This window comes from Chaetodon trifascialis, chromosome 12, assembly GCF_039877785.1.
Source record: "Chaetodon trifascialis isolate fChaTrf1 chromosome 12, fChaTrf1.hap1, whole genome shotgun sequence".
NCBI lineage: Eukaryota > Metazoa > Chordata > Actinopteri > Chaetodontiformes > Chaetodontidae > Chaetodon > Chaetodon trifascialis.
Window position 1 is genome coordinate 2,387,537 of NC_092067.1, and position 72,089 is coordinate 2,459,625.

The 72,089-nt window shown below is 41.1% G+C and overlaps 1 long non-coding RNA gene across 1 annotated transcript; it reads left to right on the forward strand.

Annotated features, from left to right (window-relative positions):
- The first annotated feature begins 17,921 nt into the window (after positions 1–17,921).
- Positions 17,922–44,417, forward strand: LOC139339885 (uncharacterized). Its single transcript, XR_011602927.1, has 3 exons — positions 17,922–18,238; positions 43,322–43,388; positions 44,356–44,417. It is a non-coding gene; the product is annotated as an uncharacterized lncRNA (long non-coding RNA).
- The last annotated feature ends 27,672 nt before the right edge of the window (positions 44,418–72,089 follow it).

The window sequence follows — 72,089 nt, forward strand, 5'->3', positions numbered from 1 at the left end:
GGACTGGCTCTCCCAATCATGAAATTATATAACATAGCATTTGAAATGAATAAATTAGCAAGACACTGGGCAAAAGATTTAAGGGTCAAACAGGATTGCACAACAAAATGAAAGTTGCATTCCCTTGCTACACAAATAAATTAACCCCTGGTGGATAATGGTGGACATCACAGGTCCATGTGGATCCATCTAAAGTTACAGAACCATAGAACTTATCACTGAACAATACAATTGGACAGACAGAAGAAAAAAAACACTCCCAATTTGCATGGTCAAGGGCAATGTTTCGGGAGTATCACAATATAAACAGTAAGTCCTCAATCTGCACAGTTAGGTTAAGGGAATAAATGTTATCAACAACCTCTATAGAGATGGTTTATTTATGTGATTTTAGGAACAGCAAGAGCAGCTTTATTCAACTGATAATGGGAATTTCTGGAAGTATTTACAGCAAAGGAGCAGTACTCAAAACATGCAAAAGCTTGAGTTTGATATGGCAAAGTGAGAGTAAGACTGGAAGGACGTGATACCAAATGTAGGCTGGGCTTCAAGGGAGGCAAGTTCATCCATTATAAAAACTTGAAATTAAGTTTAAAACAACAACACATTTCTACATGTTTCTGTGAGATTGCCCCCTATCACCTATTTGGAAAGAGCTTCTAAAAATACTTGAAGTAACAGGTTTTACTCTCGCACCTGAGCTTATTTTATAGAACTGGAAGAGCCTGCATAGACCAGAGTGTACAGAGTATCTTCTACTCATGATGGAGACTGCTTCTTTTGAAAATTTGATTGCCAGAGTAACAAATGTCCAAAGCAAAACCAGCCAAAATGTGGCATAACATTCTGATAAACATTAAGGCTACAACATCTCAGGGAGGGTACATATAGTAGTTAACAGAATATCCAAGAATATGTCTTTGACTGCCTTTCTGTTTAAATAGCCTAGCTGTTCTCCTTTATTTTTCCTTTTTGTAATTTATTTTGATATGTCACATTTGTATTTTTGTATGTCAAAATGTTAAAATGAAGAATAACTTCAGGGGGGTAAGAGGGTAAATACTTACACTTTGTAATATGTGCAACTATGAAAAAAAAAATGAAACACATCAGTCAAAAGGAGTAGTGAGACACTGGTGGAAATTTTACAGGTTTACAGATTCAAAATTATAATCTCACCTTCTCTGTGTGTGTCTCTTTCTTTTTCTTTCACACTGTTTTTCACAGTGAATGTGTGTCCAGATGGAGTGTGTACCGTGCTCTCAGATGGCCTTCTGTCTGATCATCCACCATACACCTCCATGTTTCACCCCTTTGCAGGCATGCGCAAGCAAACACACACTATCTCTCCTTTCTCTTACACACATGCACACATGCACGCGCACACACACAGACACTTACACTAACAGATATGGCAGCAAAATATTTCTTTCTAAATCAGTCACTGAGTGTCACCTTCTATGGAATATCTTTAAGGTAGGAATTACAGCTGCAGTACATTGCAAAGTATATGTGCACACACATTAGTTTTTAATGGTATGGGAAAGTTAACATATGTTAATTATTGGTCTGCTGAATTAAATGTAAAGCATTACCGATTATTTGCATTTCCAGTCATCAGAAGTGTTTTTAATTTCATTGTGAGTTTTTTTATTTATTTATTTATTATTTTTTTATTTTTTTATTATTGTAGTTCTCTGCATATTCTGAATTTACTATCTCTCTGTTAACGTTGTTGAGTTTCATTAACATCAAAGCAAATATTACTCGGCTGGTGGATCTCTTGATGGGTCGGCTTTGGAGTCAAAGTGTTTTATTGCATCCTTATTTGAATAGCACCCTCATACAGCAAGTTACACACTTTTATATGTAGCAAATCAGGCCTATACACGGTAGAAAAATCTGAACACAAAATAAATTTGTTCAAAAGAGCTGTTTAAATTCTACTTACTTGTCAGCTACAGCACACATGGCTTTGTGGCCAAGGCTACCTCTGCACTGAAAAGGCAAAAAAAGAGGGAGTGAGATTTGCTCTCATAAAGGTTTTCGATTACAGTGCAGTGTGATTGTGTGTCGGAGGGGAGGGTAAATCCAGACATATTCAGAGAGGTCATGCGGGTCAAATTCCTCAGGAAGAGAATGTGGAGACTAAGGCAGAAACATGGGAACTCAGGAACCCACCCTGCAGCTCTCGCTGCACCCAGCGTTAACTGTTGCTTAGAAACCAAACAGCTCTCCTCACTTTTTTTCTCCCTCCTTTCTTTCTGGCTTCTAAACCTACAATTTTCATTATGATTTTTTTCTGTTAGGAGAAGCAGCGTTGAACTCTTCGGTTGAACTGTTCCACTGATATTCAGGTATGGCAGCAGCCTCCCTAACAATTGTGTACTGATTGTAGCAAACATTCAACCCTAAGAATTACTGGACTAAAATACTGGGTGTGGTTGGCAGAAGGAAAGTGCTATGTGCGTATGGTAGAAAAGAGATACATGAAGACAAGGAGAAAGGGGAGGAAAGAAGAGGGACGGTGAACAGGTGAGAATACAGCATTCCCCTTTGTAAACTCTCATGGTCCCATTCTTCTCAGCAAGCTTTTAACAGATAACATGGAGAAACAAAGTATAAATCAGTCAAAACTTGTCAACTACAGTCATTGCTGGCCTTTTTCCATAATACTACACATTCAATCAGCCATTCCTAAGCTTGTCTAAACATCTTGATGCTGATAGAGTGTTCAATTTTGTGTCTTTTATCTGCAAAACAGTCAGGATTCTCAGTGGGGTGATGTACATTATGCTTAAAGCTGTTCTTATTGGTAAAATGTCAGGAAAGCTGAAACTGAAGTTTTGTCGAAGAGTATTGTAGGCACCTCCTAAATGTTCTTAAAGTTACTGATGCAATTACATAACGTTATGTAATCTACAACTCAAAAGGGGATTTGAAACTACAACCTTCCAATAGCTCACACTCTCCGCTAAGTTAAATTTGCACCACATCTAAAGGACACGGCCACTGTATTTATGTATTTTTCCTCTTTGATGTGAAGCTGAGAGGAAGGAGGAGGATGGAGAAGGACGAGGAGGAAGAGAGCAACAAGACAGGGAAGGATAAGGGTGGCGGATGTAGGTGTAAAAGCAGCTGGGGAGAGGAGGCAGAACTCACAAACAAAGGTGGACGATGCTTCATTTCCAGGGAGAAGTCTTCCCATGAGTCCTCTGCCTCCTCCATATACAGTACACCCAAAGACCAGCATTTCTGTGGCTGTTACCTTGCAAACACGCAGGTGAGACATTAGGTTAAGCACATGGGGAGGAGGAGAGGAGTCCAACACTACACTGTGTAATATGTAACCCTGGGGAGGTGGTGGGAGAAGTGCGAGTATGGTAGATGCAATAGTGGTGTGTCAGTGTATGTGTGTGGTAGCAGTATGCTGAATTCTAATCAGCGAGAGAGAGATGTGAGTCAGATGTGTGTGAGCTACTTCCTCGGTCATAAATGATAGGACAAATGTTAGGACACTAGATGACCGTCCACACCACAGAGATTAGCTGTGCTTCAGTAAGGATGAACTCGATCTGTTCACCTGAAGCACTGCTGTACATGAGGAGGCATTCTGACAGAGCTTTCATTTCATTACACAATCATGTAGTTACATGAGAAGGTGGAAAAATAGACTTAGCCTAAGTGCCATAAAAGCTGCTTTGCATTGCAGCTTAGTAGTGTAACGTCTACAAAAGCACTTTAAGTTTAGTTTTAGTTTGAAGATTGTTAAGCAGCACAGTTTTGGGACTTTGATTCTGTGTAATGTTGTTCTGTGTAATGGTTGGGACTTATGTGCTGTGTTTGAGTTTTTCCCTCCAGTGTGGCAGTGGAGGTGTGGTCAGGCTGTTTGGTGGGTCAGACGGCGCACCTGAAACTTATCTATTCATTATCTCTCCCTTTAAGTGGCATGTCAGAGATGTCTTGTTGCCAGATTGTTCTCAGCTTTATGCTAGCCATGTGTCTCGAGTGTTTGTACCAATCCTAGTTACCAGTAGCCTGTGTGTGTTTACTCCAAGTCTAGATTATTAGCAGCTTGTTTGCTTATCCCTGGCTTGTTTTGTAGTAGTTTGCTTGTTCCTAGCCTTTGTTCCTAGTTTTTTCCTACCCACTTGCTCTGGTGTAGTTGAGTGTTTATTTAAGGGCTGTTTTTGTGTTTGAGTTTGTGTTTGTCATTTGTAGGTGTTTTTGTAGGGTTTTTGCTGTTGTTAAATAAACCATTCTTGTTTAAACGGCTCCCTTATTTCCATGCTTTGTTTCTGCCTCCTTGGGTCCTACTCAAAAAACTCTTAATTTAACAAAGATAAGCATTATACTGTGAGTTTGCTACAGCTGGTGTGAATATTCACAGAGTATTGCAAGTGTGACCATGCCTTAAGGCAAGTATGGGGAACTTCAAGGGCCATTTCAATTTTCTTCAACATTCTTCAAGGGCCATATTAAATTATCAAATGCCTATACCAAGCTAACATCTAATGCGATGTCTGGAACTGCATCAGATGGTAGTGATGATGACACTACTCGCAGCATTTTTTCCAAGCAGAACAGTCTAAGGGCTCTATTTTCGACTCTGCTGCCAACGCGGCGCAGGCTGCGCCGCCAGTACAGTGGTATTTTCGAGCAGCGCAGGCAGGCGCACGGCGCACTTGGTATTTTGGTAAACCGAGGCGTACAGAGGTGTGCCAGGATGGGCGTTGCGGCGCAGTAGGGGGGAGGTGTCGGCATAATGAGCTGGTGCATTGGGATCTTCGACCATTTTGGTCTGCGCCAGCAGCATAACAGTGCACTGAAAGCTCGCCACCTCAGACCTGGTCAACTCTGTGCGCCAGTGGCGCAAGTGGATTTTCGTAAACCGGTGGAGTCGTGCGCTCACATCACCAATACCTCACAGGCAGGTTTCCACAGTGTCTGGCATTTCACTGCGATCAATAATTAGCAACAGCCGCAATTCAATGCAACTATCTGAGTCAGCACATACAGTCAGACCTAAATTTATATATTTTGATCAGTATCTCATCTGAACACATCGAAAGCGCGTTCGGCACGCATAATGGTCACTCAACCTGACCGAATGTACACAGGTGAAACTGGGATTCAAACTAATCAATTAACGTCGCTGTGCCAACCAGAAACAGCTGTGGCATCCTACAGAGCATATATACTGCATCTATCTATAAGTGGTTATCGTTGTCCGCTATTACCCACGTCATTTCATTCCAAATACAAATGTTATCATTGTAATGCTTAATGTTATCTACAAAGATGGAGTACATCATTGCTTTGAGGAGGATGAGGAAGAGGAGGAGGATTTACCATCTAAGGACCTCATATTTAGACATCAGAATCAGAATCAGAAATCCTTTATTTATCCCCCAGTGCTCCTTACAAGTAAAGAATTAGAATAAAATTAGAAAAGAAAGAGAAGAGAGAGAACTATATATATAAAAAGCAAATATAAAAACAAAATATTTAGATTGAGAATATATATAGAAACAAAATACACCACAAAATATAGAACAGAATATAAAACAATATATATATACTGAGAAAAAATAAACAGTATATACAAATGGCTGTGCAAAGTAATACAAATGACGTCTCCTCCTGGGAGAAGTTTGGGCGTCGGACACTTTACTGTGGGGTCTCAGTCATCCTCGAAACTGGCCATGCACCTCGCCAGCGGCATTGTTGAAGGTGAGGCGAGGAGCTTTCTGAGTTGCGCCGCTGGGTAGGACTGAGATGAGAAAGGGGAGGAGATGTGCCAGCGGCGCAGTGCATGAAAATACCAAAGTCTGCGCCGCCACGACCCAGCGGCGCAGCGGACCTGACTCTGCACCGTGCCTGCGCCGCGCCAGCGGCGGAGTCGAAAATAGAGCCCTGAGAGTCATTTGTGAAAAGAATCGCTCACAGTGGTAGGTTGTCCCTATTAGAGATGCTAACTAACAGTGTATAGGAAAATTTTCAGGACACAGACACAGTTTATAGATCTCGAGCAGAGGGAGGTTGTTGTACCTAGCTTTGAGCTTGTAGTTGCTTTGCAGCTCAGTGATTTCACATCATCTGGTTCCACATTTGACATTGTACTGTAACAAATATGTTAAGTTCCTTTTGTTTGCTTTCCATGTTTTCATATGCAGCAATATCAGATGTCACAGCAAGCTTTTGTCCTTGAAGAGTAGGAAAATGCACAGTATCACCTCTTTCCAGCTGCATATGCACAGCTTTAATTTTGATTCAAATGATTTCACATTTGAAAGCAGAGAGCTAAGAAGCTGGCTGGAGGTTGAGGTTCAGCTCTGAGTTGTACTTGGTATTGTCACCCATGAAGGTCAAACCACACAGACACTTTCAACCACTGAGTTTCCACGTCATGTTTTCCCTTCATCTCTATGAATTGTTCCAGGCAAACTGACCATTTGGAACAACACTGTCTAGCAGCTAGCAGCTCTGCAGCAGTAACAGGGCACAAAAAATTACCCATTAATTAGCTCGCTCACCACAAACTTGCCTGCACAGTTTCTCTGTCAGAATGTGGTCTTGTGAAAGCTGCTTTTGGGCACCCAAACACCACCAAAGAGCAACTTTATCCAAAGCATTGTCCTTGCAGCTCATCCAGGTAAGCATCTTTCAAGCAGTAATGCCACTCAAGATTGGCCTTTTTCATCGCAGCAAGCTTGTCCCCATGATCAAATTTGGGCACACTGGCTTGCCTACTGAAAAAAAAAAACAAAACATTCAACCAATTCACTTGAAAAGAGTGGCATTCTGCATGTCACAATGTCTGATGTGAAGAAAGCCTGTTGACTTGCAGTTTCATGACACATTACCTTGTTGTTACTGTCGAGGCTGGTGTATGCTTGAAATGAGCTAGTTTGTACAACAACCACCACATCAGAGGGCAAAAATGTTATAGAGAGGGGCAAGATACAATAATTTAGTCCATTCATGCTGACTTCACGTCTGCACACCTGGCCAACAGCTGCGTAAAGTAGGTGTGATTGTCTGATTATCAGGTTTGTCAAAAAAAAGTACAAAAATTGCACGTCTCAGCCCCTCATCATCAGTAAATGGCATGGAACTAATTGCGCATATATAGCTTATGGCAGGTGTAAGCAATCAGCTGGTTCCATCACATCATTGCTTCCAGAAAGAAAAAAGGAACTGCATTTTAGTTCCATTGTTTCATACCAAGAATCCAGACACTCAATAAGATGGTAAATATACTGCACACTATAGTTAATGCATTTTGGACATAGCCCCTGTCTCCTAGAGCCACGAGATGATAGCAGTGTGTTAGCAGCTGCAGTCCTCCATCAGTCTACACTGGATCTGTTCAGCCACTCAAGGCATTTTCTCAGTGTTCACAGTCCCACACCCACAATCAATGTAGTTATAACTTATAAGACAGGAGAAGAGAGACTCATGCCAAAAAGATACTTTTAACAGATAGCAGATTCCAGATAGATCTGTAAAGCATAACTGAAATGTGTGCATTATGCAGCTAGTGTAGGCAGCTATATTGACTAAAACAGAAGTGTATCTTTACTTCAGACACTTCAGTGTGAGACAGACTAGTGTGTCCAGTGATTATCTTCAGTCTGTGAATCTGCATACTGTCTGCTGAACTGAGATTACATACAGAGCGTGGTGGCATTCAATAAGGAATTGTCAGTTTACGAATGACACAAGCTAATAATCAAATTCTGAAAAAAAAGTTAATATTCAGAGCATATTTATATAATATTCACATCCATGTCTATATATAATATTACAAGCTACACAGCACTAGATGCTAGCCAGCTACCTGTTTTACAAGTACCTGGGGGTACACATTGACAATAAACTGGACTGGGCAAAGAACACTGACGCTCTCTGCAGGAAGGGCCAGAGTCGTCTCTATTTTCTGACACAAGGTCCTTCAACATCTGCCGGACTATGCTCAGGATTTTCTATGAGTCTGTGGTGGCAAGTGCTATTCTCTATGCTGTTGCATGCTGGGGCAGCAGGTTGAGGATGGCAGACGCCAACAGACTCAACAAACTGATCCGCAAGGCCAGTGACGTTGTGGGGATGGAGTGTGACTCTCTGACGGTGGTGTCAGAGAGGAAGATGCTGAATAAGCTAAGGACTATCATGGACAACGTTTCACACCCACTTCATGATGTGCTGGCCAGGCACAGGAGTACGTTCAGTGAAAGACTCATACCACCAAAACTAAGGACTGAACGCTACAGGAAATCATTCCTGCCTGTGGCCATCAATCTACACAACTCCTCCCTCTGAATGGCCCTTGGACTTTCACTGTCACTGTCTGTTCTGATGTATAATATACTGTTCTGGTGTATATTTTCCATATATATAGTAATTCTAATATATATTTTTCCATTTCAATTTTGCATATCCAACATCAATTTTTTGCACATCCAATTGTTCAGTATATATACTTGTTTTATTGTTGTACATTTTATTGTGTTGTATATTTGTTATTTACATATATCCTTAGTATTAATATTCTGGGTTTTTTTTTATTTATTGCCTTTATATATATATATATATATATATATATTTCTTTCTTTCTTTCTTTCTTTCTTTCTTTCTTTCTTTCTTTCTTTCTTTCTCATTCTTTCTTCCTATTTTTATTCTATTTCTATAATTCTATCTTGTATGGAGCACTGCTACAAAAAAACAATTTCCCCTCAGGAATCAATAAAGGAATCTGAATCTGAATCTGAATCTGAATCTGTTAAGCAGTAGCCACTGCCTAATTGTTTCAAAACTGGAGTAACATGAGTGCAGCTTTTAGAAATGAAGCTGGTGAAGCATGGAGTTATCAGTATCATTAAACATGGGACTTACGCCTCACCAGAGGCTCAGAAATGCCTGCTATACAAGCAGTTAATACTGATTTGGCCAAAGTGTAGCATGGATTATGCACTACGCAAAAAAAAGCAAAATCTGCAGTATGCAGCTATTGTACTGATTTGGCAAGCATCAGACCAGTCTATTTCATCTACCCACAATGCAAAGCACTGAAGCAGTCACAACAAGCAGCTGGAACAACAGAAACAACTGGATTTTATTTTATTTTATTTTATTTTATTTTATTTTATTTTATTTTATTTTATTTTATTTTATTTTATTTTATTTTATTTTATTTATTGCCCCTTAATCACTAAATTCAGGTCAGGCAATTTTATAACATAATATTGGCAGTTTCACAAAAATTGATGGACAAATCACAAAAAGTGCTCCAGTGTTTTCACAGTTGAGAAGCTCCATAAACGCCTGTGGGGTTAGCTAGCCAGTCTGCTTGTCACACTCACAGCCTGCACACCTGTAGCCAACACAGCAGCCAGGGTCACAACGTACTGCTCTTATTCTGTCATTATTTTAAAATTTTCATATATTTTACTGAACTTATAGTATTCACCAAGGAGGAAATGTTCATAATATGGTCAAATTAGCATGAGCTTCACACAAAATCATGCACAGCTGACAGGACCCTGACAGGACAGGAATTTGCATACACCTGTCCTGTTGTAAACATATGTAAGTAATTGTTAGACTGTCTTTCATACACATGCACTCACAACCATGCCTGCAGAAATGAAAACACTCGGTCAACACAACTATGATTGGTACTGTAATGGGGCAGGTGGGTTTCACTATAATGAGTCAGACTCATTCCAGACAGGATGGAAAGTTCTTTGCAGGGCACAAGAAAAAGAAAACTACACTGTTGCTTTCAATGACTCCTGTATCAACCAGCAACCATGTAATGCCATCCATCTGAGGATGGGATGGAAAGAGGCTGTTAGTGCTCTAAATATTCACTGTATCTTCTTCCCTGCATCATGCTCCCATCTGGCACCTCTACAATTTTAAAAACGCAGCTTTGCAACATCACACGCAGAAAATAATATGCTACATGTCCATTTTCATCATACAGTATGTTAGATCTTAAGAAAACGCAAAAACAAAGCTTGTTTTTACATTATGGCCGAGAGCTGTTAATGTTCTCTGCTGGCCCTCAAAAGCTAAATTTAGGTGGATCAAAATGTCACTCAGCTCTGTAATCATTTAGATTCAGATTCAGATTCAGATTCCTTTAATTTCCCCTCTGGAATCAAAAAAGGAATCTGAATCTGAATCTGAATAATGCCACTCTGTCTCTTGTCCTAAAATGGGAGACTTTTCTCTAGTGCCGTCCCCATCAGAGAGGTGAAGGTTCAACTAGCTGCATCATAATGTGCTTATAGATCAGCAGAGACAAGGACACTTGAGTCTCTGTCACGTAGTACACAACTTTCCCAGCTGGCCTACCCAAAAAGTAAATATAAATCAGTCATAATCAATCTAAAACTCAAATTTTTAAAGTCTGTATGTTGATTAACCGCTAGTTTTTATATTTCATGTTAATCCTCCTAAACATCTCTCATCCTACCAAACCATGTAAACCAATCACTCTAATTGCTTGCTATACATTTACTTTGTTTACATATCATCCTAATTTTAAAAAGTTGGGCTGATTGGTAAAACCTAAATAAAAAAATTGAATACAATGATGTTCTAGTTCTTTTTGACCTATATTTAATTGAATAAAATTACAAAGTCAACATACTTAACCTCCTAGGACCTGGCGTCCAATTCTTTGTTTTTATACTCATCAGGTCCCATCAGGTTGAAAAGGATTTGCAAATCATCAGTACAGGTTCAGATTTTTGGCTGTTTACTTCCCATTCCATGCATTCATTTGATTGAGCTCTGTGCTGCATAAAAAGTCTCATGCTCAGTTATACTCTAGTGAAAGTAATGGGAACCAGTGGATAACATACACATTTAAAACCTCAATGCCAAGGTTTGAAAAATTTTACCTGTGTTATAAAGTATTGTTTTATTCCAAATTACTTGAAAACAACAAATATATAAAACTATGCATGTATGACATACCATTATGTATGTTATGTATGTGTGCATACAGGAATCATGACGATAACTGTCGCGGACCAAACAGCCAAGGCACCAGGACACAAGTTTTTGGACGGGAATTGTTAAATTTATATCTCTAAAAAAAAATAACAATAAAAAAATAACAAAGGCAACGAAACATAACTCTACTGGAAAACAAACTGGCTAACAAAACAAGATGCAAACTCAACTAATAGACCTCAAAAAATGAGGCATGAAGGAGCATATATACTAAAGGACTGAACCAATAAACAAACACAGGGCCCACTATACTAAACAATAACTCAAACTCAATACAAAATTACCCTGATCCCCCCCGTGCTGCCAGAGCAATTGGTCTGGTCCTTGGCTTGGGCCTCTGCATAAAGTCAGGCTCCACCCTTAGTCCCATCTTTTGTCCGAACCAGGAAGAGCTCAGTAGGTAAGCAGCAGGTAGACAACTGAAAAGAAAGACAAAGGAATTAATAACTTAAATCACATGGCACTGTGTCAAACGATGGAAATTAGATGTGCTTCAACATATGCCAAATTGCTAATAAAAAAAGTTCCCAAATCAAACTTTGTGTCATATGTATTGAAGTGGCTGCAAATGAAAGCAACTTAACATGTGGTGATGTGGCTGAGTGTGACAAACCTAACTTAATTGTGTGGCTCTGGCTGGAGCCATCACAATAACATAATCTTGGATGCCAGTGAAGTCATCACATAAAAAGGCATTGTTTGTAGGCCATATGTGATATAGCTGAAACTGTCGTCTTTAAGATGATACATCAAACATCTGGATGAGAAGGAGGTTTGAAAGGTAGAGGGCAGAGGATCAGAAAAGTTCCCAGTATTCAGAGTGAGACAAGTGTTCTCTACAGGGACATAAGTAGAGAGTCCCCGCTGCCGCTGAGAAAAAACGGGGGGAATTCCCTGTCCAAGGTGAAGGGAAATCACACACACACACGTGTACACGCATGTCTGCATGTCTTATTTTTTCACATTTTTCACATTCATATAAGTCTGTCCCATCACTGTCATAACCATATGGGCTATTAAAGTATATGAATAAGCATAAGACTGATGGCTGTTACAATATTATGGTGCATATAAGGTGATGAGCTGTCTGTGCACCCCCTGTGTGTTTGTTCTGGGAGGGAGAAGTCGTCGGTTTGTGGTGAGTGTTTCCTGTCATTGACAAGTTGACGGGACCACCCTTCTCTCGGAAGAGGAGGGGATAATCCCCACATGATCCTCCATGTGTGTCTCCTGATACTAAATTGAACTTGCTGCTATTTTGGAAATATTACCTGCAACTGTTTATGTCTCCAATGAGACCGTTATTAAGACTACAATTTATTATTGATCTAGTATCTTTCATTCAAGGAGTTATTTAGTCTATTAAAATATTAGGTTGTTGCTCCATCTTTGCATGTTACACAGCAAACAATTTATTTAAAATTCTACAACCCTGATACTAAAAAAGTCTTAAAAAAAAGTCTAGATGCTGTGTAAAACATAAATAAAAACAGAATGCAATCATTTGCAAACAACTTGTGCTTACAGACAACAGTTTCACAACATGTTCCTGTGCCCATGTAGTAATCTCCTTTATGCAATCATGTATTCTCAAAGTGGTGAACCTCACTCCATCCTCACTTGTGAACGACTGAGCCTTTCCAGGATGCCCCTTTCATAGCCAATCATTATGCTATCACCTGTTCTCCAGTTGCTCCAGAACGCTGCAGCACGTGTTCTGACAAAAACGAGGAAGCGAGATCATATTTCTCCAATACTCGCCACTTTGCACTGGCTCCCTGTAAAGTTTAGAATAGAGTTTAAAATTCTCCTCCTTACTTACAAAGCCATAAATGGCCAGGCACCTTCTTATCTTAAAGAGCTCATAGTACCTTATTGCCCTACTCGAACACTGCGTTCCCAGAATGCAGGTCTACTTATGGTTCCTAAAGTCTCAAAAAGCAGAACAGGAGTCAGAGCATTTAGCTATCAAGCTCCTCTCCTGTGGAACCATCTTCCAGTCTTTGTCCGGGAGGCAGACACTGTCTCTACATTTAAGAGTAGGCTTAAAACTTTCCTTTTTGATAAATATATAGTTAGGGCTGGCTCAGGCTTGTCCTGGACCAGCCCCTAGTTAGTTATTCATGGTAGCAGCTTGGCTGGATGATTGCCTTCCCTTCCGCGCTGGCTATTTTACTCTCCCACAGAGTGAATTCATTCTCCCATGTGTCTGTCTGTCTGTCTGTCTGTCTGTCTGTCTGTCTGTCTGTCTGTCTGTCTGTCTGTCTGGTTCTGCCTGAGGTTTCTGCCTGTTAAAAGGAAGTTTTTCCTCGCCGCTGTCGGCAAGTGCTTGCTCATGAGGGAACTGTTCTGTGGATAAAAGAGTTTGGTCTGTACCAGCTTTATATGGAAATTGTCCTCAGACAACTTTTGTTGTGATTTGGCGCTATACAAATAAATTGAATTGAAATTGAATTGAATTGTTTCCAATGAACCTGTTTGCCTGTGGAATGTTCCAAACAGGTGTTTTTGGAGCATTCCATATCTTTCCCTGTCTTTAGTTGCTCCTGTCCCAACTTTGAAATGTGTTGCTGCATCAAATTCAGAATAAGCAGATATTTATAAAAATCAATGATGCTCAAGCATTAAATATATTGACTGTTGACTCAGCTGAATATTTGTCAAAAAGGATCAGCAAGTTTTCACATTTTGGTTTTTGTTTTAGATAGTGTCCCAACTTTTCTTAAATCAGGGATGTAGAAATTACTTCAAGTTTCCAAATATGCTAAATATATAAACTTCTTAAATAATGATGCCCGAGACAACTACAATTTCTAATCTAATGTAAGCTATAAAATATGTGTATTTCACCAAGTGTAAGCATCATATATCTTCAGTGAAGAATGAACAAGCAGACATGTATGATTTGTTTTCTAAATGTCAATAAAGTGAAGGGATAGTTTTAACAGAAAATGTTAAATAGTACTATTTAATTATGTTTATGGTGCTTATCACCATGTACCATGTTATTTGTTTACATAATCTTTCTTCAGGCGAGAATTCTCCCTTGTTTTCATTTTTTGTCCAATAAGATTCACCAACGTCAAAATGATGACAATAGCTAACAAAGGAAATCTGTGATGTGAAACTCAGTGAACCATTCACACACACTTTGTGTCATTTACTGTCACCATAACCATCCCAAACTTTTTTTTTGCTCATTAATATGACTCATGTCCCGTTATTGTTTTGTGTAATTTTGTTGCACAAGAAACTAAACAAATATTATTTCAATAAGATCTAGCACTACTTTCAGATTTATCATAAATATACAAAAATATTGGCAAGAAAAAAAAGGAAAGTATTGCCAACAAGGATGAGAAGTTTCCGCAGTGCTCTGAAAAAAGGAAATGTTATTATTGACTGGTGATATAAAGGTGAGATGTCCATTATAACTGGACAAATTCTAGATCATGTAATATGAATGAAGGCTCTATAACAGACATTGACTTCAGTCAAAAGTGGGATTGTTTTTAAGACGATGGTGAAAACTGATGGTGGAACTATTTTTCTATTTACACAAATATTTTTTTTTCTTCACCGGTAAACAGATCATGAATCACATTGGTGTGGGTAATGCAGATCCAGGGAGCACATAGTATTTCATCAGGTTTTCAACTGATTGTTCAATGTCAGTATAACTGCTGATACAACTGGCAGAAAAGCTATTCACCAAAATTCCTGTCATATAACTGAACAACTGAATTCATGGTAGCAGCTTGGCTGGATGATTGCCTTCCCTTCCGCGCTGGCTATTTTACTCTCCCACAGAGTGAATTCATTCTCCCATGTGTTTGGATGGCGCTCAGTGGCTCAGTGCCACTGCCAAGCAAGACAAAAATTCTTTGATAGCAAAACGACTGTAAATATGTTATGAAAGAATATCCAATTAGTACGCAGAGACATTTAATTCTATTAAATATCTCTTTTTACAGTTACCTTTTCTTTGACAGGATCAGAATTTTAAAAAAAAAATCAAATCAAATCAAATCAAATCAGAGCATTGTCAGGGACTCTCAATGTTTATTTTCTGGTGTTAGGATTTATTCTGACTGGCAGCATGACTCATCAAACTCTTGATGAGTAATGTAAGAAAAGAAGAAAATGAGACTTGCACCGAGACAGGGAAGGTGAAAAAGACTAAAGAAAAGCAACACAAGGAAAAAAATGTGTAGAGAGAGAGAGAGAGAGAGAGAGAGAGAGAGAGAGAGAGAGAGAGAGAGAGAGAGAGAGGTGCTAGGTCCTCATCATCATTCGCCCACACATATTCCATCCATGTCTACATCACTCCATTACCTCCATGTAAATGACAGCTCTCTGTGTCCTGCTGAGGGGAGAAAGAGGCCTATTAACACCACAGCAGAGAAAGCCCGGGCACTCTTTAGCCCACACAGAGTGGTCCTCCTTCACCCTCACACTCCCACACACATATACACGCACTCATACATACACATGCATAGCTTGCTAGAGGAAGAAGGGTGGATGTGAAGAGGACGTGGGCATGTGGGATGGTCATTCAGTAGAAAGGCTGTTCCCAAAGAGTTTCTAATCTGCAGCACAAAAGCAGAAAGCAAGATGAAATCACTTATCGTGCCTTCATTGTTGCTGTGTGTGGGCTCCAACAGTAAGCAGCCTGCCTTGCGGGTAAATTAAGCATTACAAATCAACCTACCTGCTCTTTTTCTCAGTTTCTAGCCTTCATATCTAATTTGTCATCGCCGATGGAGAAAATGTGGTGGCAGACAGACTGCTGTGTCTGTGTTGTTATGTTACATTACAGAGCACATTGGAGGAAGTTCCCTTGGTTGAGACGTCAGACTGGCCATAATTTGTGTTAAAGACTAAAGGCAGGAAAAATAATAAGGTATGTTTGACAAGACACACAAATTCTCAGCTTGATCGTCAAAAAAACGGTACACATTCACACTGGACTGTGACTAATGTCCCTTCATATGCAAAAGCTCCCAGATACCCATCCACTTCCCTTCCATAATATTATGGAGCGAGTGAAAACATGGAATAATATTTGGAGGGGGAATGGAAAAGACAACGGCAGATTATGGACAACATTCAACCCTTCTCGCAGCCCACTGAGCTGTGTGCCTCTGAGTTGCTGCTGCCCTGCTAAACCACGTTTGGAATTTTTGATTGCAACATCAACACACGTATGTGATCTCTTGCTTTCTCTGCATCCAGTGTAGGGAAACTTGTGGTGGCTGGTTCCCAGGGAAGAGTGTGAGTATCACTCACATAGCACACCTTTTTTTCATGGAATAACAAAGCTTGCTTGACCAGGTTGTTTTCAAGGCCACGGAACCAGCTGGAGGTCATATGGCAGAAAAAAAGTATCGATGTGGAAATCTGTGTTCACAGATTAATAAACTGTAAAGTTGGATGACTAAAGATGTATTTGTGGAAACTGGGAAGTATGGTCCTCTGACCTTCAGAATTAACAGATTAATAAATTAGATCAGTGGCTCTCAAACTTTTTCTGACATTTGTCCCTTCAAAAGTTAAAAAAAAAACAAAACCCTGCAGTGGCTCTATCACAGATGAAAGGAAAAATAAATAGCCAGTGTCAAAAAAAGAAAAGAATGATGTTTACAGCATGTACCACTTATTTACGCACACACCAGTTAGGCCATGTATTACTCCAGATGTGTATAATTATCAATCCTTCCTCAGTTTTACTGCCCAGCAAGAGGTAGATTTTTTCAATTCTGTGACAGCCAATGAGAAATGCACTGTTAGCTTGCCCATTTGTAATTATGTACTACTAAATTAATAAATGAAGATAATCCAGACATTCTGTGTTTATGTTGCTCCATATTTCTTGCTGTGGCTCAGCAACCTGGAAGATTAATGAGCTTATAGTTGTACACAGGACCATCATCTGTTGATTAGAATCAGAAAACATTTTAATGAACATATCTGCTAAGTTGCAGAAGGTTCATACTGAGCATATCTGCAAAATGTTCACTGATAGCATATGTTGTACAACTAACCATAGCCATTGGCACCATCTTCCCACAGTTCTATGTCTATAATGACATAGCACCTTCTGGACTGCATGAAAACATTGAGGGTTAATAAAATCCATGCAGCAATTATATTTCCTCAAAATCATATTCTGAATAGCTATTTAGTGGTAAATTTTGAGGAAATATAATTGGTGCATGGTATTTATAACATCATTTTTGTCGGTTGGATATTATAACCAGAATGACAAATAAATATTGCATTACATTTTGTCCTGCATTTATCTTGAATCCCGGATGCATATTCTTGATGGCTTCAAAATGATTCATGCATTGTTTTTCCTGAGTACTTAGACTGATACCTGATGAGCTCCATACATAGCTGTTTATAACTTATATGACCAATTTTCTGTTGCCGTCCTTCTGGCTTCTATTTGTCTGTCTTTCACATTTTCCATTTCTCTCACTCACCCTCTTGCCTCAGTAGAAAATGGCTGAGATTGAGCAGGTGTTGTCCTCTGAGAGAAATATACAGGAGAAATGAACTAGATGTTGGATTTTATTGGTATTGTCCCATAGAGGGAAATAATGGCAACAGTGCAACAACTGAGTATTGTACATTGAAATGAGCAAGATTTCTGTGTGTGTTTGTGTATGTGAACAAAGTTAGTTAAAGAGAGAATAATAAATAAAGCCAGAAAAATGTTGTGGAACATGTGTGGAGGTGATGGACTGGCAAGGAAGCAACACACACATGCAGCATATACACACACGCCATGTGGTGTGGGGGGAGGAGAGAGACATTCTAGTTAAGACTGCCTTCATGGATCACTCTTACTTGCATAAAGAGGGACAACTTTATTGAGCACAAAAGCCTAAGAGGAAGAGCGAAGTGCAAAATGAGGGACAAGTTGTTTTTTTTGTCAGAAAAAAGGAGCAAAGTGCAGCAGAGTGAGAGAAGAGGGCTTGTAGAGCACAAGAGGGGAGGAGAGAGAGAGAGAGAGAGAGAGAGAGAGAGAGAGAGAGAGAGAGAGAGAGAGAGAGAGAGAGAGAGAGTAGGGAAGGGGGAGAAAGACAAGAAGAGAGACGCTGAGAGACAGACAGATGGAAGAGAAGCATGCAGCAACAGACAGGAGGAGAAACAAAGCGTGTTGACTGAGGAAGTGTGCTTGCCATGTGGGCCATGTGCTCAGGTAGGTCCCATCTACATCGACTCTTTAATGCAAGTCTCCAGTTCTCACATTTACAGCCTGTTTCCTCACTGCTTCTGGCTCCCTGTGCCTCTTTCTACAAAACAACTATCAGTAATAAGACAAGGTAGGACTTTTCTTGTTGCTACTCAGAGTTGCAGTTATTTGTGTTTTCACCCACTGGCTTGTTTTCACTCACCTTTTCCAACTTTTCAGCCCCATGCAGTGCTGTCTTTTGGGTTTTTGTTTAAATGTTGCATGATATGATTTGCAAAAAAAATGTGGACTTGTTCCTGTTTGATGTTACAGATATAACGCTAATGAGGAGATTTTATTCAGATCTGGCGTGTGTGCGTGTGTGTGTGTGTGTGTGTGTGTGCGTGCGTGTGTGTGTGTGTGTGTGTGTGTGTGTGTGTGTGTGTGTGTGTGTGTGTGTGTGTGTGTGTGTGTGTGTGTGTTGAGCTGTGATGGTCTAGTATACTGGTAGGATATTGGCAGGACTGAGGAATGTGTGAGACTTCACCCCAGATCTCTTTGTTCCCTCTCTCCCTCATTTTCTTTCTTCTTTTTTCTCTCCGGGGTTGCACACACTTTACACACACAGAGACACATACACACACATGCACAGCCAAACCAACTCCTGGAGAAAACCAGTTGAAACTTCCCACCGGCAGGAGAGAAATGTCTGGAATGTGATTATCACGTATTTGTGTTTATTTTATCACTCGGGTTGCTCGCTAAGCAAAGAGGAAACCAGATCAGGCGCATGCCCGGCACTTAATGTGAAACTCTGTGTGTGTGTGTGTGTGTGTGTGTGTGTGTGTGTGTGTGTGTGTGTGTGTGTGTGTGTGTGTGTGTGTGTGTGTGTGTGTGCATGCGTGTGTACTCGGTGGTTCTGGTGGTGGTGGGTGGGGAGGGGATAGGGTGGGAGGGTAAAGAGTGGGAGCTATTTGGCAGTGCACGTGAGTGTGTGGGTGGTTGTGTGGGTGTCAGGGTGAGTGGGTGCAGAGCTCTCTTTGAGTGAGAGCACATGTGACTTGTAGTGTGTGTGGGTGTTGAATGTGTGTGTGTGAAAAGGTGAAAAGTATGTGTGTGCAAAGGTAAGGCCCTTGTGTGTTTCCGAGTCCAACCGAGCATCTTTGCATCAAAAGGAGGTGGAGAAAAAAAGGGGAAAAAAATCCACTCCCCACATACACACTCACACACACAGTTGGGGTGCCTGTCAAACCCAATGCATTCCTGAGCGCTCGAACACAGAGTCTGAATGGTGGGATGAATGCGGGGAAATTCAGTTGAAACGTGAGGACAAAAGCCAGGGGGACATTTAAGAGGGTTTAACTCCGCAGAACCCTGGGAATCAGGGAGGGAACCCATGAACATGCACACGCGCACTACATTAATGCATGCCTACACGTGCACTGAAATGCGAATAACTGAACAGTGTATACACCCCCCCCCCAACACACACACACACACACACACACACACACACACACACACATACACACACACACACACACACACATATGTACAGCTGTGACTCCAACTGGCTGTTAGAGCCTGGAACATGGGGGAATTCCCAGGGAGGAGACAGTAAAAACACATACACTACACCTTTGCCTTCATATACACAGTGGACCTGGGAGCCAACATACTAGCAGAAAAACACACTGGTGGAGGTACTGTAGCCTTACCACCATTGTGGTACACCGGTGACTTCAGTGGTAAACCACTGACTTCTACTGTACTCTACTAACTTGAATTTTTTAAACCACCAATAACTCAAGGGGAATTGTGCAAAACAACTTCCCAAGGAATGACAGAATGGTACGGATACGGCTTGTCTGAAGGCTTCATGTGTAAAAGATCAACCAGGACTGAGTTATCAGATTTCCAAAATGGGCTTCCAAAATAGTAACTGGCCTTGAAGTCTTGAAATGGGATTAGCATTATTGAAATTAAGCATTTCAACACAAAAACACTCTGAAGTGTCACTTTATGGTCTCTATTAGCAATGGAAAGAATGTTGAGATTGGTGTTAATGTGGAACTTTACAATGTTACCAGCAGCTCTATCAAACTGAGTTTTTGGAACCTCCAGAAACAATGTGGTTTGATCTTTTCTGCTTCCATCATGTAACAATGCATTATCAAATGCTGCGACATGAGAGTGTGCCCTTGCAAATGTCTTTATCTCTCACTTCAAAGCTAGCACAACATCTCAGAGTTGTGATCTCATCAGGTGTTTGTCGTCTGTGTGCAGGCAGACAGAGAATAGACTAGAGTTCAGTGAAATTGCAGGTCGATCTTACCCGGTGCCTATGATGTCCTGCTGCACGGTCGCTGTGCATATAATGTGTGGTGGTGGTGATGGTGGTGTGTGTGTGTGTGTGTGTGTGTGTGTGTGTGTGTGTGTGTGTGTGTGTGTGTGTGTGTGTGTGTGTGTGTGTGTGTGTTTTGGGGTGGTTGACCTGGAATCAATATTGCTCACTCTGAGTCAGATCAATACAGAAGATACAGAATCAAAAACACAGCCACTCTGCTGAGAAACATGAAGGGGAAAGTATGGGATTATCCCGTCACTACAGTCTTTGAATGTCACGCAGCGGCAGATTGAGCTCATTGTTAATTGGTGTTTTTGTTTTTTGTTTTGTTTTTGTGTGTGTCTATGTCATGGGAAAAAAACATAGTTATCAGGTCTTTATTGATTGTTTCTAAATTATACAACTATCTTATTAAAAGCTCATTTTTATGTACCATTCATGTCATTTTTTTCAAAGTGTCTGATTTCCTGCTAATCCGCTTCAGTCATGAGAGTCAGTGATGACCAAACATTTACCAGTAAATTTAAACGTCAAAATGTGAATTTTCATTAACTTAAAAGCAGTGTTGAAGTAAATCTGATTTTATCGGTGCTCAGATTTGATGAATGTTCAAGTTTGCCACAATTTATGTCAGCTAATCAGATGACTACACTAGGTAGAGTAAACTTAATGAAAAGCTTTTTGTAAGATATGAAAAACCTGTCACTGTTTCATAATGTCTGTTCCTTCTTTAAGATGTCTATATATGATTGTCTGTATAGGTGAAGTCCCAAATTAAAGCTAGTAATGTGGTTTGACCACAATATTCAACAGTAAAGAGAAAACCTGAAATGTAAAAGGTTAAGTCAGATTTGTCATAAGGCTAACAGAAAAACTGTTAATACAAAATATTTCTGGGAAGTTTACATCGAAGAAATACCCATCCCAAATACCAGAAACTGAGGTCATAACTGTACTTATAACCAGATAAGAGAAAGAGTGGGCACAGTAATTTATTCAGGGAATTTCACAATATGAACCCTTGTCATCATGCTGGTAATATTGTCGGTGTGGTTTAGAGACCTCATACCTCCTCAACCTGTGCCAATGGAGTGAGAAAACAAGCAGTGAAAACATTTGTTAATTTCCCAGATTGCTGTAACAAATCACTCTTACTCTCAAACTGAGAGCGATGAGACAGCCTGCGACAGTAAAGGGGAAGGAGCAGGTGAGAAATGATAGATCATTTCACACATTTCATAGGAAATTTATACAAATATAGATGTATACATTTAAATGAGCAGGTACAATCCCACTGCAGGTGTATTTCCCCAAAAGGAGAGTAGCACGAGATGTTTTCTGCTTTGGGCTTTATAGTTCATTTGTAAGGATATCTTTTTGAGTGCCATTCATTTCTTTTCAACCTATTTTCTCTGAGCAAATATGATTTAAAGCACAAAAAATGGCACAAGGGAATGAGGAAGCTAAGGTTTTATGATAATGCCAAACTGTGACATTTCTTGTGTTCTCAAAAGCATTAAAGCACCTGTGAAGAGCTTTTTGTATCTGGTGTGATAACGGAGGGGTTCCTCAAAATGTGCCTTTCATGAATCCTCAACTACACAGGCCAAGATGCAGATTATCTGAGAATTGTGTGTTTTTGTGGAGGAGAGAAATTGCAAACAGTCCGTACATGTTCACCTGTTGTGCTTAAATTGGATTTAAGTGAAATTTAGCTTGTGCTCAGTTTGCTGGGGACCATCTGTAAAATTTTAATCACTGCTGGAGCTTGCTGGACCCTACTTTGGGAACCATATACTTTGTTAATAGTATTTCCATAGAGCAAAGAAATAAATGTGCCTCTAATCTGTCTAGATCTGCAGATTCTAAATGGGCCATGATTTATTTGTTTAGCCTTTATGACAGCTCCACTTCTTGAAACCATCTAGTTAAAAGGAAGATAGGCTACAAGAGGAAGATTGCTTTGGAAACTTGATGAATTCCCTTATACCTTTTGGTAGCCTACATTTTATATAAAGAAAGGTGTGTTGGCTCGTTCATTTACTCCCCATACTGCTCTAAAAACAAGGACAAAAGCAGATGTTTGTTTTTCAATAGTTTGATTAAGGATATTCCTTTTTTTAGTAGTCCCGCACTCTGCTGTAGAAATGTGGACTTTCTTGCCCCCCTTCTGTTTCAGTTCTTTTCCTTCTATGCACCTTTTGGTGTTGTCACCGACAGTGGCATCGCTGTTCAGCGATTAGTCGCCGCGGTCTCTTAGGGTGAACCGGGGACGGTCCCCGGAGCCTGAGGGGGCGGCGGGGGGGATTTCTTGCGGGCTGAGGTCGACAGTCGGCCGTCGCGGGGACGAAGCTAAGGCCGGCTGATGTGTGTTTGGGCAGGCAGCCTCCACTCCGAGGTAGCAGAGCCAGTCAGTGGCATTTCCGAGCGATCCGGTGAAAAGCCCCGCAGGCAGCCAGGCAGGCGGCAGATAGATAAACCAGAGAGTGAGACAGAGAAGGGACTCGCATCAGATGAGTAATAGGCTAGATCAGAATATTACTACAGTGACATCGATCCTCCTCCTTTCTCTCGCATATATCTTCGGCTGTCTCTGCTTGTTTTCCGAACAGTTTTCGCTCAGTCCTCGGTGATGTTTTGTTTCAGTCATGCCTTTTGTGTATTATTGTGTGTATCGGATAGATCCCGGAGCGCTGCATTCGAAGGTGTCTGCAAATCGGACTGTATTCTGCAACTTAAAACTCGTACTGCAGTGCAACACCAAAGAATACAGGTAGTACAATTTCACATTGTTCATGAAAATTTCATTTCGGGATTAACATTTTTGGCGTTACTATTATTCCCAGACACAACAGAAATTGGGATTAACAAAATGAGAAAGCTGTTCATGCGTGCGTCTTGGAATCACTACGAGCTTTTCTTGGTGAATTTTGCTGCATTCATGTGATGTGGAAGTTCTGTCCGCCTTGGCATTGTTTGTGTGATAGTACAGCAGTGTGGTTAGACTGCTGAACATGGCATTGCACAGTGTGTGGTCTTTGCTGGCTCTGGCAAGACCATTGTGCACGCTTCTCATGCGCGTGTGTTTGTGTGTGCGCGCGCGCGCGCGTGTGTGTGTGTGCGTGTGTGTGTGTGTGTGTGTGTGTGTGTGTGTGTGTGTGTGTGTGTGTGTGTGCGTGCGTGTGTGTGTGTGTGTGTGAGAGAGAGAGAGAGAGAGAGAGAGAGAGAGAGAGAGAGAGAGAGAGAGAGAGAGAGAGAGAGAGAGGTATGTGAGCTGGGCTGGAGGAAATTCTTGTGTTTTGGAATGCGTTTACCCCGGGGGAGACCCCGTGACTTCGGGACAGACAGGGGGAGCGGAGAGGGAAAGACAGACATTGAGACATAGGCTATACAACGAGAGACTCGAGTACTTTGAGTGTCTGAACTATTGTGATTGCATTGGCTTTCTAAGAAGCAACTGAATCGCTTATGTAGTGCTGTTTAATGCAGGTATCCTGCTAATTTCAAATTCAGTGAAAGTCACAGTATCGTAATATACTATTACCATTTTTACTGTTGACTTTATTTTTCTCTGAGAAGACTTTCAACCATGCGCTCTCAGCTTCAGATGACAGTGTTGCTGTATCCAACAGGGGGCACTTGTGACACATGTAGATGAAGCTCAGTGGTTAATAATATCATTTCCCAATTTTAGACATTTTTACAAATGATTTTATTTGTTTAATTTCACAAAAACATGGAAATAAAATGTGTGCTTACTGCTTTTCCCTGTTGTGTTTACTGAATTGTAAATTAATTTGGCTTTTTTACTTTGTTTGGAGCTGGATTTTGTATTTAAATATAAACAAAATGCTTGTTGTCACTGGAAAACATGTATCTCCAAAATATTCACTTATCAACCCTGTGTGACAAAGCACTCTTCAGATAATCCAGTGTTTTTTTTTAATGGTAGAATTTTCTGAACACATAAAGCATAAATGATCCCTAAGCTTATTTGAAATTTTCCAAATATGGAAGTGCATGGTTTTCAATTGACAGCAACATTGTATCACATGTTCACTTGTTTTGCTGTGGCGATGTGCAGAAGCACCTTGCTACCTCATGGTAGCTCACCTTCATGTGTTGAATGGTCAGATCGCCAAGCAGAGTAATACAGTGCATCCATTACTCCATTACTCCACCCATTGTTGTTAAAAAGAAGTCTGAGTGTCTGCTGTGATATACTGCGAATTTCTGCCAATTTAATCAATAACATGATCAGACTGCAACTTCAACATTCAGTCAAAAATATTCACCAGTATTCGTGGTGGTATGGCAGCAAAATGTGAGCATTCAAGGGATGCTGTGACAGTGGATGTGTATATTCAAAAGTCAGCATCATATGCCATATACTGTACTTGAAAGCTGGACAGAAGTTAGTGCTTGGATTTACTTTTTTAGCAGACAGACTGGGTTTAGCATTACGGACGGTATTGGACAGAGAACAGTGTTTCTGGAACACGGACTAGAAGAAGAAAGACTGCTAAATGCTCGCCCACACACAAATGCGAGATATTCTAATGAGCAATCTGGCCCTTCTAAATATTATTCCTCTTTGCAATACAAGCATCCTGCAATGTGTGATATTGCGCAAATCTATAAATTTTTAGTGAATGTTTTCTAGATTTCAGTTTGATGAAGGTGTCACTGATGAGATTATTTGAAAAAGCTCAATATGAGGTGAGTGACGTGCCTCTCTGCCACCTGTTTTTCACAGCCTGAACTCTTCATGATACACATCAGTGAAAAGGTGGCAAAGCCTGGCGATTGAGGACTCATGTCCTGCTGGTAAGAATCACACATTATCTATGATTTTAACTGATGTAGAAATAGCGTGAATTAATTTATCAAATTGAAAAGTTAACCCTGGCAGTGGAAACCAGATTCTCTTTGGCAAATGGAGGTTTTCATTAATTTGGGATATTTGTTAATGTACTTTAAGTAAGATTTCGATCAAGATTTTACCAAGGTCCCTCTCATAAAATGCTACACTTTTCAATGCATCTACTACATCGAGAAACCATTCATCTCACTCCTCAGTGTCCTTTCTGTAGATCAAAATCCTGCCCTGTAGCTGTGATTTAAAAATAACTGCGCACTACTACTGAGCTCAGCCATGTTCAAAGCTCTTTATGTACAGTGGCTAACAATACAGTGCATGTGTGCATAAAACTTTTTAGTGAAAAAATCTGGCAGCATGATTCATACACACAAACACACACACACACACACACACACACACAGCACGTACGGCCCACACCCTCCCACGTGTTTCTCCTGCCTCTGCTCCCTTCAGATGTAAGGCGCATGACATCATTAAAGAGGTGCTCTAAAAATCAGTGTGGGTTCTGCATGTGGGTAGACAGTGTGTGTGTGTGTGTGTGTGTGTGTGTGTGTGTGTGTGTGTGTGTGTGTGTGTGTGTGTGTGTGTGTGTGTGTGTGTGTGTGTTGTGTGCGTGTGTTTTTGTTTCTGTGTGGGTGAGGGAATGGAAGCCAAAGCTCCAGAGCCGTGGGCCTGTGCTGGCTGCATGTGTGTGCCCAGCCGGAGGCTCTGGTCCTGGGCAGCGTTGCCTCCCACGCTGGGGTACGGCTGGGGCTGAGTGGGAGGGAAGAGTGGGCTGGGGCTGTGAGTCAGCCTGCTGCAGAGCCCCCAGACAAGAGACTGCTGAGGGAAGAAACAGTGATAGAGTCTTTTCCCTTCCAGCACATGATGAAACATTAAAGTTTATTATGAGGAGTTTATCCTGCTTATAGGGGAGACAGTGGTGGAAACAGTCTCAGAAAGTGTCACGTTTCTGGAGAAAAACACACTGATGTGCTGATGGTTGCTGAAATTGTAAAGGTGGTAACAAAGATAGCAGAGGACCCCAGCATGTAGCTTGCATCTCCTTTTGTATCTTCTTTTGTATCTATAATTTTAGTGATTCTGCTTGAGAATTAATGGACATCAATATTGTTGGTATAAGACTATGAGTGACTCACTATAGATTGCTCTGCAACTTCCCAGATTACTCCTGTATATTTTAGTCTTAAATCCTCACATATAACTATACAGACGCTCTGCATAGCACAGTCCCAGACCGATTTCTCATTTTCTTGCACTCCGGAGACAGATGGCCGTATCAGACCAAGCCCCATCTGCTGGAACCACTTGCTCGCTCTCGCTCTGTCTGCTTTCTGAAAGAAGGAGCTGAGAAAACAGAACTCTGTCCTGCATGTCCATTTAATCTTCTGTGAATGACATGCTCACATTCCACACTTGTGCATGCACATACATATGCACAGATCATTAGTCATAAGTGATAGGGAGCATTCAACATTGGTGATTGTGCTGGGTTAATAACATGTTTCTGGCCTTGAGTTTACACAAATGTGGCTTTTCTCAAAGCCTGTGTGAATCTGAGAGCTAATTTACTCAAGATTATTTAACACATGATTCTTACTGTATGTACAGGATGATAATCCATCCTGGATTGTGAGAAATGTTGTGAGTCTGATCATATGGAGGCAACCTTTAAGCAACATTTAGATAACTGATACAACTAAAGATTATTTACATCACTGATTAATCTGATTCCATCGGCAGAGGTGGAGGTCAGGCTCAGCACCACAATGACCCAGTGTGCTCAGCAGCAGAATGTTTCTGGGCTGGGCCGGTTGCTCTGATAATGGAAGGTGGTTCTCCAGGAAACCCACAGGGAGTCCACCAGTCTGGGGTGTGTGGGCTGGAGCCAAGGGACTGGCTCAGGGGTGGAGAACAGCGTAGATGGGGTGGAAGGAAATGGCATGAGGTGGTAAAGGCAAGAAGGAAGGCAGGCGAGGAGCAGGGGGGAAGGACAGGGAAGTGAGAACAGGAAATGCTGGTCAGAGGGTTGTGGGGGGGGGGGGGGGGGGTTAACGTCCTGTAGCGTCAGGAAAAGGGTGTCTGCTGTTGATGTTGCTGCTCAGACAGCCACCAGCCAGCGGGGGAGCTCACGTGTGACACAGTCATCCTCACACAAACACACACACACACACACACACACACACAAACACATACTGCGTCTTATTATACAGAGACATTCTCCACAGTGTGACCCCTCACCGCCTTGGCAGGGCTTGCAGCTCTTACATCCTGTGAGTGGGCCAGAGGAGTCACTGCCTTCACATAGCCCACCTTGTGTGGTTGTGGAAAAGAGAGAGAGTCTCATACTGAAGCTGTTTTTCCTCTGACAGCTCTAGAGGAAAGAGGAAGAGGAAAGGGGGAGGACAGAGAGGAAAGGAGGAGTGTATAGGAGAGGGACTCACAGGGCAGGGATGACAGGGTGGAGCAGTACACCCGTGTGTTCCTTTAAAGGAGTCACAATGCTGTCATGCCATATCTAACTACACACACACACACACACACACACACACACACACACACACACACACACACACACACACACAGACATGCAGGCAATATGTCTTTACACTTTAGTCATTAGTGACATTGTTGATGTGACAGTCATATTATGTATTTTATTTTAGTGTCAAGGGAGTGTTATTATGGTGTTGTTTTACTAAAAGCCTTTTTATTGTATTATTTGTTGTTGTTTTTTATAATCAGTTAAAGCATAATTACAAATTTTGGTCTTATTATATTTTGGCCCTTACTTCTATTCGTAACAATCAGCTGTGTAAAATAGTTAAGTACATTTACTTAAGCAAAGTACTCAAATACAATTTTGAAGTACTTGTACTTTGTCTCCCAGTTACTAATGGCATCCAAAACAAATGATGGACTTATAAAATATGTAACATTGTTGTAGATTAAACTATCCAGCAATAAACAACATAATTACAATTGCCACATTAAAATGCTGCTTACATATCACAACCCCTATAAACCTTGTTTCAAATCTTAAGTATTTATCTATAACAGTTTACACTGATGATGACTGAGCAGCAATTCAAGTTTAAGTTTGGAAAAACACTATTTATTAAGAGTTTAACACTATAAAAAAAAACACCTCAGATCTAGTCTGTCTTACGCTTCAGCTTCAAATAAAGTCAAATTTTGATTGGTACTCGTAAACGTGTGACCCTGTTCACCTTTCTCCAAAGAAGGCCTTCCCTCTTTAAAATGTGTACTTTTGTTTTTTTTTTTTAATTTGTACTTGCAAAGGAATAATTTGATATTTTTGTATTAACACTTTACACTTACATAAGTAATAATATGACTGGTACTATTAACACTGCAATCACTGACTTGATTCAGATCTGTAAGTGATGTCCAACACAACATCTAACAGGACAAGAAACACAAATAATAGGTTGGAAACAAACTGAGACCCAAACTTATTGGAAATGAAAAAAAGAGCTGAAAGGTAAAATGATCACCAATTAATATGCCGAACACAATGCTATAATAACTGATAGAAATGATGGGCAAAAAGAAAAACTGTAATAATGGCTTTAACAATAATAGCTATGCTCTATATAACTTCACCTATTAGTTAACCATTGCTTCACAACGGAAGTATTGTGTGAAAGGCATCATCAAAGGGCATCACAACTTAAGCTGCTATGAATGTTTCTCCAGACTAAGAGGTGCTTGTCAATCACCGGACCTGCTGAGGTATCCCTGAGTGTCACTAAGAGTCCAGGGTTACACACACCACACACACATACACACACACAGAGAGAGAGAGAGAGAGAGAGAGAGAGAGAGAGAGAGAGAGAGAGAGAGAGAGAGAGAGAGAGAAGGGTGCACATGTTACAGCAGGGCAGTGGAGAGCAATGTAGAACAAGCAGAGAGAGAGATAAGATGTAGAGTCATGCCTCCCCAGCGTGACTGTGACATCACAGTTGTATCTGTGTACTCACTGTCTCCCCATGCTGGAAACAGGCTGGCCTAATATAGTCAGTGTAAACCATGCCACACACACACACACACACACACACACACACACCTCCTCACAGGGCCAGGGGCAAGGGGGTCTGCCTGCCATATTTCCATCTCCTGTCTTTGGTTGGTTGCAGTCGGAGCTGTGTGTGTGTGTGTGTGTGTGTGTGTGTGTGTGTGTGTGTGTGTCTGTGTGTGTGTCTGTGTGTTTGTGACATTTTAGTGAATGAAATGACATCGCTGTTATGTATATTCTTGTCCATCACTGGCGAAAGAGTTTCAGTCGGAGCAGAGACAGGTGCCTCTACGACAAACTCTCCATGTTGCCTGTGTATATGTGTGTGCTTGTGTGTGTGTGTTTAAGTGTCTAGGTTGTCAATAGATTATTGTCATTGTGTAATTATGAATTAAAACTTTCTTTAAGAATGTAGAAGAATGTAGAAGTTTGAAACTTTCTTGCTTAATTTAGGACAATAGAGAAAGAGAAAGTTTTGATGGGGATGTATTTGGTTTTTGTTTGTTTTTTTTTTTTGTTTTGTTTTTTTAAGTAGTGCTTGCTTAGTTTAAATGCATTATACATTCTGTAATGTTCTGAAATGTCTGTAGAAAAATCTGTCCACAGCTGTCAAATACTGTCTGTCTTCTGATGACTGCATGAAATATTGCTGACACCAAACACTTTGCCAAGTACAAATCAGTTCTGGAAAAAAAAATACCCATTTTCTCCTTCTTTATTCTCAATAAATATATATCTGTATATATTCTCCTTCTATGTAATTTCCTTCTTTATTAGATAGATAGATAGATAGATAGATAGATAGATAGATAGATAGATAGATAGATAGATAGATAGATAGATAGATAGATAGATAGATAGATAGATAGATAGATGGGAAAATCTGCTGTTTTGCTTCCATTAGGTGGGATAATTTAAGGCACATTGGAATTACTTATTTAAAACCTCTCTGTCCCCAGTGTCTTTCCTGTTGTTTGAATTCTTTAACTTTATCTCTCTACCTGTTTTTAAATCTCTCTCTGTGTGTCACTACTAAATCTGGTCAGCCATTAAACTGCCTCTCAAACCAACCCAGCAGAATTCCCAGGCTGCTGGGCTGCCTGAGTTCACACCTTTTTGTCCACAGGAATCTCAGGAATCCCCAGCTTCCTTTCCACTGCAATCTCCATTGTGTGTGTGTGTGTGTGTGTGTGTGTGTGTGTGTGTGTGTGTGTGTGTGTGTGTGTGTGTGTGTGTGTGTGTGTGTGTGTGTGTGTGTTACTACATAAGGAAAGGTCCCCGCCTGTGCTGTGCGTGTGTGGTGAAACACATCTCCGCCCTTGTACCCGATCCACCCAGAGAAAGTGAGCAGGCAGTGCTCAGTTTGTGCATGATTTACATTCAAAACCTCTCAGTTACTCCAAGGCTTTATTCTTTACAGCAAATTTAAGTAGAAACTCTTTTTACCATCATTTACACCTGAACAAATCCTATTAAATCACACTGCAACATAATTGTGCTTGAATTTTAACATTACATCACATTATCTGTTGGCATTTTCACAGCTAAAACATCATTCTCTCAATTTGACAAAAGAAATAATAAATGGGAACATAATTAAATTTTTCTTATTATTCCTATTTTTGTATGTGAAGTTGTTTTCTGGTTAAATGATTTTAGAATAATTTGTTATGGCCATAATGAAGCACAATTTTAGGATGTAATTGCCCCCAATGATGTATGTCCGTGGTTTACAGAACAGCTGAAGAATAATCTGTCAGATTGCTGCGTTTGGCAGGTAGCAGTCAATGAGATTGTTGAATTGAAATAACTCCACACAAGAGCAGAGATTGTTCTCAGAACAACCTTAAAGAAAACAGCCAGACCTTTTCTAGTTCTGGATATCAAATAGAGGCCCAACAAGAGGACAGTGCTCGTATATAAATCCTCTTGGTGACTCCTGTGAGTTAATGCTGCTGTTTGTCGGCAGTCTGGAGTTATTTACCCGCTTCAACCCTGAGTCATCCCTTGCTTGAGCCCGGCCTGCTGCTGGGACTCAGTGGCACCCATTGAGCACAATGAGAAACCCACAGAAACCCAACATTGGGCCAACACACAACAAGCTGTGATTCACCCACACCCGTTCACTCTCTATCCACACATAACCAACCGTTAAGCCCTTTAGGTTGAGATCTTATATGTGAGGTGAGATCACATACAGGTGAGATCGTTCCCACAGTGGGAAACAAGGAAAAAACAAAGTTCTTTTTTAATCTTTTTTTCTGGTGAAAAACAAAACAGTTTAACCTTCACAGGATTCAGAAAATGTTCAAATGAAACAGTCACTGAGAGTGAGAGTCACTCTGTAGACTCAACCCAGTCTCACATCAAAATGTGTCATGGCTATGTCGGCTCTAAAATTGTGAGATGCTTACCTGGCCTTTCTGCCTATTCTTTTCTATTGTCCTGCATCCACATTACCTCAAGTTTCTGTCTCTGAAACAAAAAAAAACAACATTTATTTCATTCTCCATGGAAAATGCAATATTTTAAGATAGTCTCTACATTAAAATGTGTTTTTCTAGTGAGAAATGTATGCTGTATTTTCATAGTCTCTGTTCAGTGAGTGTGTGTGATCTTTACTTTGTGAGTTATTGCAAAAGGTGTCAGGTGTCACCAGAAAAAAGTTTAAATGCATAATTTTCTATTGTTACCATGATGGTTGTTAGACTCTGCTACCACTGAAAGCATGTGTCTTGCATTTTGTTTGAATCATTGTCTTGGGTTGTGTAGTTATCTGAGCTGTTATGTTATTTGTGCTATGTTATGTACCTTGAGATGATGTTCTTTCAATAAAATAAGTAAATGAAAAGTTTATAGACTGTCAAAATGTCCCAGCGATGACGCACTTATGACAGACTAAGTGCATTGGTGTCCGTGTTGAGGTTTTCTTTAAATGATGTCCTCAACATTTCTCAACTCAAAAACATCAAAGTGTCCTTGATAATTCAACAATATGATAGCTTAATGTTATGGTCATCAGTTGCCATTATTTCTCCTTCAATTCTGAGAAGTTTTTTTGTCTTTTGAAATTTTGGATGGCAGAAGGCTAAGGCATCATTGCTATGGAGACAAAGTGAATCCATTTTGCCATTCCTGTACCTTAATTTATTTCACATGGATTGATATTTGTATAAAATGCATTGAGCATGATGCCATTTGTGTGGCTGTGGTACAAGATTTAATGCACATTTGTGAAGGCAGTTGTGGGTATGTCATGGGTGGACTCCTTCCACTCCTGTTTCAGGTTGGCTTCATTCTCAAGACAGGAGGAACAGGAAGTTGCTATTTAATATTATATTTCCAAGAATATGTGGCTGAGGATAGGCTATTTTTTTCAAATTCAAATAAGCTTTATTAGGCATGACTGATCAGAAACCTATCCTGTATTTCCAAAACAGTACAGAGAATTATTAATATAGGCAGATGATTAGCAGCGAGTATAAAATAATATTCTAATATCAACAATCATATCTAATACAATATAATAAAGGGGCAGTTGTGGCTCAGGAGGTAGAGCAGGAGGTCAGTGGTTCGATCCCTGGCCTCGGCTGTCCACATGCCGCAGTATCCTTGGGCAAGATACTGAACGTCGCTTTGGATAAATGTGTCTGCCAAATGACTTGTGAAGGCGTTCATGGATCATGGGTAATTTAGCTTTTTGCTGTCCAAAACTACAAAAGACAAAAAACTTCTCAGAATTGAAGGAGATATAATGACAACTATATATAACACAAATAACATCTATATAACAACAGCTCAGATAACTACACAAACAATGATTCAAACAACATGCAAGACACATGGTTTCAGTGGAAGCAGAGTCTAACAATCACCATAGTAACATTAGAAAATTATGCATTTAAAATATCTTCTGGTGACAGATGAAAAAATTTTTTGTAATAACTCACTAAGTAAAGATCATATACATTCACTGAAAAGGAATCATGATAATACAGCATATATTTTTCAATAGAAAAACACATTTAAATATATCTAAAATATTGCATATTCCACTGAGAATGAAAGAAATTTCTGCCATTTTGGGGGGGTTTCAGACAGACACTTGACAGTCACATGATGTGAATGCAAGACAATAGAAAAAAAATAGGCAGAAAAGACACAAACACTTATAGACATACAAAAGCTATGGGTCACAAATTAGTTCATATTAAGGGGTCAAGATAGATTGTTCTTCTGGCTGACAATGCAGAATACAGTTGTGTGTATACAGGTCAAATAGTATTTAACCCAACATGTTAGATGACTCACTGAGGCTATTTAAATAGTAATGAATGGAGTTTGACAAAGGCAGTTCTCCAGCTCCTCGAAAAGGTCTGTGTGTGTATGTGTGTGTGTGTGTGTGTGTGTGTGTGTGCATATTGGCGTGCCTCAATATGTGTAACGGGAGCATAGCATGGGTGCAGCATGGCCTTTGATGAGTCACATGGCCTCCTGTGAGTAACACACCAACTATGCAATTCCTGAAGTTTGAGACTCCCATTCAAAACCCGAGCCCACCCTCTTCCCAAACACCATAAGGGAGGAGGGATGGGGTGGGGTAGGGTGTGGTAGGACAGGACTGTTGTCAAACATATGATTAATAGGTGTGGTTGGCAGAGATGGTGTGACAGAGAATAGAAGTGGGGTAAAATAGCAGGATGTAGGTGAGAACTGGGTGTCCATAATGGGAGGTGGAGAACAGGGTTAGTTGCAGGTCAGGATTAGAGGTAAGGAGCTCAAAGTTAAGGGTCAACAGATGATAATGACCCCTGTCACTTTCATTTTGTCTTAGGCTGTCCTTGGTTCTGTCATTGTCCACTGCCGTTTGTTTTTTGTCTGTGCACTCCAGTAGTTTCTTTTTAGTAGCTGTGGTCATCATGGGGTTACTCTCATGTTTATTGGCCTGTCTGTTCTTGTAAACTTTGGTACTTTCTCTTTGTGGTCACAATCAGCTGCCCATCTGTCTTTTTCATCACAAAATTCTCCCAGAAAATTTTTTCCACACACCTATACATACACGGATTTTTTTTTTTATCATTTCTGAAATGAGACAAATTGTTGTAGTGAATTCTTTAGAACAGGTGAGACAAAATGTACATATAGTATATGTTTGTGTGGCTGTATGTGTGTGTGGGTGGGGAGTGAATGCTGCCAATGAGGCTGGAAGTCATAAAGACCCCTCTACTGCGGCTGCCATGTGTGTGTGTGTGTGTGTGTGTGTGTGTGTGTGTGTGATTTTAATAGACACCCCAACTCAGTGGCAGTGGAGTTTCCTGCTTTTGAAGACCCTGAGCACACACACAGAGAAGGAGAGAGACAGAGAGGCTGCCCTTACTTTTTTCCTCCTCCCTCTCCCCCTCCTTCTTCTCTCCTCTCTTTTTTCTGAATGGATGTCCTCTCTCTAACCTCAATTGAGAGCTGTGTAACAGGACACTGCCCTCGCTGCAATAGGCTCAACCCCCTCTTTCACAGCCACACTATAAGAGAGTGCAGCGTTGGTCTTGAGTGTGTGTGTGTGAGAGAGTATGTCCGATGGTGTCAGTCAGGGGCCGAGGAATAGAGGGCAGGGTGAAGGGTGAGAGAAAAAGAGAGAGAGGAGAGGGAGACTGCTGTGAAACATGTGATAGCATAACTTTGCTTATAGGGCGTTTAACGGCTGTAGTGACTCCAGAGCTCTGGGAAAGCACCTTTAGCCCAGAGGGAGCCTCACATACTATCTCTCTCTCTCAGAGAAAGAGCCAGCCATGTAGTGCTGCTGCTGTCACTTTAAGCCTGTTACTGATTACACTCAGAAGAATGCAACGGGAGGAGGAAAAGAGACAGGGAAAGAAATGGGGAGACATGTTAGGATGAAATCTTTTAGGAGTTGAGCTCCGGCAAGTTTTGTGTGACATGCCCTCACAGCCGTGGACAGTGACGTGGGTGAGAAGTTGTTACCCAATAGCGTCTCTCTCTCTCTCTCTCTCTCTCTCTCTCTCTCTCTCTTTTACACTCTGTTGGACCAAGCAAAGTGAGGGGGAACCCGGAATCCCTCTTTGAAGAGAGGACAGAGCAAAGGACACCCAGAAATGGAGGAAACAATTAAAGAAAGACATCGGAGAAAAAGAAACTGGGGGTGTGGGTGTTGTCGGTGGTGGTAGTGGCGGTGGGGTTCCCTCATTCCAAACTCAGCGCGGGAGGAAACACTACTCTCGCCCCGACGGGTAAGTGAAAAAAGAAAGAAAAAAGGAAAGAAAGGGATATACTCCCAGAAAGTAGAGCTGCTGCTGTTGATGGATATCATATGTTACAAGTTAAGGTTGAGAAACTGCTCCCAGATCCTTAAAAGGCTGAGCAGCACACAAAACTGGGAAGAAGAACAGGAGACTTTCAGTGCTGGTCCGCAGACTGGCAGCTATCTCTGATCAAGAAAAACTGAGGAAATGCCTGAATTTGAAGCTCTAAGTCACATGACCTGTCTTAATTTTTGATGCCGGTAAATGATCACGTTCAGCTTGTCAGGTCTTGAGCTGTCCTTAGTTTGAATGGTCATTTGTGGTGCAGGAAGCATTACCTCACAATGTGATCACATTACAGAGGAGCTGATTCACTGTTACATAGTCAACTTGTCTGGCTCACTCTGTTGCGAGGATTACTTACAGTACTATGGCCAGGAATAGATGGGAAGTACAATGCATGGTATGTACTGTCGTCAGTAATAATGTACCTGACATAGTCTCATCTGACAGTGTCTTAACAATGTTGCTCGTGTTGATGTGATGTGTAGCATGTGATAAAAATAGATCTTTGTGGTTAGTAGGCAACATTTTTCATACAGAGGCACCACTTCCTCTCTCTGCTTCAGTCACACTGTGTCTCTCTCCCCCTGAGACAGATAGCACAGTCCACTCCTGTTCAGCAGCAGAGGACATGAATGAACTGAGCGTATGGGTGGGTAGGTGGTGGGTCGGGGGTTTGATACAGTATCATACAGCAGGGACAGTGCAGTGTGGATTCTTTATGAATGGCAATGGCAGCCAGCTGATTTGATTGGCTGTGAGGATAGTGACGACTGATGACTGCAGAGCCAGGACTTGATGTTTAGTTTCATTCTACCCGTCGCTGTCGCTGTTGTCCTTCCTGGTTACCACCTCTTAGAGCACTGCTGCATGTGTGTATGTCTTCGTATGTATGTTTGGGAAAATGTATGTGAGACACAGAGAAAAAGAGTGTTTGAGTGGTCATGTGAATCAGTGCTAGTGGTTCTGGGTTACATGTGTTTGTGTATGGGGGCTTAGTAACAAGCTGAACAGTGGGGTGTGTGTGTCTTAAAGCTGTGGACTTTAAAAAGTCATGGCTCTCTGCCCAGTTGTTGTTCTTTAAATGCTGTCCCACTCTCTCTGACTAAGATGATACTCTTTCCAACTATCATTACTCTGACTCACTTGTCATGTAATAAGAGGACAGGTCTTCAGCGTTGATACGTAATAATCTTGTTGAATCACACTACTGCATGCCATTTAGATTTTTGGATTTCTGAACATATTTAAATGGAATAAGATAAAGGTAGCATTTTAAAGAAGTAATACTGTCAATCTGTGGAGGTACTGGAATAGCTCCTTTTCAAGAAAAGTGTCATTAAAATGATCTGCTTTGGTTACGTCTCACAGGCAGAAAATACAAAGGATCACAGGTCAGAGTGACTGTGTGTGTGTGTGTGGATGACGGGCATAGAGAGCCTATACCCGGCAGCACCATGTCAGTGCCTGCCAACAGTCCTGCCTATAGCCACACATGCATGTCCACCTTGCTCTGTCTCTTTGTTTTACTCCAACATAGCACAGCCGCTCCTTGAGCTCCAACAAAGATTACTGCAGTTCCTTCCCCAGAATACTATCTGCTCCAGTTTTGACCACTCCAGCATAACTTTACTCTGTAGTTTATGACACAAGAGGTGTGTGTGTGTGTGTGTGTGTGTGTGCGTGCGTGCGTGCGTGCGTGCGTGCGTGCGTGCGTGCGTGTGTGTGTGTGTGATAGATGGAGAGAGTGCGAGGAATGGTGATAAGGAGCCAGCCTTAAACTGTCACGTTGGAACGTAAGGATCTATCAACACTTATCAAAGCAGCATTTCCGGCATGAGTGTGTGATAGCAGGGAGATTGGCGGTGAGATGCATCACAGGTATCTTGATTAGGGAGATTAAATTCCCTAGTGCAGATTAGAATGGAATCTGCCCTCTGCCTTATCATTCTGCCTACAGAATGAACCCTGCCCTGTCCTACTTGGCAGGAAGCAGCTGTGCAGACCAACAACTGTCCTACCGCCAGACACTTCTCAGGCAAATAAACCATTTGTGAAAAGTTACAATTATCAATCTTGGACTATTATGTAATTCTTAGAATGAAATGTTCATAAAGGGGACCAAAGTTGAAATGCATTAATCGATAAGAATTCAAGTCATACTTGAGAAAATAATACTGTAACACACATGCTGAGTCTGTGAATAATACAGTATATGTCAGAGTGTAGATAAGATTGCTGACCTGCTGAGGGTATACCCTGCCTCTTGTCTGACGTGAGACTCCAGCCTCACGCAAGCTGAAGGGAATAGGTGGGTACAGACAATAGATCGAAGGCAATTACCAGCAAAACATTAGCTCATTTATATTGCATTGTTTCTACTTAGGTATTCTTTAAAGTTTAGAAAATACTGGGTAGACCTTGCCATTGCCCTTACTATTAAAGTCAATTTGTAGTCAATATGAAAATCCAAATTACAGTAGATGACTAAACAGCTACTGATGCATTTATTAAGTTTTTTTTTTTTTTTTTTTTAACTTTTTCTCATATTTGTACAGTATGTGTTTAAAAGTCAGGAAGCAGTCACTGATGATTTCGGATGGCATTGGCACTGCTAGCTGGTCAGGTATGACCTGGCAAATCAAAATTATGGTGAAAATGTCACTTCTATGGTAGAAATTATTTTGTGTTTCACCACAATCAGTCATACCAATGGACCTAATAGATTATTTAATGATCATGATTTATAATAAGGACATGTTGATTAAAAACCTTAGACTTCACCTTTTAGTTACAGTTGTTTCATGTCTGCTGTCAGTTCTACAGTGTCTACACTTCTACACCAAAACCAAAAGCCATAACTGAATTTCAGGAATACTATTTTGCTGTTGTAGTTCACAGACAGTTAATTTATAGTTAATGTTACTAATTATCTGATGTGCATAGACTCATACTGTTTCGGGGTGGATACAACGATTGTTTCAGCAGTGTTAAATGACCATCATATTATCAAATGTCCATGCTACTAATCATGTCCTACTCAGTCAATGAATGGATGTCTACATATTAAAAGGTGGCAGATGCTGAGGGGAATTATTAAGGTAGCAGGGTTCAATTTGCACCACATTTTTTTTGCTCTAACAGAGACACACACACACACACACACACACACACACACACACACACACACACACACACACACACACACACACACATACATAATACACATATAGGACTTTGTCCAGGGGTGAGACATTGTGACATACCATAGTTATTCCAACATCTACGGTCATGTTACTAAAACTGGAACAATCTTAACTATCTTTGGATTCATTCCTTCTTTTCTTTTCCCTACTTTCCTTTTTTGCATGACTCGTCTTTGTTTATACAGCAACAAGTCACTCACACAAGTCTGTCATTCGCAGGCAGATTGCACAGTTAAGAGCTTAGCAGCATAACTTAGACGTCACAGGGCTAAATGCAGTTTGGTTTATGGGTGCACGCACACCAGAAGAAGCCTGTGTGTCCTGTGTATGTGTGTGCGTTTTCTGTGTACTCAAGAATGCTTATTTCAACTGTGTACTAACCACACACACCTGCCTTGTTTCCTCCTTTGCTCATATATGGGCAAAGCTTCCCCTACCTGGGCCCCACTGAATTCCAATAAGTGTGTGTGTATGTGTGTGTGAGGAAGAGGCTGTTATGACAAATGCACGTCATGGAAAACCAGGATCAATGGGCAAGGCCCGCAGAGCTGCATTTTAAGGTGTTCCTTTTGTTTTCCAAAGGTAATCAGTTAGCACAATGACTCAGCCTGGCTGATTATTCAGAGTGACTGCAGTAGGAGGATCTCAAAAAGGCACTGTGGTCATATAGCTATTATACAAACTGAATACAACTTTGAAGCCAGTAGAAAAAAAAATCTGTGTGATTTCTGTGGATCAGTTGAATTATTAAACCAAGAGTCAAGCTCTTGATTAAAAGAAGACACTGGAGGAGCCTCATGGTTTGAACAACAACAATATTTAGGCATTCTGACATCTGGTATGTCAAAACCTCTTACAACCCAGTCTCTGAGTTATTTTCCTTAGCTCTCTCTGAACTATTTATCAATGAGTGTGTTAGCATTTAGGGTGGAGGCAGTTCAGGTATCAGTAGTCAGGTTGTAGCACTCTCAAACAGAGCTCACATTACAACATTCGACCTTCTACATTGCCTTGTGCTGGGACTAATGAAGGAGATTTATGGCTGTGTTTGCCGGGGTGCAGTGCTAGTCCTACTTAAACTCTCTGGCCCGCCAAAGGCCAAGAGGCAAAGGCAAAGGAATGCCCTTACGCTGACTTTGGAAGATGGGACACTTTTCATCCCTCTATCCCTCCTCTTACTGTATTTCTATGTTTCCCTCTTCTGCTGCCTCCTTTCTTCACTTTCTGCACATTTGCCAGGCCTTCATAAAGCAGCTTGAGGAGGGAGTTAGCTTTCCTTGGTCATCTTGCCAGCTCTTTCCCATCAGTCCAGCCCCCTGGAAGAGCCTGCAGACACCCCTCTCTCTAGGCCTGGGGCTGAGCCCGGGCCTGGGCCTGGGGCTGGGGTACAGGCCGTGTGTTCAAGGCTGGGGCTCCCTCTGGAGAAGCTCTTTGGCTCTCCAGTCTATAGGCCTGGATTCAGTCTTCACCTCAACTGACAGCCACCTAGCAGCACCCAAAGGAACTATTTGGGATCACTTTACATGTAAAGCCTGTTTCATCTCCTCAATTTGCAATAAGGATAGAGAGCAGGATGGGGAGAAAAAGAGAAAGACCAAGAGGAGAGGGAGAAAGTGACTTCAGCAGTCTGTCTGGCAGTGACCGTTGGTTGGATAGCAGAAGAATATTCTGGGACAGGGAACGACTTTGGATAGCGAATAGAGGTGGCAGAGAAGACTGAGCTTTCATAACTGCTGTCTGCACCCAATCAGAGCTATTGGCTTCCTCTCTTGGTTGGACGCTTTTCACTCAGCCATCACAACTGATCAGGCTGGGCTCTAATGGAACCTGTCGAGCTGGGAACTTATATCTGATTGGCTGCTGGCCTGGTGGAACGTCTTCGTAATTGGTGGCAAGCTGTTGGTGAGCGCTGCTTTGTGGGCTTGTCTCATCCTGCGGACTTGGCACTTCTTTCAGTATACTCAAATAGTCATACTTGCTATCAGTAGTGAGCCTTACTTTATACATGTATAGATAATTTAAAGGTCCCCTATAGTATCTGTTTTGGTTGTAGAGCAACTCTCTCTGCTAATAAATATTGTGAAAGTATCAAAACACTCAATTCACTGAGAAACACACACCGCCCATATTCAGAAACTATGCCTTTAAACGGGCCGTCAGGACTTCCATAAGGTTGTGATGTCACAGCTATGCGGTCATTGCTCTCGGCCATGCCCCCAGCACGGTGGTGGCAAAAACACCAGCAAAGCTCATGTAGAAACAGGATGAGCAGTGCCTGCTGAGGCCTATGAGAGCCGACCAATCAGAGCAGAGGCGGCCTTAAAGATACAGGCACTAAAATAGAGTAATTTATACAGAGTTTTATACAAGTAAAAGTACAATGGCCAGTATGACAAAAATAATAATGTGGTTTTTCTTTCACATTAAAGCATGTAAACATTTTTAGTAGACATCCAAAATAAACATGTGAACCTGAAAAACAGCATAATGTGGGATCATTAGAATGAAAAGAGCTGGTTGAACTGATTTTTGCCCTGACTTTATCCACACATGTCCGAAAGATGTATTTCCTGCAGCAAAAAGATATTATCAGCATTGTTGAGAGTAATCCATCAGTCTTTCAGTAAGACAGTGAAAAGAAAAGGTGTATTGTGTATAGGTGTATTGCGAATAGTATTTTTGAAACCCAGTTTTCTCAGTGACTGATTTTTGTATGCAATTTTTGGCATTCAAGCAAATTCTGAAAAATGGGGGGGAAATGAATGAAATAATGAAAATGAAAAGAATTTTTTTTTTGAAAGAACTATGTATAATAAGTCATTGTGGGAACAATAGGGGACTGAAATGAGGTACATATTGTATATAGAGAGAGGGAATACATCCACACCCAGCTCACACATACTGCACACCCACACACCCACACATGCCTAAACAACTTGAGCAACAAACAGCAAATGCACACAACCAATGAACCAATGTCACTTACTGCAGAAGTGCAACTTCTCTTTACAGACATGCACACACACACACATACTTGTACAGTGGTCACCCCCTACTTTGAGGCCAAGGCAGGGTAATGATTCAGTTCCTCTTTGCTTCCCTCAGAATGTGTATATGTATGCACGTGGAAGCATTTGCACTTGTACATTTCTATGTGTGTGTGCGCAACTCACTGCATATTTGCTGTATCTGCATGCACAGTTGTCACTTTGTGAATGTGTTTTGAGTTTGTGTGTGTGCGTGTGTGTGGATGTGGTCAGGCCCAGTCATCTTCCAGGCAGCTAAGAGGAAACCCACATCAACTGCCATATACCACACTCTAGGAATAGACTTGCCCAGTGCAGGCAGGAATGGAATGGCACGCCTGGCCTCACCCCTCCTCTAGTCTACTGCACCCTGCACTTAAACTCATTGGAGAATCCTACATGATTCATTCATTCATTCATTCATTCATTCATTCATTCATTCATTCATTCATTCATTCATTCATTCTTTTTTGTGTTATTTCCCCTTTTTGTCCAAGTTTAAAATGTACAATTCCTTATGCACTACCCCTTGTTACTGCTGACTCTTTCGATGAGCATTACCAGGAAAGCGTAACATGCAGGACATTCATGCTACCCCTCCTTAAACCCTCCCTACTGACCAGTATAGTCTCTAGTGTAGTGATGAAAACATGATCCATTACCAACATCCCATTGGTGATCACAGTCAGTTGTACTCATGCTGTCCCTATCTGTAATTGAACTTCAAGTCTCTGCTCCATTTTTATTCGATTTTTTTTCCTCAAATGCTACAATCATTCTGCTGTTAAGATGTGTATTTAAAAATTTGTGAACTTTGCGAACTGTGCATTACTTCTTTGAAAACATTGGGTACAGGATTAAGTTTTGAGAGAGTTTCAGTTCCTCTGTTGTCTCTGTCTGCCTCAGCCTCTGACCTTATCCTACTAGCACACTCTGTCTCACAAACCAAAGGCTTCATTTTCAGCGGAAAAAAAAAAGATTGCATTATGTACATTTGACCTTTCTTGGCAGCATCACCAAAGCGTGGAAAAAAAGACAGAGATAAGACACAGAAGAACTTATCACCTTATCTCTAGCCTTGTGAGCTTATTCAGGCCCACCAGTCTGGACTTGATCATATCACACTTGTACTTATTGCTCCATTGACAGCTTTAACATACAGCTCTGCTTATGTTTTGCAATGTGATATCACATATAATTGATTTAATTTGTATTACATTAAATCTGTATATTTGACAAAACTTTGTGATTGGAGTCTCTGACCAAGTATTTCTTGTCTGTGTTTTTCAGATTGGTCATTTCTACACAGATTTTTACAGAAATAGCATTGAACTACCAGGTTTTCCCAAAAGGAGAAGTAAGTCGTTGATTTTTGCATCTTATCTTCACCTCCTTCCTCTGTCATCCACGTTGCCACTCCCTTTCTAGAAACTGTAGTCCTTTTAAACAACAGAGCCTGAGGCCACATTCGTTTACGCATCTTCAAATCGCCGTTATGAAGCTTCACCAGGGAAAGCAAACTCAATAATCTTTAACCTTAAGTTCCAGGTAGCATCAGTCATTGAAGCATTATAATCACTGCTGAAAGACAAATTACTTAAGTTTTGTGGAATGACTAAAACTTGTCCTAACTTTTGTCAAAAGTGTGATGTAAGAGATGCAACAGCAGTGAGGCAAAGAGAAGTGAGACAAAAGAAGAGGTAAATACATAAAGAAAGAGCAATAATGGTGACAGAGAGCTGGAATGTAAGAAGGGAGGTGGAAAGAGGGGGATAAGGGAGGAGAGACAGCAGCCAGCACATTTCCCTTAATAAAAAGAAATTGGAGTCAAGTGACCATCAGCAGGTCAGAGTATGTTTGATCAATATGGTCATGAGGCCTCAGGTATGCATAGCAAGACTTGCGACCACAGAGAAAAAGAGGAATGAAATCAGTCATGTTGTCCTCTCTCTACACTTTTCATTTCTCCTCTCTGCTGCTGCAGGCACCTGCATCTAGGTCATAATTTATTAAGATTGGGTCAGCGCTCCCATTATGTGTCAGACTAAGTGTCAGAGCCCACATGGCAGTGGCCGCTGCCTGTCGCGCCTCAGGGCTAATGGGAAAGAATGACAGGAATCTGGAACTGATAATGCCACGCTTGGAGATGTTCGTCAGCAGATAATCTCCCATATCCTTCCCCTCCCTCAGGCTCCTCTTCTTCTTCTGCTTGATCTCTTCCCTTCAGTTCATGTCCACCATACTAACTTTTTTCCCACTCTTTTGACCTCTGTATGTGTTTATGTAAAGGAGCATTGTGTTCTTTTTCTTCACTCTTTCTTCAGGTGGACTCAGCTGTGTCTACAGAAGTGTGGAGTCTTCCCACCCAGGCATGACCAAACTGACCAACCTTCACAGTTCACAGCTCTATGGCTGCTGTCAGTTGCTCAGTAGGCAGTGTAGATCCTGTGTAGCAATCAGCAGCTACATCTGGCTACTGGGTCTCTGACGGCTCTGCCTAAGTCCTGGTCGAACATACTCAATCTACTCCCATTGGCTGGGGGCACATTCCAATTGCCTGATTGGCTGCGATGTCAGGGGGGCTCCATCCTCTGACCCCACAGACAGGATGTTCTCTGTGTCACAACTCCACAAGGGGCCCTTGTCGAGGCTTTTTGTGTTTTGCTTTGTTTTTTTCAGTCCTTCCTCTTCCGCCATGCTTCTTTTAATTCTCCCGGTTTCTGCTTCTCTCCTGCTTTCTCTTCCTCACGGTCTGTGAGGTTGTCTTTGTACTGAAAGTCCTTGGTAAGAGCTATTAAACGATAAATGTTCTATCGCAGAAATCTCAAGGAGTAATTTTGCTAAAGGAAAAGCATTAATTGATGCAGGTTTGAAAAGGCTTTGAGATGAAGAGATGAACCTTTGCTTTGTCCTGAACCTGGCATACAATGTAGATTTCTGTGTGGTTCAATTCTACAGCTACATTGTCTGCTGGGTTTCTGGCTAGCAATATAAGCAGCTGTTCAATAACCATCCTGTACTCTAAAAGGTAGGTATTCATCTATTCTGTCAAAGTGCCTCAAATGCCTGACCCTGAGAATTCAATAAAAAGAAAATATTTCACATTAACTCTACAGAGTGACTAGTGCTGTCATTTGTCAGAATCCCATGAGGTTTGAGAGGAGAAAGAAAATCTCAACAGAATCTGGAATCTGCAAAATCTAAACTGATTCAGTGTTACTTCTGCGTCCCAGGAGTCAACTGAGAGCAACAGATGCCAGGAATATTCTAGTAACTCAGCACAAAGCTAGGTCCTTGTCTGTCAGGAGGTTGTCAGACTGCTGTCAGCCTGGCTCCTTATTAGGGGGACAGTACTGTCTTCCCTGCAGCCAACACACACACAACCACACACACACACACACACACACACACACACACACACACACACACACACACACACACACACACACACACACACCTGGGATTACACTAAAAATTCACAGAAGCCAGCAATGCTTTTAGAAGACGTTCAGTATCCCACCTCAGTGTGTAGCTGTGAAAGGCACACACTTTCTGACACCCAAAGTCCATGGACTCCCATTACAACTTTTTCATCCACAAGTTTTGTTTGGTTTGTTTTGATTTGATTGTAGATTTCAGGTATACTCCAAATCAGACATTTACTCAGATACACATAATTAAACCTTAATTTGGTGTCTGTCTGATTACTTGTGGTTGTAGCTCCTCTTGGGGAGTCGTCTTTCCACATATACACTAAAGGAGCAGATGTGCAGAGGCAGGTGAACTGGCTTTATAAATAGATGAATGCAGTGAGTCATACAAGAAACTAAAAAAGGGACATGATTGTTTACCAAAAGATGAAGGAAATTACTGTGTATTTAGCAAAGCTGCCCAGGTCTTGTCATATCCCTGCAGCAGGACTCTGGCAATGCAGGTGAAAATATAACGAGTGTCTACAGCCCAGACAAGAAAGGAAACTGAGGTATAACTTCCTGGCAGCAGAAGACCTTTTGAGTAACTTTCATCATCAAATCAAAGATTACTTTTACTTAGAAAGATATCCTTTTCTGATATAATTCCAAAGTAAGAAATAGGGGACAAATTTCACAGTTCTCATCACAGCAAAAATGCAAGCAAATGCATTCTGAAGATAATATGTAAAGTAGAAACAGATTTAAGTCATTTCTCAAGAGAACTGGAGACATTTCATTGTGTGAAATTTTGCGCATAAAGAATTTATTGATTACATGCAAATGAAAATAATCAGATCAGAAGTTGCTGCTCTGGATTATTAGTCAAATCAAATTGGAATTTTTCAAAGTCATTGTCTTTTTAGTCTCCCTACTGTCTGTCCAGGAGCACTAAATTTGCAACATGCAAGCAAGATTTGCAACCACTGCTTACGTGCAAATTGCTTTTGTGAAACTGCCCCAGGGAAGCACAAAAGAGCAGATTTTGCCACTAAAAGAGTAAAATTTTGGAAGATATCCACATGCTTTGACTATATAGACAAGAGGAACAATTAAAGCCAGCAACATCCCTTTCAAAATACCCACAGATGGGCATGTAAGTACTGTACTAAGACAGACTTGAAAAATGAATCAGTCGTTTAGGTAATAGGTTTTCAACAACACAAACTGCACAAATGCTTACAAATAAAGTTACTGGTGTGCCTCTCACATGTCAAGTAAAAAGAATTACGTAAAGGTTTTGCATGCAAGACTTGACATTATTTCAAGAGTAAATTATGATATATTCCTGTGGAGATGGCACTTTTCCAATGCAATGTATGTTATGAAATCAAATATAAAATAATTTATATCTACTGGAACTTCATCAAATATTTTGTAGATGCTGTATGACCTCATAAACTCATTACTTAATAAAAAAAAATGCCTATAGCACCTCTAGGTATAATTACAATGGATTTGCATTTATGAATTCACTGTATATCTTCCACACTGAAATGTGTGGATGCATTTCCATCATCAGTATAGTACAGTCCATGTCTTACCACTAAAGCCCGCAAGTTCAGCATCACAGACCCTGTTTTTGTGACAATATTATACAAGCTGAACAAATTCATCAGGACCCATTAAGAGAATCCCAACAATGTGAGTGGTTGCTAATGGCTTGTATAGGAGACGTGTGTGGGCAGTTTATTGTTGCTTTGATAAGCTGCTGATGACGTGCATGGTGTGAGGACTGCACACACAGTCAGAATGCAAAACAAAATAATACAGAGAAAAAGAGTGATGGCAAGTGGAAAAAAACTGAAAAAAGACAGATTGATTCATCTGCCTTCCTCTATCACACACGTAAATGCTTTCATGGAGGACAGGGTAGAAGGTAAAGGTGTTGTCATTTGAAGGTGGCACCAGTGATGTCATCAGAGTCCTCTCTCAGCCCATTACTATAAACACACGTCCCCTGTCTTGTCTGCATCACTGCTGTAACAAGTTGTAAGTGTTATGCAATTACCTCTACAGTAGGGCTCTTCTCATCAGTTAGCCTGCACATGCAGAGAAGCCCAGCAGGCTGTGTTTGTCGCTTACAGGGTTCACAAGGAGAGAGTTAACACTGCCACCCCTGGAAGAGGATGGAATATTTTCTCAATAAGCATGAAAGTTTTATTATTTTAGCCCTACAACCATTTATTTAACATTTGGACGGTCTCTGCTTGTAATATAGTTGTCATAAGGAGTCCTTTTGTCCTCCTAACAAATATGTTTGTAATATTAATATATGTTTATTCTCAAATTGATGGCATCAACGCGTTTCAAACAAGTCGAGATAGGGGCAACTGTAAATGACTGCATTTTGACTTTATTTACATTTTAAAAAGCATCCCATGTTTTTTTGGAATTAAGGCACAAAGCCCTCTCATGACCACTGAAGTTATGACTCTTGTCTGTCAGGAGCAAAGGAGGAAGGAGAGTGGCGCTCTGATGAAGTCTGCAGAGGGTGGATGTCAAGATGAATGGAAGGGTTAATGAAATATTTTGACAAGAGAGACCATTATTCATTTTCCACTATCAGTCAACATTGGCTTCTTTCACCATGACTGCTGCCATTACCTAAGCTTAGACAAGTTGTAATTATATACTGCTTTGAGGGTGTATCACGCAGTCAGCATATCCTGTAGATCTACTTGATATCCCTCGCCTCACCCTTCCGAAAATGTAGGATAACCTACAGCTGTAGCTGAAACCATGAAAAACACAAAAGACTTTCTCTCGAACTAGCGATTGGTTTATCCATTCTGTGCTAGTGTAGAAACAAAATGTTGCAACATAGCAACAGTCCCTCTGTAGATATAAAGAGATATTTTCAAGTGATTATGCACTAATGAAAACATATTTATGAAAACATCCCTCTTTCCAAAAAAGTTGGGACACTGTGTAAAACAGAAGTAGAAACAGAATGTGATGACTTGCAAAACCTTGAAAAGACATCTTTAATTGAAAATAGCACAAACACCAAACACGGCATTTGAAATGTTTTAACTGAGAAACCTCATTGTTTTTTGAAAATGACATCCCCACGTAGAGTTAAAAAAAAAAAAAGTTGGGACAGTGGCAACAAAAGATTAGGGAGCAGGTTAGCAGGCGCGTGCGGGGGGCAAAATCAAAGTGATTTTTTTTTTCTTTTTCTTTGAGTGTGTGTGTGTGTGTGTGTGTGTGTGTGTGTGTGTGTGTGTGTGTGTGTGTGTGTGTGAGAAAGTCCGTCTGTGTGGCCCAAAATAATGATAAATAAAACAAAATAATAATAATAATTAATAATATATATTATTATTATATATTATATTATTATATATAATAATTTAGCTCTACCTCGGTCGGTCACATGATCCACAACGTGCCGTCACTCTGCCGTCGCTGCCCAGACGTGCCCTGCTGCTAATTGCTAAGCTGCGGAGACGGGCACTGCCCGTCTCGCGGAACCGAAGAAGATCTCAAGGAGTAAACAACTGGTCCGATAAATAGGTTTTGCAGCGTATTCGCTTGTGCACGGTGTATTCTTGCAAGATGACTGTCGCTGTGCAGTGAGCAATGAGCATCCTCTGTGTCGTCCAACTCTGCACACACACCTCTCACAAGTTATAGCCGCTAGTTAACCATATACAGCGTGTGTCAGGATTTTTTGTTTGTTTCTGTATGTTTCTCTTGTCATGGGCAAAGTGCATTAGAGAGATATCATGTGTTATTTTACTGTCAAGCTGTTTTTTCCTATGTTTCTAGAGGCAATGAGGCATAGACATGTTATTTTACTAAAACTATGCAATATGCATATTCACATAATTTTGGACTTTTACAGTATAAATACAACAATAATAGAAATCTTCGAATTTTGATTATCTCAACCTCTCATTTAAACATATCAGTACTTGTTTGTTTATAACATTTACACACAAATTAAATATAAAATGCATACAAATTATATAACTTTTAGAACCTTGCTGTCAAAGTCGATAGTCAAACTGAAAAAAAAGCACAAAAATGTTTAAATACATGATTTCTACATCATTTAATTATTTTTTATTTTATTAGCACTAGGAATAATAAAGGACAGATTATGAATGGATTAAATTCGTGGCTATACAGTACAATTTTTGAAAAGGTATGAAATGTCATATCAGCAGCAGCCTCCTCACCAACCCCCTCAACAGAAGCTGTTTAATGTCCACCATCAGGTAAAATAGACTAATTTTGCTTTGCACTGGCCTCTAACAAATATATGAGGTGTGGACGATGATATGGTATGTTGTGATTCCATGTTACATTCTTTATGAATATGGGTTGCTACCATTCAACCGGTTATATTGCAAGGTATGTTTCTGTATGGTGTTTCAAATTCGTGCTCCATGTGCCCCCTTTTAACTTTGAGCACCTGCCCTTCCAAAGGTCTCTGCACGGCCCTGCAGATTAGTGACATGCTTGGGTATAAAAACAGAATCTCAGAGAGGCTTTCTGAAGTAAAGATGGGGAGGGGTCCACCACTCTGTGACAAACTGCACTTGCAAATGGTGCAAAAATTTAGGAATAATGTTTCTCAATGTAAAACTGGGGATTCTCAATGTAAAACTGGGGTAAAAAATTGGGGATTCCATTGTCTACAGTACATAAAGTCATTTAAACATTCAGAGAAACTGAACATATGTCTGTACACAAGGGACAAGACAGAAAACCAACATTGGCTGGCTGTGATCTTCAGGTCCAGGGTCATATTACATTCCATAGATTCTTACATATTTGACTTTTAACAAAGTCATTTGAAGCCAAACCACAGTGTTTCCCTAACTTTAACATAAAAGCCAAACCAAATTGATATTCTCCGTAAACCTAACCAAAACTTAATCACTGTGGTGTCGCATCATAAAATTGGTTTAATTCTCATCAGTAATTTGAAACTATTTTGGAAGGCTCAGATGTCATCCTGTCCATAGGATTATCAAGTCATAAAACACTTCCAGGTGTCATTTCACAGTGATATGGACAGACAACATATGTTGTGCTTTAATTTGTAGAACTAAGCTAAAGCTAAAATACTCAATCAGAAGAGTTGATTTCCTCATGGGAAATTATAAACTGGAACTGATTTTACCAAGTACCTTTAGGTTAGGTCACACAGTAACAGTCGCAGTAATAGTTGATGATAATGTGACATAAAGTTTGATCCTCCGTAGAAAAAATGTTAAATGAGGAATGTAATATTTTTAAATAATCAAATAGTCTCTCGTCCCTAGTTCCTGTTTTGTTGTGTTATATCTGATTGTTGTAAATTAATGATGTGTATTCTGCCATTTAGCCAGGTCTCTCTGTAAAAGAGATAATGCATTTCAAGGGACTTGTGGGGTAAATAAATCTTAAAAACACAAAACAAACAATAAAACTAGTTAATCACGTGCTGCTAATGTGTTTGGAAATGGTACTTTCATTCTACACTTAGAGCTGCTGGAAACATTGCATTCAGTTTGTTCTGCCACACTGAGATACATGGATATGATGCAGAATGATAGTTTGTGATGGCTAGATGAGGAGAAAAAGAAGCAGAACTCAAACTGAGAGTAAATTGTTGTTTAAGTTGAGTCTGTGTCACATCCCTCAAGGTTTATGAGTCACGCTGAACTGAGAACTGTGTAGAAGTGGAAGCTAGAGTAGCTCCATAAACATTTCTCATTGTGCACGGAAATTTTAGAGGTCACTTTCCTATAAATGTCTACTTATTCCAGAAAAGGACTTTCCAGTACCATAGTCTCATTCAGGACATCTTTGCTTTTGTATAATAGTTATAAGCAAGGCTAAATTTCTTTAAATGTTGCAGTCCTGGCTGAAGTCTGGCACCGCTCATATCCTTTCTGCTGGTCACGCTAAGTGAGTAATGAGCTGGTTTCCATTGTCCAGGTAACAACCACACCTACGCAGATGGAGTGCGAAGGAGGAGTTGCAATTTTACTGTAATTCTAGGTAGAGGTCATAGTATTAGAGGGCACAGGTTAATTCTCTTACTGTATTTATATTTATATGTATAATCTACAAATGTCAAATTTTTCAAAGATTCTGTGTGTTATGCAAGCAATTCATTAATGAATCTATTAATGTTGAACTTGTCCATATTTTCCCTGTCTTGTCTGTCAATAAAACCACAGAATGCCCCAAAATACTTAAATAAGTGTTACAAGGTACAAGAAGTGAAATAAGAAAATTATTTCCCACAGTCAATCATGCAATTAACAACCATTTAAGACATTATTACCAATGATCATGTTTAATGGACTGTAGTTTTGTGTGACTGTTACAGCATTTGGCAGCCTAGGAGTGATCCAGTCACATATCAACACCATGGTGAATCTCACAAACAGAATAAAAGGAAAGGAAGAAATATGAGGAAGGAAAGGAAAACATGGAAGCCTTGAGATGGAGGAGATGAAAGGCGGTGAGATTTAGAAACTAGTAAATACATTTTAATCAGGTTAGGATTTCGTTTGTTTTGAAGACATAATCTCTAAAATCAGCAAAAACTAGTGAAATGATACCTCTGATCAGTTTATTCCACCTATGTATTTGATCCAGAGACATATCCAAGATGATGAAGCAGCAAAAAAGGGCTTGGAGATAAACAGGGCTGACCACATCCGTGCCTAGATGACCATCTTAAATGTACATAGTCAACTGCCACAAGGGCAGTTTTGATACTTGATGACGCATGCTGAATCATGATAGTTACATAGAACCTTAAGTCAAAACCGGTGACTAAACCTAAACTTGGAAGATGATATCCTAGATCGTGGACTGGCGAGACCAGTAATTATAGCAGTACAATGCAGGCTTCACATACTGTGCCTGTCTCTACTTTGGTTTGACCACACTTCACCAGAAATTCAAACTGTTGGTAAGCAAGACAAATCACAGCATGTTCACCATTCCATTATCTCATACCAAACCTGTTGACTCACCAGGCAGAGGAGGAACCTACCACAGAGTTTGGTGTGAGTTTGGCGTCCCAACAGCCCGACCCAACCTGACTGGGAGGCATAATGAATAATGCACATTTCCCAATTACTCCAAACAAAGAAGCTTGTATGATTGCACAGAAAACCTCACAATGGGGCAAAAGTACTCTGAAACACACAGGCCTATATTAACTCATAAAGAGCTGAGGTGAAACCAAAACTTTCAGATTCTATTACAGATGTACAAAAAACATTTTCAAAATCACAATGACATTTTTCTTATAATAATGCAGATTACTAACAATCCAGGCTTACAACATGACTGCTCAAGAAAATTTCATGATGCTCACTCAATGTGTCCATAGGGAAGGTGAGAACATCTTATTGTTTGTTCAATATCAAATGGCCCTTAACAAACACCTTTTCCCACAAGAAATTCACACTAAACAGACTGTTTCTTTGGAAACAATCCACTTGATTTGACTGCTGAAGGCTTGTATTAATCTCAGACCAACTTTGGAACCCATTTTTTGCACAAAGCAAGAACTGTGGATGTAATCCCCATCACTTACACTGAAAGTATATTAGGAATGAATCTCTTGGAATGGTTACAGCAAGCAAAACCTGCTTTAATGTTCATATGGGTACCTGACTATTGTTTTAAGACAGGCTTGAAAAAATGTGAACCTGTTCTTTAAGTGTTTATGCTTAAAGATTCCACCTAAAGTTTTCATTGATGTGACATTTTGTAAGACCATTCTTCAATTGCTTTCCGACACTACCCTGAAAAGGCAAATGTCAGGGCAGCAATCTTTGAGTCAGTAAAGATTCACTTCAGGTCTTCAGGATATGTCAGCAGGGTAGGTGAAGCAGGGGCTTGTGAAAACTGTTCCTGTGAAGGACTTGCTGAAGGGCAGTTTTTCAAGCCACTACTTCCACATTTTGCAAACTCGGTAGCAAAGTTGTAAGTATGGTTTAACCTGTATTAAAAAGGCAAAAGTGGATGTTAAGCAGTCTTTGGGTCTGAAAGATTGTGTTTTGAAGGTTTGAATGTTGAATCCTGCCTGTGTTGTCTGCGCAATGTAATTCCAGATGGGCATTGAAAGACTCCCGATTAACAGTCTTACTATTGTTCTAAGACAGTCAGAAAGAATATTAAGCTGCAGATATCTACAGCAGTAGTAGGCTACTTGCTACAGTTGCTACTTGCTAACAATTATGCTAATGCTGTATCTCTCTGTTAGGATCCACTAACCTGTCTGTCCCTAGTGTTCTCTGTTTTCCCTTTTCCCTAGTGTTATGTTTCTGTCTGTCTGTTCCCCTGTCTGTCTCCGCAGGGTGTTTCCCTGCACCTAGCTGGCTCCGCCTCTCCAGCAGCGCACCTGGAGCATATGAGCCTAATTAGAGGCTTGGTATATAAGGAAGACGCTGAGCTTGGTTTGTCGATCTCTCACGTGAGTTTCCAGAGCCGTGCCCATGCCTACCAGCCATGTCCAGCCTTGCTCAGCTTCAGCCTCCCACATGGAGAAATTGTTCCACTCCTTCGAGTGCGCCTTCAGTTTGTTTGTTCCACTCCTTATGAGTGCGCCTTTTGTTATTTACTTTATCAATCAATTATTTCTTTGTTTTACTCTTTGTATCTGGTCTGTATCTTGGGTCCAAATACTTTTAGTAATTTTATGCTCTGCCTAACAGAATAATCCGGCCAGTATGGACTCAGCAGACTTGGTAAAAAAAAGTCTTTACCAGTCATGAGCAGCTTTTCCAGGTCTTGTGCGAGATTAGCCAGCACATGGCGGCTCAAGTTACTGAGCTTACGCGGCAGAGATGGGGGCAAGTCCCATACATGCAAGTCCCAAGTAAGTCACAAGTCTTACCCCTCAAGTCTCAAGTAAATCCCAAGTCATCTGTAAGGAGGATCAAGCAAGTCAAGTCCAAGCATAGCTTTAGTCAAGCAAGTCAAGTCAAGTCACAAGTCAAGTCGTTATCAAATTAACTACGTTTTTCAAATGTCTGTATGTCTGAGTCAATATCTTTTCTTTTTAAAGTAAGCAGCTTTTTATTACTTAAAAAAGATGAAACAACCACATTACTGTAGTATATGGAAAAAAATAACACCGGAACTGAAACTTGAGGAACTTGAGATCGGCATGGTTACAGCCGACAGTAATCGGGGTTGAATTAAAAATTGCTTGAAATTTGTCCTCTTCTTTCCACGGTTACAGTCTCATGTTCGAACGTCAACACTGGGGTGTGGCTGTTTGTCTGTCCACTTGGTACGAATAAAAGGGGGGGGGGGGGGCATTCAACACTCCTCTAGGCCACTTCGAGTACCTGGTAATGCCTTTCGGTCTCACCAATACTCCAACCGTCTTTTAGGCTCTCATTAATAACGTTCTCAGGGACTTTATTAATAGATTTGTCTTCGTATATCTGGATGACATTCTGGTATTCTCTTCGGCTGACCGAATAACATGAGACTCACGTCCGGCAGGTGATCGGCTGGAAAGTGCTTACATAAAATTAGAAGAGGTTTTTTTTTCCTGCTGATCAACTGCTTTAGCAATAGTGCATCGCCATGTTGTTCTTGCGTCATTAGCTACGTCACGAAGTTGGTTAGTTGGATCAGGTTGGATACTTAGCTAGCTTGGCAGCACGAAGAAAGAATGGAAGAGGACGAAATTGAGCGGAATTTCAAAGCAATGCCATCACACCCGATAGCATACGCCTTCAAGCCACTGAGGAGACAAACACCTCAAACACAGCCACAGGTTGTTTCAGAGGAAGAGCAGCTGATGGTTTCTGCAGATGCTCAGAGAGTGGGCAACACAGTGTGGTGCGGGTGTGGCAACTGCAGGGAAATGCCCACCCCGAAAGAGTGTATTTGTTGTCGGGAGGTGAATGTGGGCAATCTTCTGGGGGATGCTCCCTGCATTACTTTATCCCACACCTTCCGGATGCTCTGCTGTGAGAGGGAAGTGTTGGAAGTGGTCATGCTTTTATTGAAAGACGTCCGTGCCAAGACCCTGGCGCGCCCCATTAACAGCAGGTAATTTAACGGTAATGTTAGTTGCTGAGCTGGAAAGGCTTGACCAATTGAAAGATCATTATGTCCAGAATACAGTCTGCCCTAGCCAGTTAAGTTACTTGTGTGCCAAAATTGTAAACCTGCTAGCATGTCATTAGCCAACCAGTCACTGGCTAGTTAGCTTACTCATGTACCCGTAAGACCAGAGCGAACTCATGTAGAATAACACCACACACTAACTAGCTAGTGAACCGGCTGGCTAATGTCACACCAGTAAGTTTACCAGTGTGGTAATGTTGGGTTTATTGTGGTGTGACCTTGGTAGCGCCACATTAGTAAAGAAACTGACTTACTAGCTAAAAAAAGTGTAAGATAGCTAACCAGCTGTTGCCGACCACGTTAATAACATCAGGAAGATCTGGAAGAAGGCCAAGGCAGCCCTCGAGTGCACCCAGAAAGTCAAGCAGTGAATCTCCTCCTTATCAGCCAGGTCAGTCCATTTGGTTATCTACCAAAAATATACCTTTACAGATCGAGTCTCGTAAACTCTCTCCTAGATATATCGGTCCGTTTCCAGTGCTCAAGGTCAACCCTCATCAACCCTTAGTCTGTCACACTCAAGCTTCCAGACTCCATGAGGGTCCGCCCCACCTTTCATGTCTCCCAGCTCAAACCAGTGTCCACCAGCACCCTTTGCCCTCTGTCCGAACCCCCTCCACCCCCCACCCCCACCCTCCCCAGCTCATCGAGAGGGGTCCCGCCTTCATGGTTTGCTGGTTGGTTGAAGCCAGGAGATGGGGCAGGGGTTGGCATTACCTGGTAGATTGGGAGGATTATGGTCCTGAGGAGAGCTTGTGGGTGCCCTGCTCTTTTATTCTTCTTCTTTTATATTTTGGCTCTGCCTGACACTCTTAATAAAATGCATGACAAGGTATTCAGATATAAAAATATACCAGGAAAGTTACAGGCAAAAAATACTTTCTTGGGACACAACTGAGTGTATTAACAAACTTCACCATTCACCAAAAGAAAAATGTATGTGAAAATGTATATAAGTTCTCATTTATTTTTTAAAGTTTGTAGTAAGTGCTACCTGTTGCTTTGATGGTTTAAAGAGGCCATATTATGCTTTTTAGGTTCATGTTTTCATTTTAGGTGTCTACGAGAACAAAAAAAACCATTATTTTTCTTTTTGTAACACTGCGGCCCGGTATTTTCTCTGTCTGAAATCCTTTGTTTTTAACATTGCTGTCTGTGTGAGTAGCTATATTGCTGTGCAGTATGCTAGTGCCAAGTTAAACAAGCTAATCAACTACTCAATAAAAAGTAAAATAACATAAAACATGGCAAAATGTACAGCTTTCAAGTTTGAAGTCAGGTCACACACGGCTGGTATTGACCCATCCTTGGGTTTGTACCATTACTGGCCCTTGTCGACAAAGCAGTCCGGCAGCGGCTGTGGCTCAGGAGATATGTGGTCATCCACCAATCAGGAGGTCAGTGGTTCAATCCCTGGTCTTGGCAGTCCACATGAACACCAGAACTTCCCCCGGTGCCATCGGTGTGTGAATTCACATGTACTTTAGATAAAAGCGTCTGCCAATTGTAATTGTAAAATGCAAACACAGTTTTCCAGTTGCTGTGCGGACATTTCTCTCAAAAATGAAGTTAATCCACTGGGCCTTGACATCCTCAAATGGTGAGAGTAGATCAAGTATGATGATTTTTGCAGCCAACAACAGAGCAGTTCCTGTGCATAGTTTTTGTGCTGTACTGGCCCTTACAGCAGTCCAAAGTAAAATGGTGAGCAAACACACAAGAGATTTTTCAGTCCCATTGAGGATGTATCCTAGTCACATTTCCATCAAAAATGAATGTGGCAAGGCGGTAGATTTTCTGAATAGGGTGCAGACAACGCCACCTGGGGTATCTCGCCCCAGGAAATAGTTTTAATATAAAGAGTCAAACACTTAAGGTCACACAGGTTTGTGACAATGAGTGCAAGAGACGTGATTCCACGATTAACAAATTTTTATTTTTAAGCACTTAAAATGGCAGTTAACTAGTCATACGTTCTCAAAAACAAGTGCACATGGGCTGCGTAGTTGTCTTATTGCAGGAGAAAGAAACCAAACAAATAAGCTTAAACCATATACATAAAAAGGAACTAGAACTGGGGCTTACCAGGGCAGCCAGTGGGGAAGGAACTCTACTCTAAACACCACGTGAGAAAAGAATAAGGACACCCAAAGTGCACTTCACTGCAAAGGAATACCACCACCAGGGGATCAGGCTGCCATGCACCAGAGGCCCACAGCTCCTGTTCAACACAAACACAAAATCAATTAGAGAACCAGCAATAGACAATATATATACAAATGAAATAAAATAAACAAAAAAACCCAATGTACATAATCAAAAAAAAAGGAATATGAAATAAACACAACAAGTATAGACAATGTACACATAAGAGAACCAGACTAAGGCCAAAAGAGTAAAATCCGGCCTCCTGCCAGCGCAGCGGAAACCGGGACTGAAACAGTGAAATACGACAGTGTAGAGACACGAACACGAGTAAAATAAAACAGCAGCTCTGTGGGAGTGGGCCGGCTTTAGCAAGGCCACACACCGAGGCTCTGAGCCGGCTAATGAGTTGAAGCGGGGAGGAGAATTTGGAGCCGCGATGAGGGCAGCCCACATGTCATCACCATCACACAGACAGCTAGGAGCAGACAGAAATGTGGTCACTGCTTGCAGCAAAACCCGTGTCAAAAGAAACAGCGGCAATATAAGAACGCAGGCCTACCTCACGAACAGAGCGACCACAATGAGCCGGTCCCAAGTGGAGGGCGAGCAACACCACCAGCCCCCGTCAAATAACGCTGCATACTGCGGACACTCAACACGGACGAAAAAGCGCTGTGTGCTGGCGATCGGACGAGCAAAGAGGGAAACGTGCTTACCGTCAACAATGCCAGACCCCTTCTATTAGAGCAAGTGCCCCACGAGCAGACCAAGCGTCCCACGCTGCCACCTCACCTTGACCGAGCCACGCCACTGCACAGGCTTGAGTAGTCAGATACGTAACAGGTGTGTGCCAGTGTGTATATATGTATACTGCTCTCACAGCACCGCCTACTAATTAAGGTGCCAGCTGTGAGAGAGAGAGAAATAGCGAGCAAGAGTGAGAGAGGGCAGAAAAGACAGAGCAGGGCACTCCATTCATCCTGCTACATGAAGTTAATCTATCAATCCTCTGATGGTGAGAGTAGATGATTACTTGTACTACTTGTGTTGATTCTTGCAGCCAACAACAGAGAATTTGGCTGTTTTGCTCTGAATGTTACCTTCCATATCTTTATGTATCAATGGCAGACAGTGAGATGAGCAGGACGGTCACTTAGGTGGAAGATGGTCAATAAGATGGAATTGGTGCAGTGTTACATGATGATGTAGATGCCTGTGAATATTCTCATTCATCCAGGTCATTGTAAGCTTCAGGGCATTCAATCGTTCGCAACCAGACTTTGTCAGTTTGTCTTGGAAGACGTTTCGCCTCTCATCCGAGCAGGCTTCATCAGTTCATGCGCACCAGACTAGATAGAACAGCTCTAGTCTAATGAAATGGTGTTAGGTTCAAGTATGTATCCTCTGAGTGAGGCCAACCCCCGATACCAAGGATGGTATCACTCTATTGTGTGGCAAACGATCCCCCATTAAGGTGGGGTAGGGTGCGACCCTTGGGTGTCAACGACAGTCGTCTGCCTCGTTAGTGTCCCATTTTTGTCATTGAGAGGCTCCTTGACCCATGTGTGAATGGCTTTGTTGTTTATTTTCAGAGGCTAAATTTTTGAATTTCTTTGGAAGAGATGGAAGGACAGCGTTGTATGTGGGAGATAGGTGCTGTCTGATGATGTAGATAAGTAGAAAATGGTGGATTCCTCCTGCTCCACTTCAGGAGCGCTGTTTTTTGGTGGAGAAAATGGTTCCCTTTGTCGTAGTCTTAAGGCTTTCTAACTCTGCAGAAATTTTACACACACATAAAAAAAAAACTAGAAAACACACCAAAAGAAGGGGAGAAATCCAAGAAAGCATAGATTATATCCCCCTGACTACCAGTAGTTAAAATTTGACATTTGTAAAGCTGAATATCTCAAACCCGCTGAATACTACTGAATTAACTCCTTTTGCTATCTACAGAGAACATTTAGGGCTTTTCAATGATACCAAGGGCTCTATTTTCGACTCCGCCACCGGCGCAGCCATCGGCGCAGCGCAAAGTCAGGTCCACCGTGCCAATGGCTTTGGTATTTTTGTGAGCTGCGCCACCGGCGCATCTCCACCTCCTTCTCATTTCAGTCCCACGCAGCGGCTCAACTCGGAAAGAGGGAGGGGACAAGGCGTGGAGTGGGTTTGGCACAGCCGAGTCAAATCTTCACCAATCACAGCAGCTCCTCATCTCACCTTTAAGAACACCGCTAGCGAGGCATATGGCAAGTTTCCAGGAGACTGACGTCACTCATGTCTCCTGACATCCCTTTGTATTACTTTGTACACCTGTTTGTGTATACTGTTTATTTTTTCTCAGTATACATATATTGTTTTATTTGATGTTCTATATTTTGTGGTATATTATGTGTGTGTGTGTGTGTGTGTGTGTGTGTGTGTGTGTGTATATATATATATATATATATGTGTGTGTGTGTGTGTGTGTGTGTGTGTTTGTTTTTATATTTGCTTTTTATGTATATAGTTCTCTCTATTTTCTTTCTTTTCTATTTTTTTTTCTAATTCTATTCTTGTAAGGAGCACTACAACAAAACAATTTTCCCTCGGTCTAAAGGATTTCTGATTCTGATTCTGATGTCTAAATATGAGGTCCTTAGATGGTAAATCCTCCTCCTCCTCCTCCTGCTCATCCTCCTCAAAGCAATGATGTACTCCATCTTTGTAGATAACGTTAAGCATTACAATGATTACATTTGTATTTGGAATGAAATGATGTGGGTAATAGCGGACAACGATCATCACTTACGTTTTTTCCATGTGTCTGTCTCTCTCTGTCTCTCGAGTGCTCTGAGATAGATGCAGTATATATGCTCTGTAGGATGCCACGGCTGTTTCTGGTTAGTACATCAACGTTAATTGATGAGTTCGCATCCCTGTTTCACCTGTGTACATTCAGTCAGGGTGAGTGACCATTACGCGCGCCGAACGCGCTTGCGATGTGGTCAGATGAGATGCTGATCAAAATATATAAATATAGGTCTGACTGTATGTGCTGACTCAGATAGTTGTATTGAATCGTTGCTGTTGTTAATTATTGATCGCAGTGTGCGTTCGATGACTGAGCGAGCACCGCTGAAAACACCGTTAAAACCACGCTGCCGTCTTGTTGAAGGTGTGATATATGGCGTCATCAACCACGTTTTCAGTGGATAGCCGTTATCACCTAGCAGCCACCCATCCAGAGAGGTGTCCCCCTGAAAGACTGTAGGGATGCTAGAATTCGCCACGATGAACGAGTCATGTGTCGACCCGGGGAAAGTGACATACACGTTTGTCACCAGGCAATTTGAGTCACAGATCACCAGACATCCCTGTTTCACCTGTGTACATTCGGTCAGGCTGAGTGACCATTACGTGGGCTGAACGCGCTTTTGATGTGGTCAGATGAGATACTGATCAAAATATATAAATTTAGGTCTGACTGTATGTGCTGACTCAGATAGTTGCATTGAATTGCGGCTGTTGCTAATTATTGATCGCAGTGAAATGCCAGACACTGTGGAAACCTGCCTGTGAGGTGTTGGTGACATGAGCGCACGACTCCGCCGGTTTACGAAAATCCACTTGCGCCGCCGGCGCACAGAGTTGACCAGGTCTGGGGTGGCGAGCTTTCAGCGCACTTTTACGCTGCCGGCGCAGACCAAAATGGTCGAAAATCCCAATGCGCGGCTCATTATGCCGACACCTCCTCCCTACTGCGCTGCAACGCCCATCCTGGCACACCTCTGTACGCCTCGGTTTACCAAAATTCCAAATGCGCTGTGCGCCTGCCTGCGCCGCTCAAAAATACTACTGTGCCGCGCCGGAGTCGAAAATAGAGCCCCAAGTGTGAAGGGGTGGGGCTTTGGTACCTTTCTGTTTCTCATTAAGGAAAAAAGTCAATTAGTGCCAGGGCATTTTATGGGAAGAGGAAAAGTAAGTGCATAATACTTTTTATTGAGCAAATTTTGGCTTGAAATGTTGTTGGCATTTTCTAGATAAATCTCATTAAAACATTGTCATTATTTTAACTGTATTTTAGCATAGTATATCAGTGTTTAAAAAGTGACCTAAAAACAAAAAAATCTTTAAAAAAAAAAATGTTTTCTGTGTTCTAATTACCTTAGAAAGATTGGGGAATTAAAAAAAAAAATGTGATTTGACAATATTGTTTTTCCTGGTAGTCGCACAGTCTGTGCTTGAAATGGCAGTTAACATCTGTAGTTGGGGGTAAAATAAAATAATGCCCAGCAGCCCATTATCCATCCATGAGTGCTGCCAAAGCATGCTGTACAAGGTTTAGCTACAGTCATTCAAAACGCACAAATACCACCTCAAGTCAGTTGAAATTAGCTTCAATGCCAAAATGGTGGTGGGGAAGGCATGGTGGAACAGTAGAAACACTGTCACCTCACAGCTCGAATGTCCCGGTTCGATTCCTGCTTTGGGCGCTGGGGGCGTGTCCTCCACCATGCCCTTGGTGCTTGGAAAGGGGGTCTTTCTGTGTGGAGTTTGCATGTTCTCCCCATGTTCACCTGGGGAACCCCCACTAAAAACATGCAAGGAGATCACCACCTGACCAATGGTGACAAAAGAAACTGGGTCCCCGGGCGCCGGTCGGCTGGCAGCCCACTGCTCCTGGTCCGCCGCGGAGGAAGGACGGACCAAGGATTGGTCAAATGTGGAAAAGAATTTCACAAGAAGCATGGCGTGTGCAGTTTCCCTCCCTAACTCTGCATGTCGTGTGTTAATGTGACTAATAAAGGTTTTCTTCTTGAAAATCTAATTTCAATTGACTTGAGAGAGCTTGCACCAGGAGATGCTGTTTTGTATTACTGAATACATTACATTCATCTGGTACAGCAACCGTTTCAAGTGTAATATCAGGCAAGTTCTGAACACTGTACACATACCCTGTGCATTGTATGTTCCAGGACAACCCCCCACAACTCACACATACAGTCTTTGCTACAGTCTTTGCAACCTCTACAGCATGAAAAGAATAAGTCAGTCATACATGCTGATGACTGCATCAGCCTTGGTTCACTGATACTGTCCTAAAAATAATAACCTCTTCACTGGCCTTCATCATGCAGGTGATACACAGGGAGACATACAGCTGCACCTAGTGACCCCAGTGTATTTCTGCTGCAACAAGAGGTCAGAGGTGAAGTGTCAGCTACCAGCACTCTGCGACAAGTGTTTATACAGCATCTGCTCTCACATCGGCCCTTAAGTTTAGCTCGACAGAGAAGGCTGAGAGAAACATTGAGATAAGCGTGAGATTCTAGCATTATGGTTGAATTCCATCCCACTGAAGCCTATCTGTGGGAAACCCTGCAAAACACAGCACATTCTCTGTCATGTCACACAGATGGACAGACAGGCAGCTGCCCTCACACCAGCAAAGCATGTGACATGAAGCGCTGGAAGGTCAGGGATGGACCCTGTCAGGGGGACAGCATCGTGAAAGAGTGTAGATATCTCCTTCCTCCCTAGCTTCAGTGTTTCACTAAGTGAGTAATAGAGAGAGATGAAGCAGCTGAGAAGATGCAGGGACTACAGGGGGAGTGAGTAAACCAGCAGAGAATAGCAGAGATGGCATGGTGGAAATGAAGAGCACATGACAGGAGGTTCGGAGAGCCTCTCTGCTCCATTTGTTCTGTGTGTGTGTGTGTGTGTGTGTGTGTGTGTGTGTGTGTGTGTGTGTGCGTGTGTGTGTGTGTGTGTGTGTATTTACATGCTTGTTTGCAGAAGAATGTCAAGGCCCCCTTTACCTTCATACTGACATTGCAAACAACTGACTGCCACTATGATTGACACACAGTGAACAAGGGGGTGGGTGGGGGGTGCGCCTTGCTTAAGGGCACTTCTGCAGTCGGAGTGAGGGAGGGGCTGCTTATTAAACTTCCTCTTTTTTATGCTATTGGTCCCAAAATTAGGACTTGGATGATCATACAGGAGGAAATATTTTAGTTCTCAAATTCCATTCCATATGTTCAGTTTTCACATAAATTTGATACCATTCCGTAGTGTATGGCTACAGTATAAGTTCTAAATCAATCAATCTCTTCTACCCTTCTTGGTTGCTAGTCAGTTTGGCCTAATTCTAAATACCAACATGTCCTCACAAGTTTCCTCACTTTTGTTTTTACCTTCTGAGGCAATTTGGACCTCATGAAGCATTGCTTGCACCAACTGGTTTATATCACATTTTTATTTTTTATAGAACAAATAATAAACTTCACAAATTTCAACTGAAGAAATAAACAAACAAATCAAACTGCAAAACACAAAAACATAATAATTAGCATTTTTATTTCTTTCACAGGGGTACCAGAAGTACAGTACAGATGGTGAAATGAAATTATATTAAATCCAAAATCACATTGTGAGCGTGTCAGCATGTTGTTGTTAATATTTAGCTTAATGTACCACTGTGCTTCAGTAGAGGATTACAGATGCACTTGCATAGCTATGGAGTCTTGTATTATAAACTGTATTATTTTTTTTTAATCTTCTAGGGTTTACCATTAAAGGTTAGGGTTAATCCTGAGATCTTCATTGGGATTTTCCTAATTACATAAATTTTGTCTTTACTATTTATATTTTCTAGCTGAGAAAAGGTTTAAATAATTGTTGAACTGTATCTTTCAAATCACTTTTGTCTCTGAATAAGTTATTTTCCTTTGAAAATATTTTTTGGAATTTTGAAATTACAGCTACTTCTTCCTTACCACAGTACTAAAACTTTATAAAAGCCCTATAGCTGTGCAACAGGATATTTGGATTTAATACAATCCTTTAAGTTTAAGTTGGAAAGCACACAATGATTTTTTAAGGCATTGCTTCCAAAATTTTGTACATCACACTAAAATTTTCCTATGATTCCTGAATGTGTTTTCCAACTTCCAATTCCACAAAAGTTTGGACACTGTATACAACATAGATAAAACAGACTGTGATACTCAGCTAATCCTTTTTGACATGTACTCAACTGAAAACAGTACAAAGACAATATACTTAATTTCTGACTTCATCACCTTCATTGATTTTTGTAAATAAATGCTTATTATGAATTTGATGGCAGCAACACATTTCAAACAAGTTGGGGCAGGAGCAACTAAATACTGGGAAAGTTATGGAATGCTCCAAAAATACCTGTTTGGAACATTCCACAGGTAAACAGGTTCATTGGTAACAGGCGATAGTATCACATGTATGAAAGGGGCATGCTCAAAAGGCTCAGTTATTCAAAAACAAAGATGGAGGGAGGTTCATCACTGTCAACACATGATTGTATATAGGAGATAACTACATAGGCTTCTGTTTTTATTTAGGTTATACACAGTGTCCCAGTTTTTTTAGAATCTGAGTTGTATTTGCATTTCTCAGAGGTGACAAGGAGTGCTGAACAGCCATTTTAATATGTGAACAATTTGATTTTTAATGTGTATCGCCATTTACTTGAATGATTTTCCAGGCATGGAGATGATGTTGAACCAGGAGATTGGTGAGTCTGAGGACTTGTTCCTGCTGAGAGTGAAAGCTTTTCTGCGTGGGAGAGTTGTTTGTCTCTTACAGCCCTTTCCACACCCCTGTCCCTCCTTTCCCATCTCCTTCACTCGCCCTTTTCTCTCCCAACGTACTGGCTTAGAAATGAGGAGTAAGTCCCTCTGTTTCAAGAGGTTTGGAATTAGTTTGTCTCCTAGCAACACCCTGTACAATACAACATGGTTTTGTGTGAGACAGAGACACAGTGTGAGAGTGATGTGTGCGCAAGACGTGTGAGAGACTTTGGGAATGGATTGTGTGTGTGTGTGTGTGTGTGTGTGTGTGTGTGTGTGTGTGTGTGTGTGTGTGTGTGTGTGTGCGTGTGTGTGTGTGTGTGTGTGTGTGTGTGTGTGTGTGTCCCCATGCATTAATCAGCTGAGCACACTTTTTCCACTGTCGTGCATGTTTGGTGGATTTACTCTCATGCGAAAACCTGTTCCACTCTACACGTTGTCTCACTCTTCTCTTGTCTTCCTCCATCCTCCAACACACACACACACACACACACACACACACACACACACACACACACACACACACCACACACACACACACACACACACACACACACACACACACACACACACACACACAGATATATTCTTCATTCACAGCGGACAGCACTTCCTCCCTGGGTTGATGTTACATAAGCACTAAGAAGCTGAATGGAAACTGGTGATAAACTGGTGTTTAATCACGAGGACAGAGTCAGTGACCATGAGAGTCTGGGTGGGACACACTGTCCATGGGTGTATAAATAGGAGGGAATATCCTCTAACCCCCAGCCCCCCCACCACCACCACCACCCACCATGATGCCACCAACTCTGGCTTATAGCTAAAATGTAGGTCATGATCTGGAAAGCTTCCTCCAGTCACACCAAAATTAAATCAATTGGGACAAATGTAGACTGATGTAATAATGACAATATATAAGCAAATTCTTTGAATTTATTTTTGGGCCAGGCCTTATTGTAATAATTTCCTCCTTCCTCTGAGTGACTTACTGCTCTCAGATGTAGCAGAAGTCTTTTTTTGACTGGAAAGGAATGGGTTAAGTTGCAAAGCTGGAACTGTGAAATCTGAGAAGTGACGGGAGAGAGAGACGGAAGGGGAGATTTCTGGGGACCAAAGAAAAAGAAGACCCAGAGTTCTACCCTTTGCTCTCCTCTTCTCTGACAGCTTTATGCCTGTCTCACGGTAGCACAGGCTTTCTCCTCTTACTGTTTTCTCTGTCTTGAGTTTGTTTTTGAGTGACAACCACCCCTAGCGTTGGCAGAGCTCCTCTGAGGTTGAATTCAGCCTGTGAGCTGTTTTCATGTTTGTTTTCAAGGTTACGCATGAGCACCTTTGACACCATGTGTTTGTTTGGCTGTGTTTTTTTTGCTGGGGGAACCTTTTTACAGTTACACTGCTCCAGACAAGGTTCTTTCCCTCCTGGTGTTAAAGCTCAGTAGTAAGCGTTTCCCACTTCCTGTGCAGCGCTGAATCAGCCTCCAAGAATGTACGAGCACTGACTCACACTTCCTCCTGGATATGACAGAGCTTCCTCTCCTCTGCCAACTGATTTAACCTTTCTCTCCTCCCTCCCTCCACCCATCTTCCTTTCACTCCCACCACCCCCAACCACCCAACCTCCTTCCTGTAACAGTTGAAGGTTTGAGAGGCAACCCAGAGTGGAATAAGTGACTCCCGGCTGGGCTCTCATTTATGTTTGCTAAAAGGCAGAACATTGACCGACTGAAGCAGGGCACTGAGGATAAGTCACTCGTCTCAGTCATCAAGCATCTGAGTAATTTGAATTTAATTTGTCCTGTCTATATTTAGATGCGTCAGTCTGGCCTTATGATCATTCATAGGAGCAGAACAGATGGGTCTCTGTTGCATCGCTCAAGCTAATAGGTCCACCATTAATGTCTTCTAGGCAGGTGAACAGCAGTTCAACACTTATTAAAGCAACTGAAAGCATAGTCAAGTATGGACCTTTATCATCAATGGATTGATCAAATTCTAAAACAGTTCAATCATTTCAATCATTTTGAATGAGGTATTTATCTCATATACCTATAGTGATATTAAGCCATGCAGACAGTTTTGGCATAATTGTCTAAGTTTTGAGACATTTGCCTCCATGCCACTGCAATGAAGGTGAATATAAATCTATTTGTGGTCTTCAAAAAGACTGAAAAATTGAACAGCTTTTATAGGCACTATGTCCTCTGTAGGAAGTATGAAACCCTTCATAGTGAGGTCCGTGCACCCAGGATATTGTTTTTGGAAGGACACTAATTTTTAGAGGGATTTCTCAAAACTTAGTCAGTGTAGCCAAAACTATCTGTATGACAAGATACCATACAGACCAAGTGAGAAAATGTGAAATGTTCCGCTTTTGAAATTTGTGACGTGACTCTTTGATTTAAAAAACTTGTTTTATGTCATGGGGTATAACAGCAGCTCTTGATTGCTATCATTAAAATTTGTAGCAGTGTGTGCCCATGTGTGTATCCTTGAAACTCAGAGATGTCAGAAATTCATCATTTCTGGAAATTTTTATTTGAAGAGCCAGTGAAGGTCAAAAACACATGGGGTAATTGATCAGAGGAAAAGAAGACTGGCAACCAAAAGATTCCTCATTCATTAAAAACTGCATTTAAGCTTTCAATATTCATTAATTCTTTTTAACTTTTTAACATTAATGTATTGACTGTTCATCTCTAAGTCAAATCAAATATCTACTTTGAGCTCAAGCAGGATTACTTTGCTCAGCTTTATTTGATTGACTGCACTAAATATTACTCAAGTAGAGGTCAAAGCATCCTGCAGTAACCAGTTCAAGGTAAATATGGCCAACCAAACTATTCCTCTGCACAGTTTTCAGTGATTTGACAACATAAATAAGTCTCAAATCAGATTTATGTGGAACATCTTAATCAGGCCATAACAGTATAAATATGTTCTATACTGTGGGTTAATTCTTTCGTCCATAAAATTAGTTGAACTCAGCACTTAGAGCAATTCACTTTCTTGAGTTACAGTAGATGAGAGGATTGATACTACTCTCATATCTGTTCATAAAATGTTACAACCAGCAGCCTTTTAGCTTAGCTTAGCCTCATTACTGGAAACAGGAGGAACAGTTAGCTCTGTCTCAAGGTAACAAAATCTGCATACATGTTAGCTATATCTTCTGTTTGTTCAGTACAAACAAAACCCTGTACTGTAAGTATTACTGCTTTAAAGTAACTGTTCTATTCCAAGAAATAATCTGGCACATAACCCTGCATAAAACTGCAACTTGCTGCTTTTACATAGCAGTTTTTGTATGGATGAAACAAACCAGAGATAACATAGTATACAAACTTTAGCTGTTTCCCCCTGTTTCCAGTCTTTAAGCTTAACTAAGAAAAACTAAGATCTGTATAATTACAGCACCAGTCACAAGAGTGGTATGATCTTCTCATCTAACTCTCAACGAGAAAGCAAATACAAGTGCTTCCCAAAATTGTGAGCTGATCCTGTAAAGAAAAATGTTCTCAAGTGTAAGCAGAATCACTGATACTGAGAATTTTTCTGAAAAAAATTACATGCAGTAGGTTTGTCTGCCTACCTAAATATTATCTGTTATACAGTAAACCATGGGTGGTAATCACAGTTTACAGGTAAACACAGTTGAGAACAATTGTATTCTGTTTTTATTTACATTTTACACAATGTCCATCTGTTTTGGATTCAGGATTCTACTATAGAATAGAAATATAGGAATAGAATGAGATCCTGACTAGGAACTCTGCTACCTTTTACCTCAAACAGTCCCATCTGTAAAAGTAGGCCATTCCCTGACTACTCAAGTGTGAAATGGAGTTCTTTTTCTCTGAGCACAGTGGAAAGTTTACCTTGTGACCAAGGTGTGCTGCTGTGCTGATTATGCAAACATCCCACAGCCAGCAGGATTCTGTACACACACCCACACTCATGCATGCATGCATTCACCTGACTCATATATGACGTCACATATGACAGGTGCCTCCGTAGATACAGCGGGACCTGAGGCAGTGAAGGTGCATTTGTGTGCATTTGTGTGTGTGTGTGTGTGTGTGTGTGTGTGTGTGTGTGTGTGTATGCATGCAGCCTTTGAGCTGTTTGCAGTGTTTACGCGTAACAGTGCAATCGTTAGAGTGTATCATGCGTCAGAGGAACTGGGAAACAGCAAGCATTAAGAGGAGCTGGTGATGTCACATAGTCATAACCAAGGAAAATGTTGTGCAATACCTGCGTCATTCTGCACCGGGACAACAGCAGGTCGAAGCTGGGAGCCGGCTGGTCAACCTCTAAACAACATCTGTCATATAGGGCCTGGAGGCAGTACAGAGGCAGCGGTGTAGTGCTGCTGGTTAGTCAAGGGCCAGTGACTTATACTGCATTAGTAGGTGGAAAGCACCGTACTGTCCAGTTAAGCCAGATAATCTGACGACACTTCAGATGACCAAGTGTTGTGGTATGTTTATAAAAGGAAGCAACACAACCCCAGATTCAGCTGGATTTCCTATATCTGCTCATTTCACACATGCACACACACGCCAACATGCAAACACACTTGTCCTACTTTAAAAGAGACAATGATCAGCTCTGTCCATTCCAGTCAATGTGAAACCAATATTTGTGTTATTTTTTCTCCTCTTTTTTTCCTCCTCTCCTCTCCTCTCCTCTCCTCTCCTCTCCTCTCCTCTCCTCTCCTCTCCTCTCCTCTTTGGATCTCCTCTTGGAGCATGTCAGTCACCCAAAAACGATGCCTGACAGCACAGGCAGAAAATGGAAGCATTCTGGTTCAGTGTCTTGGACAGGTGAGATGATGTGATGAGATTATTCATGTCAACAAAGTCAAACAAAAAGAGCTCCTTCATTCACATCCGTTGAACTGGTGGAGTTCCCCTCATTGCCCAGGTAGTGGAGCATCTGTTAGGAAGAACGTTGCTTTATGACTTAAACAAACACAACATCAAATCCACCTGATTTTCATTGCAGCCTGTTAAGTAAATGTTTTTTATTTTTGAATCTGCTACTCAAGTCATCGTTACTCGTTATCGCTCATATTCAGAGCGCTGACCTTTTCCCTAGTAATCATTGTGTGATGTCCATTTATTCATGGCACCAAAATGTGATGAAAATGACTGAACACTGTGGGCTGATTTGACCACTGTTTCAAATTAGCAATGTGAACTATCAAATGGCTGTTAGATTGACCTCTCTGCTGATTGATGACTGTCAGAAGAGTCATAGTGACTCAAGTATCACATGGGAGAGAATTTAAAGATTTTGGACACCTGCCCAAAGTGCCAGTTGCGTTGCCATCTGCATTTTGCAGAAGCCTCTTTTCAAATTCTGCATATATGAGCATGACTTCACAGCTCACAGAGACAAATTAGCTAGAGGACTCTTATCTTGGAAGTGGGGAAGCCAACTTCAAGGAAGGGGTTGTTTTCATGAGGACATGAAAGCCAATCTGACAGTATTTGTGGACACTGCCACCATGTGGCTCCCTTCCACCCGGAAAGCTTCATTACAACCAACAGTGAGCAGAGGTGGGTATCCCATGCTTCTTCATTTCACTATCACCAAAGGACTCACCTATATAAGATAAAGCTTAAATGTCAGCAGTTGGGAACTTCCTTCTGATATGACATCTATGATAATAAAATACAAAGACAGTGTTTAAAATCCAAAAGTTACAGCAATGATGTTTTGATAAGTAAATAAGCAAATATTGTAAATGTTGACAGGTTAAAACTCAAACGCTCGCTGTTAAAATCAGATAAGCAGTGCAGCTTGGTCATGACATTTTCAATAATAAAAGTACACACAATGATTTTTATTTTTTTATACAATAACGTCAGATTTAGACATCTACTTGTTCCCCATTTCACTTCAGTGAAAGTACGATCATCTTCTGCCAATTCTATTAATGTTAACAGAGTATGATTAATATCTATTAACAGCCTTCTGACTGGTAAAAGCACAGCCACAACGGAATGAGCAGCTAAATAATTTCCCCTTGTACATTTTTAAATCATGATTCAGTGCTGGGCTCAACACTCATTAATTCAATCTCGTGTTCTAATGGTTGATCAGTTATAACAGGAAAAAAAACACATTGTAATGATGTCAAAGCGATCAAATTGTCTTCATGTCTGTGGGCTTCATGCAGTCCAAGAACGTTCAAAGCAGAGGAGACGTGATGAATTCATGTTTCAACTGGAATTACTTGGATAGGAAAAGAGGAGTTACTCTTTCAGCAGAAAATCATCTGATCATATTGTTCACTTTTTAGAAGTGATTAGTAGAGCAGTTGCCTTTCCCCGTCAAAGGACCTTACCAGTGTGTTTTCAAATGATACATTTTTTTCTGATCATTTTCAAATGCTGGACTGAGGCAGCCAGTTGCTTTCATTCATTTCTGTATGGTATAAAAGTCATTTTGCAGCCTCTTGAAACTTGCTTGCAAGACACTATATCAATATCTTTATTATAATGATGTCTCAAATGACAATGAGAAAACAATGTGACAATGTGAAAGGGGTTGCTTGTGGTGATGAACTTACAGAGAGTTATCACCTGAATCTGCTGCACCCCGCAGCTTTACTGTGCTTTACAGTGAATTTCAACTCACAGTTTAGCTGTTCAGCCCATAGCTTTACTCTTCTGGTTCACTCTCACTGCTCTCAAAAAGTCACTTTTGGCCACAACATGCAGCTGTTTTTTT